Below are 58,786 nucleotides of genomic sequence, written 5' to 3' on the forward strand. Positions count from 1 at the left end.
GTAAAGACCCTTCTTTCATTTCTGATTTTAGTTATTTGAGTCTTCTTTCTTTTTTCTTAGTCCATCTAGGTAAACTTTTCTCAATCTTGTGGATCTTGTCAAAGTACCAACTTTTGGTTTCATTGATTTTCTCTATTTTTTTTTCTATTTCTATTTCTATTTCATTTATGCTCTAATTTTTATTATTTACTTCCTTTGCTAGGTCTGGTCTTAGTTCGCTCTTCATTTTCTAATCTCCTAGGGTGCAAAGGTGATTGTTGGTTTGAGATCTTTCTTTTTATTAACACACAAATATTAACATCCTTAATGCATAAAGAACTCTTAAAAATGAATTAGAAAAATCTTAATGAAATTTGGTGAAGGACATGAGCGGACAACTCACTTAATATTACATCTTGAAAATTTGTCTTAAATACTCTTCAAAGTTATTATTTTAATAACTGCATTATATTACATTTTATAGTGATCCATAATTTATTTAGCCACTCTCATATTATTGGACAGTTTGTTCCTAATTTTTTACCTTTATATAACTACCTTCCACATTAAAAAGATATATATTTACTTTGATTATCTGCTTACGGTTTCAAGAAGTAGGATAATTGGCTGAGAGTGTATGAATATTTCAGACTTTTATTTATAAGTCCAATCTGTTCTTCAAAATAGTTTTACCAATTTATTCTTATACTAGAAGATTTTGACATTGTTTCTCTCATAGCACCAGTAATAGTATCATGTTTTCAGTTTGAGAAATGAAAAATGTGATTTTTCTGTTTCAATTTCCATTTCTATGAACATCTTAGAATGTATTGATTAGCCACTTGTGTTTCTTTTGGGTGTGTGAGTTGTCTGCTCATGTCCTTCACCAAATTTCATTAAGATTTTTCTAATTCATTTTTTTTTTTTTTTAAAGATGACCAGTAAGGGGATCTTAACCCTTGACTTGGTGCTGTCAGCACCACACTCAGCCAGTGAGCGAACCGGCCATCCGTATATGGGATCCGAACCCGGGGCCTTGGTGTTATCAGCACCGCACTCTACCGAGTGAGCCACGGGCCGGCCCTTTCTAATTCATTTTTAAGAGTTCTTTATGCATTAAGGATGTTAATTTTTGTGTGTTAAATTTGTTCCTTATCAATTGACTTTAAATTCAATTTGTGATGTTTTCCTTCATTTGTAAACATTAATTAAACCAAAAAAATTTAATGTGTTGGAGGCTTAGTCCTACTGTGATGGTGTTGAGAGGGTGGGAAGTCCTAATATGGTAACTGAAAGGTGGGGCCTTGAAGAGGTGATTAGATTGTAGGACCATGCTGTAGTGAATGGATTAATAATAGTGGTCAGGGACATGGTTCTGAGGGCTTTAAAAGGAGAGCACATAAGAGTCTCTCTCTCTCTGCTCCACCATTTCCTGCCATGTGAGACCCCTGCATTGCTGTAAAGCCACCACCAAAGAAAGCCCTCACCATAAGCGTTCCTAGCCTCCAAAACTGTAAGCAATAAATTTTGTTTTCTCATAAATTATCCAGTTCCAGATATTTTGTTATAAGCAACAGAAACAGATTAATACAGAAGCAAATTATTTCTCTTTAAAAAATTAAGCAGATTCCAGGTGATCCCTATAATAATGTCACTTGCATGCACTCACATTCCAATGAGCTTTCTCAAGCAGGAAAGAAACTGCCAGAGGTATAGTTGATGCGACTTGACCTCTACTTTATTGGAATGAGCTACATCTGTGAACTTTTTGTGTCAGGGTCCAGAGGCAAAGGAGCCCCAACCCAGGAGTTTGTTGGCTGCAAGTACCAGTAACCCATCAGGTCAGTGTAAAGAAAGTAAAAGGGGCCTTTGGCTTTTAGGAGGCGTGGGGGAGGGGTCTCTCAAAGGCCAAGGGCAAGAACACAGCTGGGCTTCTGGATGGGTTGGAAGAAGAGCAAGGGGAGCCAGTGGGACTCTCCCTGCAAACTTATTTTCTCTAATTCCAGGTAATACAGTGGGAAATGTGCCTACCAACTACTCTCAAGTAATTGATACAATTCCAGCTACCCGGAGACAGACTAAAAATCCATAATCATTCCAATTCCAAAATCCCAGAGAAGAGGCTGTAATTGACTCAACTTGAATCAGGTGCCCTCCTCCCCAGGACAGTCATAGCCAGCTTACAGGTGATGACGTTCACCGGGAGTGTGATCACCTCTGTGGATCAAGGAATGGACAATTACCAGAAAAAGGGGGATTGTTTCTAGTTGAGGAGATATCTTAAAAGAAGTCCCCCACAGAACTACTGGCCCCACATAGTGACAAAACTCCTGGGAAACATTTGATAGTGACACAGGATATAATTATTGAGTTCCTGATTTCTGCACGGTAGGGAGGCCTTTTTTTTTTTAGGTAGCAATCAAAACAGGAAATTGTTCTTTCCTAACAAAAAGTGGAAAACCTAGGGTGGTCTCCATAAGCCCTCTGCAGTAGGTATGCTGATGCCCTCCTGTGGTAGCTGACATTAATGTTAGGTACCAAATGCTTCTGGTAGTTTGGTGCTTTCACTTCCTTACAGCTTGAAGTTGGGAGTGACCATGTGACTTGCTTTGGTCAATCAAGTGTGGGTAGAATTACATCCTCTCAGGTGCGAACTTCAGGAGTTAGTGGGCTATTTTCCATACTCTCTTTCCCGCAGCAACAGTGATAGACAGTGCTTGAGATGGTGATGGCTCCCTCAGTCTGAATTGTGGAGTGAGAAAGCATGAAATAGTGCCCCCAACTGACCCACATTCACATACAGTGTGTCGGGCTAGGGCCCACACACCCTTCAAACCCATTGTACAGACTGGGTCACAGACCCTTCAGACTTGTCGTCAGGCTAGGTCACAGACCCTTCAAACCTGTTCTGTGCACAGACTGAGTCACAGACCCCTCAAACCCATTGTATGAAGGATGGGTCACAGACCTCTCATATGCCATGCAGACTGGGTCACAGACCCCTCATATGCAGGTCACAAGCTAGGTAACTGGAAAAGATCCTGGTAGCTGCTAGCAAGGTTGACATGCTCCATTTGGATGTGAGCTCAGCCCCCAGTCTCCAGCAGATCTAGCAGCAGCAGTGGAGGTGGCCACCTGGGGCATCCTGGGGACACTGTGGAGCAGAGCCATTTGTCCTTTATACTTAAGTCAGATAGCCCAGGGACACTTGGATGTGAGTCAGATAACCAAGGAACACCTGGGCACACGTGCACAGTTAACATATTTACCTCAAACAGTCTAGGTCATTGATGGAGTTTGGATGTATTGTCCTCCCAGAACTCATGGAAATCTGATCTCCAATGTGGCAGTTTGGGTCATGGGGGCGGATCCCTCAGGAATGGATTAATAGTCTCCCTGGGGGAGGGGGGATTAACTAGTGAGTTCTTGCTCTATTAGTTCCTGCGAGAGCTGGTTGTTTAATAGACCCTGGCACCTCCCCCACCCTTTGCTTCCTCTCACCATGTGATCTGCTTGTACCCGCCGGCTGCCTACCACTTTCCGTCATGAGTAGAAGCAGCCTGAGGCCCATGCCAGATGCAGCTGTCCCAGAATCGTAAGCCAAATAAACCTCTGTTCTTTATAAATTACCCAGTCTCAGGTATTTCTGTTATAGCAACACAAAACAGACTAATACAATCATGCTTGGCAAGATTCTGAACAGCTGAGGGAGCCTGACCATTTGTCCATTTTCCTTACACAGTGTGAATGAGAAATAAACCTTTGCTGTTATAAAAGCAAAATTGGGGCTTGCTTGTTACCACATGGACACCTAGCCTATCCTGACAGTTGCACCTTCCTAACATCCAGTCTATCCTACTCCACATTGTGCAGCATTGAGGCAATTTGGGTGGGATGAATCCCATATCCCACAGGTGGGTGCGACCCTGACTGTTCTGAGCCAATTGAAGTAACCTCATCCACCTTGTATTGCTTGCTTCACAGAGAGACCTATTCCCCAGACCTACAGTTGTCCATACCAAGTATTCACCTCACCACAATAATTGGATAGAACTCTATCTCCCTGGATGTCAGTGAGGAGTCATTTGCTGCTGGCAGCTATTTTGTGATCATGAGAGAAACCAGCCTGAAGACAAATCCAATACATGGAACATGGAAAAGCAGAAGGAACTGAAGAGAAACAGAGTTGGAGTGCTGATCAAGACCTATCTGAATCCCACCCTACCAAACAAAGTTATGTAAGTCAATAAATTCCCTGTATTGTTGATTCTATTTGAACTGGGTTTTGTATTACCTGAAACCAAAAGCATTCCAATTACGGCTATTCTGCCACATTCTTGGTTTACAGCACTGCACAGTTCTGAGCAGTAACCAGCACTATAGAATCATAAGTGAGAGAGTTTGAGTTTTGAACAACTGCAGAAAAGAAGCTGAAAATTTTACATGATTTGTATTCCAGCTCATATTCAAGAATGAGGTATCACAAGACAGAAGCCACATCTTGCTACCAAATATCCAGTGCCTGCTGGATCAAAGATGAGCCTTTGTTTCCATGAACCTTCCAGCTTAAGGCATTGAGTATCCCCACCTACCACTCTCTTTCCCAATAAATACGTATCGTGCTCCTATTACGTACCTGGCCCTGTGTTAAATGCTGGGTATGCAGCAGTGAATAAAACCAGAGAGCCTCATGGAGCTTATGCTCTAGTAAGTAAGGTAGACAGTGTTCAAATAATCAAAACCATAAATCTTACATGGTGCATGGTAACATGAGATCCAGAAATAGGAGGCTTTGGTTAAAATATATTTAGGGAAATAATTGGTCTAAAGGAAAAAATAGGGATTAAACTAGGCATATTAGTCCTTTCAGGCTGCCATAACAAAATACCATAGACTGGGTGTCTTAAACAACAGAAATCTATTTTCCCACAGATCTGGAGGCAAGAAGTCTAAGGTTCCAGATGATTTGATTTCTGGTGAGGGCTCTCTTCCTGGCTTGCAGACTTCTACTTCTTGCTATGGCATTTCCTCAGTGCTTGTGCATGGAGAGAGAGTGGGAGAGAAGGAAAAGAGAGGGAGAGAGAGAGATCTGGTTCCTCTCTTCTTATAAAGACACTAATCCTATCAGATCAGCATCCCACCTTATAACTTCATTTAAACTTAATTATTTCCTACTCTGAATACAGCCACACTGGGGGTAGGGCTTCATCATATGAATTTTGGGAGACACATACATTCAGTCTATAACACTAGGCAAAGAGGGGAAGGAAGAATGTTCCCTGCAGAGGGAATAGCTTGTGCACAGACCCTGTGGCAATTAAGGGTGCATGATGATTTAAATAAAAAGGAAAAAAGAACACAGACAATGAAGCAGATAATGGGAGGAAATGAGGCTAGAGACGTGGACAGTGGCCAGGCCATACAGGGCCTTGAAAGTCATGGTAATAATTGGAGTCTTATCCTAAGAGCAATGAGGCTTTATTGATGGGATTTGAATGGAGATAACATGCTGGGTGGAGACCAGCATAGAGGGCTCAGAATAGATGCAGGGAGAACAAGACGAAGCTGTGAGAGTATCCATGCTTTATTAGTCTGTCTTTGTTGCTTATAACAGAAATACCTGAAATTGGTGGTAATTTATAAAGAAACAATATTTATTGCTTACAGTTTTGGAGGCTGGGAAGTCCAGAGTCCAGGGAACACATCTGGTGAGGGCCTTCTTTGGTGGTGACTTCAGCAATGCAGGGTATCACATTGCAAGAAAGGCAGAAGTGAGAGAGAGAGAATTCCTCATGCACTCTCCTTTTAAAGCCCTCAGAACCATGACCACTATTAAACCATCAACTTATTTCACTTACTAGGGCATGGTCCTAACAATCTAACTACTTCTTCAAGTGCATCGGTTCTGAGCCCTCTATTCTGGTCTCCACCCAGCATGTTATCTCCATTCAAATCCCATCAATAAAGCCCCATTGCTCTTAGGATAAGACTCCAATTATTACCATGACCTTCAAGGCCCTTTCAATTATCATAACAGGATTCCCCACCCTCTTAACGATGTCATGGTAGGGGCTGAGTTTCTAATACATGGACTCTGGAGGACACAATTCAATCCACAGCACATGCTCAGCCCAGGATATACAAGTGGGCATCTGCCTCAGCCCACTTGGCCTGAAGAAGACACTAGCCAGCCAGGCAGCCCAGGGAAGATATTCTGCTTCTGGCGCAGGTGATGGGGGCCTTGGACTGCAGAGTTCCCCCAGTCATACTCTCAGCTTCTCTGTGGTTCTGGATTCTCTTCTGCTGCATTCCACCTGGTAGACCCTGTGCTGTACACTGCCTTAGTCACAACAGCCCACCTCCCAGTCTGTTTCAGTTTCCCTAACCCTAGTTTATCCCAGCCTGCCTTCCTCTATCTCTCATGTTGGACTACATTACTAAGGTCCAACATGCTGCCCCTGATCTAATACCAATCCAACAACTGTCCATTCCTTCTCCAGACTCCCCAGTCTGATGTTCAAGTCCTTAGCCAATAAAACTCTTTACACTTTACTTTAATCTGACATCCTGAAGAGCTATAATTTAAGAGAATATATGAACTGGAAGTGATACATTCCAACATCCTGAAGAGCTATAATTTAAGAGAATGTATGAACTGGAAGTGATACATTCCTTTAACAGATGCAGCCTGGTTTCAAGTCATCTGAGTGGTCTAGATAATGTAAAGCTCTGAATACAGATTAAAGAGATCTTGAGCTGTTAGCACTCCTGAGGGGCTGGCAAAAAAAAAAAAAAAAAACCAATCTGGAAGAAGTTTACATCATCCTAACCTTAAAATTAAAATTAACCTTAAAATTGTTTTTACAATTTTTTCCAAATGCACTACAATGTCTAATGCACAATCAAATATAACCAGACACATAAAAAGACAAGACACCGTAAGAGGAAATGAGTAAAACAACAAAGAAATGGCAGACTCACAGGGACTCCAAATACAAGGACATTTATCAGACACAGACCAAAAAACAATAAAGCTTACTGCATTCAAGGAAATCAAATCAAAGCTTAGACAAATCAAAACCACAAGATACAACTCCACATTAGGGTGGTTCATAAAGAAGAGAGAGAGAGACAGAGAAAGAGAGAGTAGAGAAGAGAAAGAGAGTAGAGAAGAGAAAGAGAGAGGAGAGAAGAGAAAGAGAGAGAGAGAGAAAAGGAAGGAAGGAAAATAGAAGTGCTAGAGAGGATGTACAGAAAATGGAGCCCTTGTACAATGCTGGTGGAAATGTAAAAGTGCAGCTGCTATAGAAAACAGTATGGAAGCACCTCAAAAAGTTAAACATAGAATTATCATATGATCCAGCAATTCCACTTTTGGATATATACCCAAAAGAATTGAATGCAGGATCTCAAACAGATATTTGTATACCAATGTTCATAGCAGCATTATTCACAACAACAAAAAGGTAGAAACAACCCAAATGTTCGTTGACAAATGAATGGATAAACAAAATGTGGTATATATACACAATGAAATATATTCAGCCTATGAATGAAATTCTGATACATACTATAACATGGATCAACCTTGAAGATGTTATGCTAAGTGAAATAAACCAGACACAAAAGGACAAGTATTGTATGATTCCACTTGTGTGAGGTACCTAGAGCAGTCAAATTCACAGAGACAGAAAATGGAATGGTGGTTGCTAGGGACTTTGAGGAGGGATAAATGAGGGAACAATTCTTTAATGGGTACAGAGTTTCAGTTTAGGAAGATGAAAATGTTCTGGAGGTGGATGGTAGTGATAGTTGCACAACAGTGTGAATGTTCTTAATGCCACTAATCTGTACACCTAAAAATGGGTAAATGATAAAATTCATATCATGTATATTTATAATATATGTTTATGGTATTTTAAACTGAAAATCATTTTTGAAAAGACAAACTTGGAATTTTTGGTATGAAACTGAAAATCATAAAAGTGGCATGGCATTTCTAAAAAAGAACCATATAGAAGTTCTAGTAGGAAAAAATAAAATTTCAAAATTACAAACTCAATGATCAGGTTTAAAAGCAGTTAGATATAGCTAAAGAGAGAATCAATCAACTGGAATACAGGTAAGAAGCAAACAACAGAAAGAAGTATGGAGAGACAAAGAGAAAATACAGGAGAGGTTAAGAGACAGAAAGGATATGATGATATTCAGCATACATAATAATTGGACTCTCAGAAGGAGAAAATAGAATGAGACAGAAGCAATATCTGAAAAGATATTGGCTGAGAATTTTCCAGAACTTATGAAAGACATCAAGCCATAGCTTCAAGAAGCCCAATAAATTCCAATCAGGATAAATAAAAATAAATCTATACCTGGACATATCACAGTGAAACCACAGAAAATCAAAGACATATCAAATTAGTCTAAAATACAAGTAATTTGAGTCCCACAAGGAGGAGAGAGGATAGAAAGAAAAAGATATTTGAAGAGATCATGCTTAAGAACTTTTCAAAATTAATAAAAGATGTTCACCGATTCAATAGTCTCTGCAAATAAGTAATACATTGCATAAATATTAAGAAAAATACATCTAGGCATAAAATAATAGTTGAATGTTTTTCCCTTCCAAAGCTCATGTTGGAACTTAATCCGCACTATGGTATTTGAAAGGTGGGCCCTTTAAAAGGGGATTGCATTGTGAGGACTATGCCTTCCTGACTAGATTAATCCATTTATGAATTAATGGGTTAATGGGTTATCATTGAGTAGACTGGGGGCTTTCTAAGGAGAACAAGTGAGCACATAAAAAGTGCTTGTCTCAGCCCTCCCCATGTGATGTTCTGTACTGCCTAGAGACTCTATAGAATCCCCACCAAGAAGAAGGTCCTCACCAGATGTTCCCCCTAGACCGTGGACATCCCAGCCTCCAAAACTGTAAGAAATAATTTTGTTTTCTTATAAATCACTCAGTTTCAGGTATTCTCTTACCAGTGACAGAAAACAGACTAATACAATAATCAAACTACTAAAAACCAAAGATAAAATTTTTAAAGCAGTCAGAAGAAAAAATAAGACATAAGACATATTTCAGAGAAACAGCAATTAAAATGATAGCCTGCTTTTGATCAGAAAGATAATAGACTAAATGTCGTCTTTAAAGTTCTAGAAGGGTGGGAGGTGGTATGTGGGGAGGAATCTGCCAACCAGGAAACTCTGTACTCAGTGAAAACAGCCTTCAAAAATTCAGGCGAAATAAATACATTTCAGGCTGGAAAAACAAAAACAAAAACAACTGAGAGAATTCAATGCCAGCAGGCCTGCATTACAAGAAATACTAAAAGAAGTTTTTCAAGTTAATGAAAAATATTTATGGGTCTAAACATAGATCTATAGAACAGAATGAAGATCACAGGAAAGGGAATTTATGTGGGTAAATATAAAAAACTATTTTAAAATTCAGAATAAACCACTATTTAAAGACTATTTAAAGCAATAACAATAATGTATTGTGAGATTTATAACATGTAGAAGTAAAACATGTGACAAAAATAGCACAAAGGGTAGGAGTAGTAAGGGGAATTACAATGTTATAAGGTTCTTAACGTTGTTTGGAAAATTGTAAAGTACTAATTCAAGAGAGACTGTAATAAGAATGAATATCATAATCTCTAAAGTAAGCATTAAAAAATATAAAATGATACATCTAAAAATTCAATGGAAAAATAATTGAGTCTCAAAGAGATGTTTGTACATCCATCTTCATAGTATTATTCATAATAGCCAAAAGGTAGAAACAACCCAAGTAACAGCCCACAGACAGAGAAATAGAAAAACAAAGTGTGATGTATACATACAACGTAATCTTCAGCCTTAAAAAGGAATGAAATTCTGATACATGCTACAACATAGATGAACCATGAGGAATGAGTACCTCATGCTAAGTTAAATAAACCAGTTATGGAAAGGCAAATGCTGTGTGATTCCACTTATATAAAGTACCTACAGTAGTCAAATTCATAGAGAAAGGAAGTAGAACCATGGTTGCCAGGGGCTGAGGGGAGAGGAAAATGAGAGGTTATTGTTTAATGAGTATAGAATTTTGGTTTAGCAAGATGAAAAGCATTCTGGAGATTGGTTTCACAACAATGTGAATGTACTTAACAGTAGTGAACTGTACACTTAAAAATGCTTAATATGGTACATTTTATGTGTATCTTACCACAATTTTTAAAAAATCCAGTGAAGAAGATAAAATGAAATAATGAAAAATGCTTGGCAAATCCAAAAGAAGGATGAAAAAGAAGATAGGAAGGAAAATCCAGTAGGACAAATCGAAAACAAATAGCAAGATTATAGACTTAGATGGTTGGGAACCCTATCTGTAATCACATTAAATGTAAATGGACTAACTAGTCTAATAAAAGGAAGAAAAATGACGGGCTGAACTTAAAGAAATAAGACTCTACTATATAATGTTTATTTTATAAAAACCACTTAAAATAAGACAACATAGGTTTAAAAAGGTAAAAGAATAGAAATATTCTAGAAAACACATAAGAATTATTGGCGGGGAGGGAGGGAGGTTTTGGTAAGGGGCAACAATAATCAACCACAATGTATATCGACAAAATAAAAGTTAAAAAAATAATAATAATAAAATTTTTAAAAATTAAATTAAAAAATAAATAAATAAATAAATAAAATTACAACTGAGAAGGAAAAAAAAAAAAAAGAACTAATACCTATCTTTCCTCATACCAGCCAGCCACCCAAAAAGAAAACAAAAACAAAAACAAAAAAGTACACATCTTATACAAATTCTGTCAGAAAATAAAGACAGAATTCTTCCCAAATCATTTTATAAGATCAGCATAATCCTGACCTTATACCAAAATATCTGGCAATTGTCGTTGTTATATCTTCTTCCCCCCCCCCCCGGTTTGTGTGTGTATGTGTGTATGTGTGTGTGTGAATTTATATATTAATTTTTAGCTCCCACCAATAAGTGAGAACATGTGGTATTTCTCTTTCTGTGCCTGACTTGTTTCACTTAATATAATTCTCTCAAGGTCCATCCATGTTGTTGCAAATGGCAGTATTTCATTCGTTTTTATAGCTGAGTAGTATTCCATTGTGTAGATGTACCACATTTTCCGTATCCACTCATCTGATGATGGGCATTTGGGCTGGTTCCAACTCTTGGCTATTGTAAAGAGTGCTGCGATGAACATTGGGGAACAGGTATACCAAATTCACACACACACACACACACAAACCGGGGGGGGGGAAGAAGATATAACAACCACAATTATTTGAAGTTGATACAACAAACAAACAGAAAGGACATGGTTGGGGGGGATGGGGGGAGGGAGAAGGGAGGGAGGTTTTGGTGATGGGGAGCATTAATCAGCTACAATGTATATCGACAAAATAAAATTAAAAAAAAAAAAAAAAAAAAAAAAAAAAAAAAAATATCTGGCAAGAATATGACAAGAAAAAATATCATAGACCAATATCTCTCATGGTCATAAATGCTACAACCTAAACAAAAATGTTAGCAAATCAAATCCAGCAATAAATAAAAAGGATAACAAATTATAATCAAATGGGGTTTATCCCAGAAATACAAATTGGCTTAACATTAAAATATCAAAATTGCTGAAATTAAAAAAGACTGATGTAATGATAAGTGTTGACAAGTTTGTGAAGCAACTGACAAAAATAGCAAAAAATAGAAAAATTAGAGACCTTGTCATTCATGAATATACATACAAAAACTGAGAATAAACTATATCCATCATTGCATTTATTCCAGGAAAACAAACATTAACATTAATGTAATTCACCACTTAACAGATTAAAGGTGAAAAAATCATATTATCATCTTAGTAGACGCAAATAAGGCATTTGAACAAATTCAACATGCATTCATGAAAAAGGGAACTTCTTCACTGAAAGGGTTAAACCCCAAAACTATGGTAGACATCATATTCAAGGGTATGATAGTGAAAGTTGTCCCTTGAGGTTGAGACAAGAATGTCCACTATCACTACTTTCTATTCCACATTGTAATGGAGATCTGCACTGATACAATAAAATAAGAAAGATAAACAAAACAGCATAAAGAATTGGAAAGGAACAAAACTGTCATTTGTAGATATTATCATATATAGAAAAAACAAAATCATCTAAGCATAAATTAGAATAAGTGAATTTAGCAAGATTACTGGATGTATTAGTCCATTTCTATTGCTTATAAGAGAAATACCTGAAACTGGGTAATTTATAAAGAAACAATATTTATTGCTTACCGTTTCAGAGGCTGGGAAGTCCACAGTCCAGGGAACACATCTGGTGAAGGTCTTGGTGGTGATAACAGTAACCCAGGGGTTTCACGTTGCAGAATGGCAGAGCAGAGAGCACTAACTCGTCACTCTTTCTCCTTTTAAACCCCTCAGAACCATGCCCATGACCACCATTAAACCATCAATTTATTGGGCCGAGCCTGTGGCGCACTTGGTAGAGTGCGGCGCTGGGAGCGCTGCAACGCTCCCGCCGCGGGTTCGGATCCTATATAGGACTGGCCGGTGCACTCACTGGCTGAGTGCCGGTCATGAGAAAAAAAAAAAAAAAAAAAAAAAAAACCATCAATTTATTAATCCATTCACTATGGTGTGGTCCTCACAATCTAATCACCTCTCCAAGGCCTTATCTTTCAACTACCACAATAGGATTTCCCACCCTGTTAACACTGTCACAGTGGGAACCAAGCCTCGATGAATTTGGGAGGACATCCAATCCACAGCACTGAATGCAAGATCAGTATACCAAAATCAACCGTATTTCTATATTCCAACAAACCTCAGAAAATCACTTTTAAAAAGATGCTTTATGAAACAGTAAAAAAAAATAGTAAAAAAAAAAACAAAAAAAACCTAGGTACCTATAAATGGATCTAAGGAAAGATCCTACGGAGGAAACCATGAACAATTTAATAGATATTAAAGAATAAATGAATAATAAAGAGATATACCATGTTAATAGATTGGAAGACAATATTGTAAAACTGTCATTCTCTCCAATTGGTCTATGAATTAAAAAAAAAATCCCAGTTGATTTTCATAGGGAATTTGACAAGATGATTCTAAGACTTACATGAAACTGCAAAAGACCGAGAACAGCCAAAGTGCTCTTGAAGAAGTACAAGGTAGTAGGACATGCTCTATCAGCTATTAAAACTTGTAATAAATCTCTAATAATTAAGAGAGTATGGTATTGGCACAAGAGTAGGCAAAAACCAATGGACAAAAGAGAAAGCTCTCAAACAGATTAATGATAAAAATAGCATTGCAGAACAGGGTGGGGAAATAATCTTTTGAATAAATGGCACTGAGTCAATTGAATATCCATATGGGAAAAATGACTTTGGAACCCTATCTCACACCATACTCAGAAAACAATTTCTGGTGGATTATGGATTTAAATATGAAAAGTAAAACAATATACATGGCCTGACACACAGAAGACACTCAATAAATATTTCTTAAATAGATGGGTGTATATATGGGATATATTGGTCTAATTTAACTTCATTTATCCAATGAATAAGAAAACTAATTTCTGTTGGATTATGGACTTAAACATGAAAGGTAAAACAATAAAACTTTAGAAGATAACATAGAATACATATCTTCACAACTCAAGGTAGGAAAAGTTTTCTTAAACAGGACAGGAAAAGCACTAACCATAAAGGAAAGTTTGATGAATTGGACTTTTTTACAACTAAGAACTTCTGTTCATCAAGAAACATCATTAATAGTGAAGAGGCAAGCCACAGAAGAGAAAGATTTGCAATGCACATAACCGACAAAGGGTTTACATCCAGAATATACAAAAAACTGCTATGAATAGTGAAAAGATAGACCAATAGAAAAATAGGTAAGAACAGGCTCTTTGCTTCACACAAAGAAAATCCAGTGTCTAATAAAACATATTAAAGTGCTTAGCCTCATTAGTAAGCAAAGATATGAACCACAGTGAACAACTACTACAGATCCACCAGATGGCTGAAACTTCACTGTCTGACAGTACCAACTGTTGGTAAAAACTGTTGATGAATATATAGAGGAAAGTCTTACACATTGCTGGGGGGAATGTACTTGCATAATCATTGTAGGAAGCAGTTTGGCATTATTTTGTAAAGTTAAGCATAGGCATACCTCCTAATCCAGAAATTCTTCTCCGAAGTACATACCCATGAGAAATGTGTGCCCAGATACAGCAGCAGACACGCACAAGAATGTTCACAGCAGCATTATTTATAATAGCCCCAAGTTGGAAGCAACCCAAGTGTCCATCAGTAGTAGAAGGGATAAATAAACTGTGGTATGAGTGTACTTCAAAAAGTTCGTGGAAAGATTCGTATTATCTTTTAATTTCATTTTGCATGAACTTTTTGAACATATCACTCAATGGAATGCTACATACAGCAATAAAGTAAATGAACTACAGCTGTACACAAGAACATGGAAGAATCTTATAGAGAACGTGGAGTAAAAGAAGCCAGACACAAAGAACACATACCTTTTGACTGCATTTATATAAAACTCATAACCAGACAAAACTAAACATGCTCCTGCCTCACGAGCTTTCAACATCCTACTTACAGGATACAGAAGAGTGGTAACAAAAGACAGATTTCATGTTAACAAGTTGGGGAATCATCATTTTGTGCCTAGCCACAGACAACCAGTCCCCTGCTGGAATATCTCCTGCTTGGAAGGATGAGGAGAGAAACTGGTCCTGGAGGTCAACAAGCTCAGGGAGGTCACTAACACAGCTCACTGTTGTGGGGATGGAGAACCATAGTGTCGGGCATCCCTCTGTTGGAGTCCATTGTGATGACCTCAATGATATTTTCACAAAGTCACTCAACGTTAGGAGGCCATAATGACCCATTTCTAATGTGCTAAACCTTCACTGGAACCTGGAGACCATGATATGGGACAACAGGCACATGCTATTTCTGAGGTGCAAGGCACATTAGCAAAATAGAGCCACGCAACTTTGGAAAGATTCCCAACAATAAATATAATTAAGCTTGGTATATATTCCTACAGATTTATTCAGGATATGTCAATATTATTTATTGTTATAAATATGGGATTATAGTACACATACTGTTGAGTTTTTTTAAAAATTTTTTTACTTAACAGTAGGTGTTAAACATCTGTCCATTTTAATACTTATAGATCTACTTTATACATTTGGGGGCGATAGATATATTTATTATTTTGATTGTGGTGATGGTTTCATGGATACATACATGTGTCAATACTCAAATTTTAAATATGTGTGGTTTAAATATGTGCAATTTATTGTATATCAGTTATATCTCAATACAACTGGAAAGATATTCTTTGAAATCTTTTACTGTTTTCCTTACTTAACACTATACGTTCCATCCATGCTTTTGTATGTCTAATGCATCGCTTCTCAGTACTGTGTAAAATTCCAATGATGCATCCACAAAATCCACAATGTTTCACTAATTCATTCCCCCCGTTCTTCCCTTGCCTCCAGTTCCCTGTACCATGAACATAAATAAATAACCTGCTGCTTGTCAAAGTATATTTCCAGGAGTGAGATTGCTACACTATGATCCCTATGCATACTTAGTTTTATTAAGAACTATCTGCTTATTTTATGGGAGGGCTGAACAAGTTTATATTCCCACCAGCTAGGCCTGAGAGTTCCCAACCTCTTCACTTGGGTTTCTGACCCTTCATGCTGCAAAATACAGAGGGGATGGACATTGATTTCTGGTGCCCTCCTTCAATTTGGAATTGACTTCATGATCACTGACAAACAATGCTTCAGACCGTGGCACAGGGCTGTGGCCATTCCCTAGTAACTTAGCAGATGAAAATTATTCTCTACTTTTACTTGTTTTAATCAAGTTTTTGGGGAGAGGTGCAGGTTAGCGATGGGAGCTCTACAAACTGTCTTCCCTGTGCACTCCTTGGCAGCCCTCTAAGGTCCCACCTACTTGAAGAAACTGGTCCTTGTGCTTGGGCCAGTGTTTTAAGCTGCAAGGAATGCAGTGACTCAGCTAGTCACTCAGGGACACCTCAGTGAACAAGGCCGCAGGAAGGAAGTCATTATACAGACAGCTGGACTGTAAAAAAACAAAAATACTCTACACACCAAACTCTACAAAGCAGTGTGGCTGTGTGTCCCATGACTCAAGAGGACTGCTTCTGCCACGTGGCACCCAGCTCGGTATATGTGGCACACAGCCCTCGCCTGCTGCTGGCTGTGCCTCTGCGCCACTTGGAAAGCCGACAGGGTGGGGGCCCCAGGAAAATCTGTGACTATATTCTCTCTCCACCCCCTCCACTCTGACCATCACTTCTCTCATCCTCTCCCTTCTCCTTGTTCCTTCCTCTTTAACCCTCTTTCCCTAAGGGGGAGAAGCTGGAATCTAGTAGTTCACACATGCTGGAGGCTTGGCGGGGACACAGGAAGGTCAAAACACCAGCACCCTAGGAAGCCCTGCTGAGTCAGGCAGACCCCCAGCAACAAGTCCTGTCACCTGCGGCAGTGTCAACAGGACTGGGAGGCAAGGCTGGGCCAGCAGCAAGGGATGGACTTCAGGTGGAGACAAGACCATCAAAGATGTGGACATTCACTCACCATTCTTTATTGGAGATCTACTATGTGCCAGATACTGTTTTTAGGCTGTATCAGTGAGGATACATCAAATGTCTTGTCCCCACAGGGCCTACATTCTTGTGCAAGGAGACACACAAACACCAAACATCAGCAAGAAGTAATTGTACAGCAGGTGAGGAAGTGGTGAGTGCCACTGGGAAAGGTCAGAGCAGGGAAGGTGGCTGGCGTGTCCGGGTAGGCTTCACTGAAAAGGCAACGTTCCAGCAGCTGTGAGGGTAGAGAGGGAGTCAGCCACATGGGTACCTCGGGGAAGAGCATTCCGAGTGGAGGAGGAGCCAGGGCAAAGACGACTGATGTACCCGGTGGGCTTGAGGAGCCACCAGGAGGAGAATGCAGTGGCTGCGGGATGACTGAGGGGGAGCTCAGTGGGAGAGGCGAGCTGAGAAGTAGGGGTAGGAGAGGTGGGAGGCTGGGAGTCATTGGAGGGTCTGAGCAGAGATGAGCAGGAACTGATTTTGGTTTTAACAGCATTTCACTGCCAGATGGCCTTGATTTCTGACAAAATAATGCAAGCAGAGTGCAAAACGGAACTGCAGATCTTGCCGAAGATGCTGAATTTTCTGAAGTTGGTGAAAGTGATGTTGGAGAACAATTGGAATCATGCAAAGCACTGGCAGACGAGGACCTGGCAATATTAGGTTGAAAAGGATGGTAACAGGGCAGGAGTTTCAAAAGGATTTAAGTAAGGATTAAGAGAAGACTTTGGAAAAACCAAAGGAGCCCAGAAGTATTTTTGGAAAGATGGTTGTGCTTTCTGGGAAATACGGTGCTACATAAAGGATGTCATCCCATGCAACTTGCAATTTACACCCTGTTCCTGAATCATTTAATTATTCTTTTGGTCATACTAAAAGTTAAAGAAACAATTAATAGTGAAAAGACAACCTACAGAGTGGGAGAGAGTATTTGCAACCTATGCATTCAACAAAGGATTAATATCCAGAATATATAAGGAACTCAAACAATTTAACAGTAAGAAAACAACCCAATTAAAAAATGGGCAAAGGAGCTGAATAGGCATTTCTCAAAGGAAGATAGAAAATGGCCAACGGACACATGAAAAAATGCTCAACATCACTCAGCATCAGGGAAATGCAAATCAAGATCATTTTGAGATATCATCTCACCCCACTAAGACTGGCTGTTATCAAAAAGACAGAAAAGAACACATGCTGATAAGGATGTGGAGAAAGGGGAACCCTTCTACACTGTTGGTGGGACTGTACATTAGTGCAGCCATTATGGAAAACAGCATGGAGTTTCCTCATACAAGTACAGATAGAACTGCCATACGATACAGCAATCTCACTGCTGGGTATATAACCCAAGGAATGGAAATCATCATGTCAAAGGGACACCTGCACTCCCATGTTTATTGCAGCTCTATTTACAATAGACAAGAGTTGGAACTGACCTAAATGTCCATTGTCAGATGACTAGATGAGGAAAACGTGGTATATATTATTTATTATCTCCCAGTTTCTGGGCACAGCTTAGCTGAGTCTTCTGCTTAGGGACTCACAAGCCTGCAATCAAGGTGTCAGCTGGGCTGCACTCTCATCTGGAGGCTCAACTGGGGAAGAATCACTTCCAAAATCACTCAGGTTGTGGCAGTATTTGTTTCCTTACAGCTGTAGGACTGAGGGCCCTGGCTTCTGGATGGCTGTCAGCTGGAGGCTGCTGGCTCTCCTAGAGCTGCCCATAGCTAATTGCCATGTGTGTTTTCTCAACATGGATGTTTACTTCATCAAGACAGTAAGGAGAGCCTCCAGAGCTAGTCTGCTAACAAGACTGAGTTTTATATGATGTAACATAATCACAAGAGTGACATTCCCTTACATTTGACATATTCTAAGAGCAAGTCACAGGTCCCACCCACATTCCAGTGGAAGGGATTACACAAAGGCAGGGATACAGGGGGCCACCTTGGAGTTTGCTGCCACTGAAGGTGGTAACAATGGACCTGGGATCTAACAAATGGTTGGCACCAACTGTGTAGACAAAGGGAGGGAAAAGCTGTCTGGGCAGAGAGGGAGCAGGAGAGGACTTGTAACATATATAAAGGGTCTAGTACATTGACTAACAATATCGTATCACTCTCCTGTTCAGTAACCATTAATGGCTCCCCAATGTCCATAGGTTTGCCCCATATTCAAGGCCAGATGGCTATTTCCTTGCACTCACTTTCTCTCTCCATGCCTTCACTCACCACTCCCACCCTCTGAGTCTGCCTATTCCCCTCCTATATATGCCCCATCTATACACAGTTCAAAGTCCAGCATAAATTATATAGACAATATATTTAAACATCTATTATAAGGAGGGCACCATGCTAGACCCTCCTTGAGTTGCAAAGCATAATAAGACATGATCCACATGCCAGATGAAGGGTTGCGGGTGGTGCAGAAGGTACACCCAAATAAGAAGAGGAAGAATAGGAGGTCCCTTTGCTGAGGGTGAAGCCCATGGGGCAGCATGTAAGCCCTGAAGGAGTTTTTAGGATACAGAAAGCTCCACTTCGTTTATTGGTTAACGATCTTACAGCATTCCTCTCTAGGCTTGAAATAACAGAGGAGTTCCAAAAAGGCTCTGCAAACTGACGTCTTTCTGGAAAGGACAGCTGGAGTCGGGAACTGCCCAGCCACGGCCCACATTTCCCGACAACCTGGCCAGGCCAGGTCAGTCAGTCCCCACTAGCACCAAAGGCTTCTTTGGCAGGAGTTGGGTGATGGCAACAGAAGTCTCCTGCCCTCCATCCTGGTGATCCCTGATCACATACAGGGCCTGTCCCCAAAAGGCAGGGAGAAGAGGCCTCAGTGTCTGTGCAGCTCTGGCCACATCATCGGGGGAAGCGGACAGGAAGGCCAAAAGTGACCCAGGCCAGCAGCCCTAAACCAGGCTCTGCTGGCTGTTGAAAGGGGCTGGGCCTGTGGAGGGGGCTGCTTCCCCAGCTCCACCTCTCCCCTAGCCCGGGAGAAGGTGGGCTTAGACCCTGTGGAACCACTCCACCCTTGGAACTGTGTCCCTGCCCACTGCTGCAATTGGGGGTGGAGTCTCTGTAAATGCTGTAAATGCCTTGGAGGTAGAAGCTGCCTGGATCTAAGGAAGGGGGGAGGCCTGGCACTCCCTAGGCCTCTCCTCATCCCCAACCCCCCACCTTCCCCAGTGCTCCCTCTACCTAGAAACCAGAGGGCTTTTTCTCAGTACCCATTAAAGTTTTTTCCTTTGCTCTGAGGGCAGGGGACTTCACCCCCTTACCCCCCATCTCTCCTTACCTCCCACTTCCATGACTAAACTACCCCCAGGTGGCTCTGCATGGCCTTTGTACAATCTAGTCCCTACACCTGGAATTCCATTTCCACCTGTCTTCATCTAATTCCAACTTATTTTCCAGGCTTAGGTATCTACTCAGGAAAGCTTTCTCTGACCCCTCCCACCCCACTATGGGCTCCTGGGTTTTTCCCTCCTCAACCCTCATCATCTTACATGGGCAACTGCCTGATTGCCCGGCTCTTCTTCTCCTCCCCCTCTCCACCCCCACCTGTGCAGTCACCACAGGCATGGTGCTCAGGAAGAAAGATCATAAACACCCTGCCCAGCAGTCCTCTGACCACATAGGACACACCCGCAGCCACTTCCTCTCTTAGAGCAGCAGGTCTCAAACTACAGCAAATATCAGAATTACCTGGGGGTGCTGTAGGGAGGGAAGACTTGTTAAAATACAGATGGCTGGGCCCCACTCCCAGAGTTTCTGATTCCATAGAGCTGGTGGGGCCTGAGAATCTGTATTTCCTAGGGATGCTGCTGCTGTGGGTCCAGGGACTACACTTTAGGAAACACTGTCTTAGAGCATCAGTTTCTTAGTTGGTAAAATGGGATAACTACTGTCCCCGCTGTCCTGGGTTTTGTGAGAATCCAATGAGACCAAACAAATGAAGAACTCAGCATGGTGCGTGCATCCAGTAGGTGCTCAATAAGTATTAGCAATTGCTCCTGGGAGTAGGCAAGAAAAATGACAAGACAGGGAAAACATGAACAGAAGCAGAGGCAGGAGTGGGCCCAATCAGGTCAGCTGGGCTGGCAGAAGAGCCAAGGCCCAGCACAGCAGCCAGGGAGTCCAAGTTGCACTGTGGAAGCAGCTGAGAGCCATGCACAATTCTGGAGCTGGGCAGTGACAGGTGGAAGCTGAATGTGGCAATATTGGGCAGGAGGCTATAGCCAGGAGCAAGTCCCACATGCTATAGACTTGGCTGTTTGGCCAGATGAAGCGTTGCAGATTTAGCAAATAAAAACAAAGACACCCAGTTAAATTTGAATTTCTGATATACAACAAATGTTTTTTAGTTCAAATTTAACTGGGTGCCCTTTATATTTTTATTTGCTAAATCTGGCAATCCTAGCCAGGTCGTTGCCTGACCCCCAACCCCCAAGCGTACATGCTGGGGGAAGCAAGCCCCAGGTTCCACTGTCTCCCTTCCCACCTGCAGGGAGGCCAGCATGGGTGGTTGAGGAGCTGCTCCTAGCAGCCAGTTTTGCTGCTCGTAAGATGTGATAACAGCTGCAAGCCTGGGTGAGAGGGTCCTCCCACCTCATGCCAGGTTCACCCAGCAAGAAAGTAGTAGAGCACAGTAAATGATCACTAGATCTATGAATTAAAGCACATAGGCTACCAAATTCCATAAAGAAGTGCCACCTGCACTTTTGGGTTAATCAAGATAAAAATAGCTGCCAGTGGTATAGGCCTACCTGCTGAGTCCCCAGGGAGAGGAAAAAATGGCCTCTACCCTTAACCTCCCCAAATGGGCAAACACAAGCATCCACACTGCTTGCGTGCTCAAAGGATGCCTCAGAGATGGTGACATAAACCACAAGCTAGAGCAGGACAGTCCCTGCCTCAGTCAGCTCAGTTGGGTGTTAGGACAAGTCACTATACCAGAGGCTACCTCTCCTCCTCCCCTTCCCCTTCCCCTCCCATAATCACCAAATCCCAGATGATTCATAGTTCTAGAAACAAGCCTGTCAGAAATCCAATTTCTAGAATTCTGGTCAAGATGGTGGAATAGATGGTCCCCAGTGTCACTCTCTCCCACAAATCAACCAATTTACAACTATAAAAATGTAACATGGGCCAAGCTGGGGCCACTGGAGCTCAGGGGAAGAGGAGGAGAGAACTATGGAGTTCATGAAGGCAGGAGAAACCACGATGAGAGAAAGAAAAAACTGCTCTGAGTGTTTGGGGCCACAGCTGCTTTAAGGCTGGAGCTGCTGAGTGCATGGAGCAGGAGCTGGCAGAAGCCGCAGCTGTGCCCTTCAGATGGAGTTACTTGGAGGTGGCAGGGGAGAAGAGGGCCTTGGTGGCCCCCAGGACAGCAAGACCATTAATAGTGTTCCTGTGGACCCACTCAGGAGCAAGGAGCCAGAACAGCTGAAAAAGGGGAGCCACTCAGAGGCTGGTGAGTCATCGAAAGGGACCAGCGCAGGACCCACCCCATGGGGAGTGTTTAGAGCACCAGTGGTGGGGGAGACAGGCCCACTGGGAGAAGACTGGGACATAGCAAGGACAGCCAATACATCCCCCAAACAGTGCAGGACCACTCAGAGGAGACTGGTCAGGAATATAGAATTGCACAGGGTACAGGTTGATGAAAACACTCAGGCCCAGAACAGAGTTTCTACACAACACAGACGACTGGGTCTCTGGAGAGCCAGAAGTACCTATAAGGTCAACCATTAAACCCGAGTTGCACAAAAAGCCTTCCCTAGGGAATCAGCAGCAAAGCAGCAATTTAGCTCAACAACACAGCTCAAGTGCTGGTTCCCACAGGAAGTTCCCCTGTTTTAGAAGTAAGCAAAGGACAAAAAATTAGTTCTGGCCCAGGCACACCACCAGCGCCTTGGGACCCACCAGGGAACATGAGGCATGGGGCTGGAGACCAGACCCCCCTCCCACACCAAGGCACACCATGCCAGCACCTTGGAGCCCACCTGGGGGCCAGAGGTATGGAGCCAGGAACCAGAGACTCCCCACAACCAGGCATACCACCAGCGCCAAGGAGCATGCCAAAAACATCACTTCCATGTGGATGGCCCACCACAGCCAACACAATAACCATGGCTGCTGTGAGAGCAGCTAGACGCCCCAACCACCATGCAGATGGTCCATCAGCCACTGGAGTGCATCGACACAAGGAGAGTCACCATCAGAGATAAAGAAAAAAAGAGGATGTCTTTCTCCACAAAGCCCATTTCAGGGTGACAGAAGAAGCGTCTGCTCTATGATAATATTGGGGGAACTGATCATACCTCTCAGCATTGGACAGATCATCTAGGCAACAAATCAACAGAGTAACCATTATTCTTTCAGAAGGAGAGAAGAAATCTAGGGTAATTAGAGGTGGTGGGGAGAGGGAGACGGAGATGGGGAGAGATAGGACAAGAGGCATAAAGAATAATTACGATTTGTAACAATATATATGCTAGTAATATTGATTTGATCAACATATCTCAATGTTGAACCCTAAAAATACGTATAATCAATTTTGATTCAATACAAATTTTTTTTTAAAAGATGAGGGTGGGGCTATCTGGATAGCTCAGTTGGCTAGAGTGTGGCCTTAGAACACCAAGGTCAAGGGTTTGGATCCCCATACCAGTGAACCACAAAAAATAAAAAAAGAAAAAGATAAGGATACAGGCTTTGTGGACATCTTGGGTTAAATCACTCTAGGAGATTGAGAATAACAATGCAGAGTTTCCAAGATATGAGTATGTCTGGAGATTCTGCAGAGACTTGGGTAGAATGTTGTGTTCCAGGAAGAGAGAACTCCAAGGAAAAAGGCCAGGGAATGGGAAAAAGCTTGGCATTTTCAGGAAAGCTTGGCTGAAGAGCAGTGATCAAAGAAATAATGCAAGGAAGGTCACAGAAGTGGTCAGTCATAATCAATGGTACAGGGCCTTTCAGAACATGGTAGGGGGGTTCGTTTTTTTTCTAAGTCTAATGGAAGCCCTTGGAGGGAACGGAATGTGAATAGGAGCTCATATTTCATGGTTGGAGACAGATTCATCAACAAGGCCAAACTTGCTAAATAAATGAGCAAAATAATGTCAGATATTCCAAAGGGTTCTGATGACATAAAAAATAGAGTGAAATCATAGAGATTGAGGTGACTTTACATGGGGGAAAAAAAGAAAGAAATCTGTTTTCTGCAACAAACTTTACATCAACTTTTTTTGGGGGGGGCTTACAAGGAACGATGAAAACAATTCATACTCCATCTTAAAAAATGTATGATAAACATTGCTGGATGCCTAGTGTGTGCTCTGTGCTGCATTCAGCATTTTATTGAACTCAGTAGTTCTCAGCTTTGGCTGCACATTACACCACCTGGAGAGGTTTGTAAAAATCCCAGTACCTGGGCATCAGTATTTGTCCAGGGCACAGTGATTGCAATGAATAGCCAAGGTTGAGGACCACTGATTTAGTTCATCCTATACATCTTCACAATGAAATCCTGCAAGGTAGGTTTCATTACCATTTTGATGAAATTGATGCTCAAAGAGTGAAATTGACTTTGGCATCTGTAGCCTCAACCTGTGACCTCTTTCTTCCTTCTCAGGCTCCCCTGAGGGATTTCTGAAGTTTCCAGTGTTTCACTGCTATATCCTCCTGTAATGGTTATATAGAATGTTGTCAGGGACGTGTTTGGGGTGCTGCTCTCCTGACCCCTTGAAGACAGCTTGCTCCCAACAGGGCGCTCTTCTGAGATAGCAGCCAGACACTGCCTGTGGTCAGGACTGATACTAAACGACTTTTACTAAAGTGAGGATACTTCCAAACAGTAAGTTCTGTCACCTAGGGTCACAGAATAACGGCGGCTACCTCCCACTCTCATCACCCAGGACTTGCAAGAGCAAGGCTTACTTGCTCTCCGCTATTGCCACCACTCCTCCAAGCCTTTTCTCGGTGCCCTCCCTCTTTAGAGAAAGCTCCTTCACCTCCAGATCCTTCTCAGCACATCTTCTTTGCAGGGGCCATACATCCTCACAGATTGTCGGAGAGGTCTTTGACCCAGGAAAGGCCGCGAACCACAGATCCAAAGGGAAAAGCCGTTTTCTGGCCCAGGGCTCGTCCGTGGCACGCGAACCCACGGACCTTCCTAATGTGCGCGCACCTGGGCTCACCTATCCCTCTCCCGCGGTGTTTGCTGCGAGGGAGCTCGGCTGGGTGAGAAGGCTGGTCACCGCCTGCCCTCTGCTGGCCAGTGGCAGTATTGGGCCCGCTGCAGCTCAACCTGTGCGTCCGATGGATGGAATGAAGGAACGGGCATGTATTGAGCACCTGCTGTATGCCAGGCACTGTACTGAGCGCTGAGGTTGCTCTCACGGAGTTCAAATTAAAATGAAAAGGCAGACACTGACCAAATAGTCATTCAAGCAAATATGAAATTACAATCGCCGTCTACGTGAGCCTGGGGATGAGGGGTCAGGGAAAGCTGCCCCTAGGAGGGGACGTTTGAGCGCCAGGCGCCTCACAAAGTCATTTCATGTGATTTCAGAAACCCTTCCAGGTGGCTCTCCCCTTTGACACAGCAGGAAACGGGCTCCGGCTGGGGAAAGAACTTATCCAAGGCCACGCAGCGGGTTGGAAGCAAAGCCGGGAGGACCTAGGTCGGCCCGATTCTAAAGCCCCGGCTTTTCCGCCGCTGCGGCCGGCGGGGCAGGTGGCCGGCCACAGACACATTGCACCTGGCAGCTCCAGGGCGTGGGCGGGGCAGCCTCTCTAAGTGAAAGGCGCCCTTGCGCGCAGGGGCGGGGCGGGGGTGTGGCCTTCCCTGGGGGTGGAGCCTGGACGGATCGGGGCCTGCGGAGTCCGCACCAGGCTCGTGGAAGGGGTGGAGCCGGGACCTCACCCTGTCCTGGAGCCGGAAGCGCCAAGTAAGTGGGGGCCGAGGATACTTACTTGTTGAGCCTGTGTACACAGGTAGAGACGGCGGCTCCCGGTCTAGGAGGTCCAGTGCCAGCTCCCCAGGTAGGGCCCAACCCGGGCCGGGAAAGAAATGTCCCTCTCCCCTCCCGCCCTGCCATTCGAGCTTTCTTCCTTTCCGTTTGCGGGCCTGAGTCCACGTCTAGACATCAGATAGGAACGCAGGGGTGGAGGGGCCGGCCTCACTTCGTCCCTCTTCCCGGCTCGGCGGCTGCGGGGGTCCCCTGGACACCCAGAACGTGGAATCTGGAAAGAAGGATATGCCAGAAGCTCCCAGGGGAGGCTGACCCAGCTTTACCCAGGCGGACTCTGTGACCTTGGGGAGGACACCCACCCTCTCTGGTACCGAGTGTCCTTAGTTACAAAACAGGGTCTGACCCTTGTCCTGCCTGCCATGGGACTGGGCGGGTCAGAGGCTCTAGCTGCTGGGGAGGAGATCACATGGGGCTTTCTCTCTTCCAGGGCAATAGCAGTGCTTACACTCCTGTTCCCTCTTGGTCCTTTGTGGAGAGCCACACTCTCCCTCCACCCAAATCTGGGCACCCAGGAGAGCTGAGAACTCAGACCCAGGGCAGCTTGTTCTGCTTTCCTGTGGTGGAGTTGTGGTCTTGCCTGGAAGGTCTGTGGATGTTCCCAGGGTGGGGGCTGAGGCTTGGGCAAGACAACTTGTGAGGCCTGCCTGGAGCCCACCTGGTCATGTTGCAAATAGTGGGACCCCCATTGTATAGGGCCTTGAATGCCAAGTTAAGAAGTGTGAACTCTCAACTGTGGGCAGAGGCGGTGCATCAGAGCCTGACCTGTAGTGCCCCCAGAACCAGCCTGGATGAGCGGAGCTGACATCATGCTGAAAAAGATGCTGCTGCTGCTAGGTGACACATGTAGACATTATTGCATGCCAGTCTACACAAATTATCTCATTACTCACACATACTTGATGTTATTCCCATTTCAGAGGCTGAAACTGAGGCTCAGAGAAGTCGGAAGTGACTTGCCCAAGGTCTCAGCTAGTAAACGGCACAGTGGGGATTAGAACCCAGATGGTCTGGTGCCCTTACCCATCATGCCCCTCTGCCACCCATGCTCTGGGCATCTGGTAGTAAAGCCTTGACCTAGGACAGCAGGAGGAGAAAGAAGGGGCCAGATGAGCAAGAAATTGGGGGGTAGCATTCAGAGGGCTTGGGAGGGAGGGATACCCATGAGTCCTGAGGGGCATTCAGCTGACCAGGCTGGGGGTGGGGTGGGGATATGATGTGGTTGGTTTTAGACATGTTAGTTTGGGGGTGGAAGGTGATATAGGGGAGCCAAGCAGAGCTCTCCTCTGTCTGGAGAAGACCGAGGAGGCAGAGCTGGGTCCCGAGAAAAGAAGGTGCACTCAGCTCTGAGCTAATGGGAGGCCCCCAAAATGCTGAGCAGGCAGATGTGGGGGCATCCACTGATGGGATGGGGGACAGGGAGAAGAAGGAATTCTAGGCTCCCATGACATTAGAACTGAGATGGGTCTGAACAATTGAGGCATTGTTTTATAGAAGGGGAAACTGAGGCCAGCAAATTACTTGCCTGAGAATACTCCATGGTTGGATCCAAGTGGAGTCTGAATGCCTTCTGGTGCCATCTCTGCGGTTTCTATTAGATCAGTAGTTCTCAACTGGGGGCAATTTTGTCCCCCAGGAGACATGGGGAGGAGGTGCTACTGGTATCTAACAGGTAGAGGTCTAATCGGTAGAGAGATGCTGTTAAATATCCTGCAGTGCACAGCCCTCAACAACAAAGAATTGTCTGGCCCCAAATGGCAATGATGCCAAAGTTCAGAAGCTGTACCAGAGCAAGCTGAGCCTGTCACTCTCCTCCCCTTCCAGCTCTTTTGCCCCCAGCAGAGCGAATAGTTCAGGCCTGGTCCTCCAGCTGGGCACACCTTTGCCCCCACCCCTGGTGTGCCCCTCCCATGCTTGCTCCCTTATTCCTGGAAGCTTCTGGAGTCCTCTCTGCTTTTCCTGGGCACAGTAGTCTAGAGACTTTCCAGCAAATGTCTGTTCTTGTCATTCTGTCAGTATCTCCAGACCTGTACTCAGAGTTTGGTGTTAGATAAGAAGAGACCGAAGTGGGAATTTTCACCTAGCACATTGTTGGTGCCTTGAAGAGAAAATATTTATTGAGTCTGAGTGACACGTTAGGGGTCCAAAGAGTTTCATTTATCTCATTTTCACTTTAGCAATTCTAGTTGTGCTTTATGTTTGTGAAGCTCTGACAGAAAGAATCCACTGCTTCATCTGATGTCCCACGTGGACAGGATACTGGCATTATGAGAAGTGGAGACTTGTGTGGGAGTCTTATCATCCAGGCTCTTCCAAGAGTAGGCTGTGGACTGTGAACACTGAGGCAGTTCCTCCCAAACACTAAAAGGTACAGGAATCACCTGGGGATCTTGTTGAAATGCAGGTGCTAATTCAGTAGGGCTGAGTTGGGCCCAAGTTTCTAGTTTCTAACAGGCTCCCAGGTGGTGCTGACGCTGCTGGTCCAAGGGTCACATTTTGAGTGCCAGGCATTATGGGCTGTGCAGAGGTGGCTGTGGGCTGGGCTGCCCTCTCTGTAGACAACTGTGGTGTGGTTTGGGGACCATGGAGTGGAAGGAGCCCATGGTATGAAGTCAGAAAACCTGGATATGAGTCATCACTCCCTATTCCCCATCTCCCATGCCCTCTATGGCCCATTAGCTAAATAGAGATTGCATAAGTCGCTCAACCTTGGATAAGTCACTTAGCTTCTTTGAGGGGTGGTCTTGCCTGGCAGGCTGTCCTCTGAATTCTGATTCAGGGTCTGAGAGAGGCAAGTGGCCTGTGGGGGGTGGGACTGTCTAGATCCTGGCCAGCAGGGCAGAGGTGATGAGCCGAAGTTGGTGGGGCAGGCACAGTGCCAGTTTGGAGGTGGCTCCCATTTACAGCCCTGGCTTTCCTCTGCAGCCGCCACAGCCTCCTGCTTCTGGCTCACCTAGCCCTGCCTGTTGTGGGAGAGCTGGAGGGACCTGTCTGGCTTGGTGAAGGAACTGCATAAGTGGACCAGGGGCCAGCCCAAGGCCTGAATGTGGATCTGAGGGCCCAGCCGGCTGAGCCCTAGTCCAAGGTATAGGGGTCAGGACTGAAACCGAGGGCTGAGAACTATGGCCTGGAGACCCTGGGATTAGGCTGTGGGCCATGACAGGCTTCCCACCAGAGATGCTGGGAAGGAATTTGGGGCTTGGGGCCTTAAGCCCCCAGCCTTGGGTATCTGACCTCAGGAATAGGGCTGAGCAGAGCCTTAGGTACCTGGGATACTCCCTCCCCTGATCCCCCACAAATCAGCCACAGTGGCCCAGCGAGGCTCCTTCCAACTCCTAGGACCAGGAGGCAGCAAGACAGCTGAACCCATTTCTCAGATGGAAAAACAGAGACCCCCTCCTCTCACTTCCTGGGAAAAGAAGATCACCCTTTAGGCTGTCACCCATTACCCAGCAGGGCCCAGGGCCTGATATTTCATGAGACTGCTGCGATTGCCTGCCCCTTCTTGTTTACACAGTTGGGCCATTCCAGTGATTCACACCAGGGGTTCTGGGTGTGACCCACACAGGCCTGGGTTCAAATCCCAGGTCCTTTCCTTCCTAGTTGTGAGAACCTGGGCAAGTCACTCCACTTCTCTGAGCGTCAGCTGGCTCATCTATAAACAGGAATAATAACACCCGCTCGGCCAGCCTCACAGGGTTGTTGTGAAGATGAACTGAGCCATGTGGTCATTATCATTAGTCATGGCATTTAGAGGCACAAGGCAACCTAGTATTGTCTTACCCTCTCCCTTACTTTACAGATGTGGAGACCGGCAGTTGGAGAAGGTAGGTGGCTGTCCAAGGGTCCCACGGCAGGTTGGTGGGTGAGTCAGGGCTAGATCCACTGCTACGGGTGCACCTCCTATCCCACGGCGGCTGCCCATCTGTGCAAAGGCACTCCAAGGCGTGACACAAATGTAAGCCCGGGGATCTGGGTGGTTGGGCTGCTGGAGCCTCCCCACGGAGAAAGCTGGACAAGGGTCTTGTCCACAGCACCATCTCCCTTTGCCAGCACCAGCCATGAACTACGTGGGGCAGCTGGCAGAGACAGTGTTTGGGACGGTGAAGGAGCTGTACCGGGGCCTGAACCCAGCCACGCTAAGCGGCGGCATTGATGTGCTGGTGGTGAAGCAGGTGGACGGCTCGTTCCGATGCTCTCCCTTCCACGTGCGTTTTGGCAAGCTGGGCGTCCTGCGGTCGCGGGAGAAGGTGGTGAGTGCTCTGGCTGGCCAAGGTGGCCACTGCAGGTGGGGCTTTTAGAGCTGGCATAGCCACTGCAGTCCCAGGAGAGGACCTGGGGCCTCCCTTAGGTGGGGGTATGTCCTCTGGACAGGCTTCCCTTCTTCTGTATTTTCTTTGAAGGGTTTTGGTCTGGGGGGGGTGGTTCCTGTTTTTTCATGGAAGCAGCCCAGTGGGGCAGACCCCAGTCCTGGGGCCATTAGACTGGCTCCAGCTTACAAAGACCTTACCTGTGTGTTTTTGGCAAATCACATCGTGTCTCTGAGCCTAGTCACTTCACCTACACAAACGGATACAATCTCATCTGCCTAGTGACGTGATGGTGGGGTGGTTTGGGAGAAGTAAACAGGAACTGATCATGCTGTCCCAGGGTCAGGTGTGTGGATGTCACTCAAAGATGAGTTCCTCTCTCTTGGTGAATTCACACCATCTTCACTGGGCTCAGGTGAACGTGATAGGCAATGTTATCATCGAGGCTTAGTGTGTGAGTAGAGGTTTGGTAGATCCAAATCCTATTCACGTTGAGGTGACTGAACTTTCCAGAATCCTAATAGGAAAGTATAATCTGTGGGAAACAGTATATCTAAGGGGTTAAGAGCTTGGGTTATGGATGGACCCAGACATTTTGGGCTCATAGATTCACTTGCTGTGACAGTACCTCCCAGCCAATTACTTAAACCCCCGAGCCTCAGTTTCTTCATCTATAAAGGGGGATAATGATGGGAGCTACTGCAAGGGATTGTTATGAAGATCAACGAGATAATCTATATAAAACACCAATGAAGTAAATGGTAATTCTTGCCATTGTTCTTGCAGCCAACCTGGGGGCTGGGGACACAGCAGTGACAAGACAAATCATGTCCCTATTTTAGTGGGGTGTGGGAGAGAGAGGAACATGGAAACCAGGCAGTAAACAAGCAGCCAGACATGCCAGGTCTTGGGGAGACAGCTCCAGCCAGCTCCGAGCTTGGGCAGCAAGGAGATAGTGTCTTGAGGACCAGCCGGGAGGCCAGCGGGCTGGAGTTGGGAAGGTGAGCCTACCTTCCATGTGTCCCCTGCCTCACAATTCCCCCATTGCAGGTGGACATCGAGATCAATGGGGAGCCAGTGGACTTGCACATGAAGCTGGGGGACAATGGGGAGGCCTTCTTTGTGCAGGAGCTGGAGAGCGATGAGGTGAGCACCACTGTCCCAGCTGCACTTGCCCTGCCCCTGCACCAGCACTCCCTCTGGGTGGGGCCTTGGGATTGCTCACTGTCCCCACTCTCAGGAGTACCTCATCAGCAGAGGTCTGATGCAGCAGGGTCAGTTGGGGCTGGCCTCAGGCACTTGTGATCTGCTTTGGAGTCCAGGCTACTTCCCAGGAGGTTGGGAAGGTTTCTCAGAAGAGGGGACACTTGAGCTGGGCCCCTGAGGGATGAAAAGGAGGCCCCCTCTGGGCAGCTTGGAGAGGAGGAGGGTGCTGAAGAATGGCTAGGGGGCTGGAAAGCGTAGGGTCTGGCTTTTTCAGGGTCTGGTGCCAGCTCTGTGTGGCTGGAACAAAGAAGCATGTGGGTGTGGGGTAAAGAGAGTAGTATTTGCAGAAGGAGGCAGGGCCCAGCACAAGCCAACAGAGGACTTTAAAGTGTTTTAACTTGACAAACTTTAATTGAGCCCCTACTGTATCCCAGACACTGTACAGTGAACTCAGAGAAGGGGCGATCACTTTCTCCAAAGAAAGTTCCAGACTAGTCTGGGAGATAGACATGTGAACAATGGATGATAGAACTATTTGGCCATTGCAATAAAGTGCGTTGCAGCTGGGGCTGGGGATAGTCAGGGCAAGCTTCCTGGAGGAGGTGTCGTCTCACTGAGTCTTAAAGGAGAAGTAGGTGTCAGCTGTCATGGACTTGGCTGGAGGAGGCAATGGGAGGCTGCTGTGTAGGTTTCTGCCTGGCCTGCTGGGGTGTCAGGTACCTGGGATTGGGGCTGCTTTTTCTCTGTTAGGGACCTCGGTGGCCAGCAGCAGCCACACATCCATGCTGCTGCCACCTCTATACAGCCTCCATGCCTCTTTACCTGACCCTGAATGAGCTTGCTCCAGGCCCTGGGACAGACAGGGCTCAGCATGACTGGGCAGTGAGGGCGGCCCCCAGGCTCCATCCCCCAGCTCTGCCCCTGCTCTGCTCCGCAGGAGCCCATGCCTCCCCGCCTGTGCACCTCACCCATCCCTTGGGGGGGCCTGTCTGGTTTCCCCTCGGACTCCCCGCTGGGCACAGCCAGTGAGCCTGAGGGCCTCATCCTCCCAAACATGGCCTCTGTGGGGCGGAGGAAGAGGCGTCGCAGGAGGAAACCCAGGCGGAAGGAGGATGCCGTGGTGACTGATTCCAGTTCCGAGGATCTGGAGGCAGGCGCTGAGAGTGACCTGTCCCTGCAAGAGAAGCTGAGGCCAGAGCCCCCAGGGTGTGTAGGGACTGGGGCGGGGGTGGGGGCGAAGTTATGGGGATAACAGCTGGGGTTCAAGGGCTGTTTCCTCTGCTGATGCTGTGTGACCCTGGGCGAGGGCCTTGACCTCTCTGGGCTTTAGTTGCTTCATCTCCCCAATCCCCGGACATCCAAGCTCCCATGCTCTGCCTGGGGTGTTCTGCCCTGTTAGTGACCATTTCCCTGTGGCCCCTCAGCAGTGTCCAGTCAAAAGGGAAGTCCTCACCGCAGCTCAAAGACATCTTCCCCTACTCTGATGGCGAGTGGTCTCCCCAGGCCAGGTGAGAGTCCAGGTGGGCTGGGCTGCAGGCCAGGATTGCAGACCAAGGTCTCAGAGTGGTTTCAATTTACGTTTTTGTGATGACTAATGACATAGAGCCCATTTAATGTGTTTATTGGCCATTTGTATTTCTCCTTTGTAAAGGTTCAATTCTATAACATAAAATTTACCATTTTAACCAATTCAAAATTTACAGTTCAGTGACATTAAGTGTATCACCACTATCTGGTCCCAGACCTTTTTCATTACCCCAAATGGAAACCCTGTACCCCTTAATCAATTACAACCTTGTCCCCCGTTCCATTTTTTTTTTTTTTGTCTTTTTCGTGGCCGGCACTCAGCCAGTGAGTGCACTGGCCAGTCCTATATAGGATCCGAACCCGCGGCAGGAGCGTCGCTTCGCTCCCAGCGCCGCACTCTCCCGAGTGTGCCACGGGCTCGGCCCCCCCCCGTTCCATTTTTAAACAGATTGCCTTCTTATTGTTGATTTGTGAGAGCTCTTTATATATTTATATATTTAAAAAATTTTTACATATTCTTTATATATTGTGGATTCAACAGGGGCATAAATATGTCCTGCAAATATTTTTCTCCCAGGCTGGGGTGGGTGGCAGGGGGTGGCAGGCTGATGTGGGGCCTCTAAGTACTTGTCTCCTACAGCCTCTTGTTGAATCGGTTGACATCCCCTAAGAGTGACTCAGAGCTGGAGCTGCGGGCCCCAGAGCCCGGTCCCCTGCGAGCTGAGTCCCACATGCAGTGGGCCTGGGGGAGGCTGCCTAAGGTGAGCTCCTAAAGTGTCAACCCCTAATCCCTGCCTTTCAGGGACTCCGTGGCCACCTCCTTTGAGGTTCTGTGGGGCAGGAAAGGCAGCCTCTGCACCAGCTCACATCTTCCCCTGTTTGTTCCACTGAAGGTTTGGCCACTGAAGGCGGCCAAAGCTGAGCAGCCCAAGCCCTCCATGGTCCCTGAAGGCAGCGCCGGGGCAACCACCTCTCCTCTTCAGGAAGGGCCCAGCACCACCTCCTCCTCCGTGGCTGGTGTGGACCCTTTGGGACCCCCAATCCTGCAGATGGGGTCTTGCACTGACCTGCTTCAGCCTGGTACAGAGGATTCCATTCTGGTGGGTCCCCTACTGCCTACTCTAGAGAGAGAGGAAAGCAAGACCCAGCACTCGGGGGATGCAGGCCTCCCTCCTGCCTCTAAATCATGGAGTTGGGCCACTCTGGAGGGCCCCACACCCACCGGGCAGCCAGAGGGGGCCCCCAAGGGGAAAGGTGAGTGATGGCTAGGCACCCCCAATGTCCCATTGCTTCCCCAGCCTCACATTATCCTCTGGGTGGGCCCTGGGACTTCAAGTGCATTTTGAGCACCTACTGTGTGCCAGGTACTGAGGTTGGCACCACCCCTCCCAAGGCTAGTATCCAGCAGGGACACAGATGACAAGTGTGTAAACTAGGAAGGGCATGATGCAGGCAATGTGGGGCAGAGGAATCGTTGGGATGGGGGCCATTTAAATCACATGGTCGAAAAGGCCCTCTGAGCAGAGGAAGCTGTAGCTCAGATGTGGATGACGAAGATCCAGTCAAGTGAGGGGCAGGGGAAGGGAATGCTAGGCAGAGGGGACAGCACATGTCAGGGCTCTAAGGCGGGAAAGGTTTCATGTCCAGGAACTGAGGGTGGCTGGGGTGTCTTGAGCGAGAAGAGGGAGAGAGTTGGGTCAGGAAGTAGGAGAGATGAGCAGAGCCAGATCATTCCGGGTTTACCTAAAAGCCATGGGAAAGCACCAGGCCTGTGCTGGCCACGTCGGTAGCCACTGGCTGTATGCAGCTATTTATAATAAAATGAAAATTAAACAAAATTTAAAATTCTGTTTGTCCATCTCACTAACCACATTTTAAGTGTGCTCAAGAGCCACTTGTAGCTAGCAGCTGCCGTATTGGACAGTGCAGCCACGGGACATTTCTATCAAAGGCCAGGGCACATACTGCTTACACTGCTGAGCACGGTAGGTCTAAGGGTGTCCTCTCCTCCGCCCTCAGGCTCCCTGAAGAGAAGCCAGCACCTGGGCCCCAGTGACATCTACCTGGATGACTTGCCCTCCCTGGACTCTGAGAATGCAGCCCTTTACTTCCCCCAGAGGTGCCTGGGTTCTGGGTGCTGTGGTATCCTGGGATCGGGGCCCATGGGGCCAGTGGTCCACTACCAAGGACCTGGGAGGAGTGGGGACCCACCTCCCACCTTCCTCGTATTCATGTCACTTTCGGCCCCTTTGCCACCAGTGACTGTGGGTTGGGGGCCAGGAGGTGGAGTGAACCCAGCAGCCAGAAGCCCCTGGGGGACCCCAGCCTTGAACACGTGCAAGAACCCACTCCAGACACAGTGGATACGATAGCGCTGTCCCTCTGTGGCGGACTTTCTGACAGCTGGGACATTTCCCTGGGTATGTTCCACCATGGCCCAAGCCATTCTGAGGATTGGTGCTGAGCCCAGGGAACAGGGGAGGGCAGGGAAGACCCCCGAGGGTGGGGCAGCGGAGGTGTAGGGCTGGATTTCCCCGCACTCTACCCTGTGGAGGCCACAGTCTGCCAGCAGGGGCTGGGCATTCCCAAGTCCCCATGAAGCAAATGCTTGGCGCTGAGCTGTGACTTATCCTGTGACTCCTCAGGTGGGAACGGCAGGTGTGAAACCAACAGGTAGGGAGGAGTCCTGCCAGGTCAAAGAACCAACTGGCAGGAGGTGTGTGGTAGAGCATGGGGAGTGGGACGAGCTGGGGCAGTGGGTTACTTGGGACGTGCCAGCCTCACTCCCCACTCTCTGCCTCTGTGCCCAGACAAATTCAACCAGCACATCATCTCCTATCAGGACCTCACCCAAAACCCTGGTCTCCTGGATGACCCGAACCTAGTGGTGAAAATCAATGACAAGTGAGTACCAAGCTGGGACTGCTGCAGCCTGAGAGTCGCCCCACTCCTGCCACCCTGCAGCTATTGCAGCCGACACCCTCTTCTCCCTCTCCAGGCACTATAACTGGGCTGTGGCTGCCCCCATGATCCTCTCCCTGCAAGCCTTCCAGAGAAACTTGCCCAAGGTAATGGTTAGAACATCACTGGGCCAGCTGGGGAAAGTGGCCATAGCCTTGGGGTAGGGAGGCCCCTGGCAGGGATGTGGGGGTGGGCAGAGATGGGCCTGGGGGCTTGAGGTCAACTGTCCGCAAGACCCACTCTGGGAGGTGAGACAGAGGTCCCTGAAGCCCCATCCTTCCCTGACTTCTTGGCCATGGTTAAATCCTACTGGATTTGGACTTTTCTTCAAAGGAACTCAGGACAAACCAGACGGAGATAAACATCCCACAGACACCTAAACAGGGAGTTGCCTTCAACAGGTTTTGGGGTCTAAAAGATGGAGCTTGGGAGGTGGAAGTCCCAGCCTTTACCTTACCCTGTCCACCCCTACAGGCTGGGCTGTGGGTGCTTGCTCCCTTATCAGCACACATTTGTTGAGCACCTACTATGTGCCAGGCCCAGGCTGGGGACAGTCATGCACTAAACAGAAACTGTCCCCACCCTTCATAGGAAGATGGAGTTAGTCAAAGACTCACCAGATTAATATAAAATTCAATTGTGGGCCGAGCCCATGGCGCACTCGTGAGAGTGCGGCGCTGGGAGCGCAGCGACGCCCCCGCCCCGGGTTCGGATCCTATATAGGAATGGCCAGTGCACTCACTGGCTGAGTGCTGGTCACGAAAAAGACAAAAAATAAATAAATAAATAAAATAAAAATAAAAAAATAAAATTCAATTGTGAGTGCTGGAAAGGAGAGGTCTGGTGCTTTGACAGCCTATCACAGGGGGTTTGCTGAGCAAGGGCCCACTAGGCACAGATGGAAGAGTGAGTGGGCCTTCAGCAGGTCAAGGGCAGGGACAATGAACCCAGCCTCTTCATTCCCTCCCAGGACCTCCACCCTGGTCCTCTTGGGCCACCTCCTTCATTCTCAGAGGACAGTGCCCTCCTGGGCAGCATCAGCCTGTGCCGACCTACATCTGCCCTTTCTGTACCTCTGGAAGTGATCCAGGGCCCGGCCCTGGCCTAGCCTAATGCCTGGTTAGGCTTGCCCAAATAGCATCAACCAGATGTTGACAGCTGGTACCTCCATTTGGTGATACTTGGCTCTGTCCTCTGGCTGGTTCGGGATCTGAAGCTGGGGCCCAGAACCTGTGGGAAGGAAGAGGGTCATTCCCTTGCTTGGTTCTCCTCACCTTACCCAGACAGACCCATCACTTGAGGCCCCGAGAGACCCCTGCCCCAGCCTGTTCCCAGCTCAAGTAGGCACCCTGGCTGATCCATGTCTGACTTGGGTTCTGCATTCTGCATCAGTAGGGTACTGGTGTGTCACCCTGGGGTTATCTAGCACAGATCTAATCAGCATTTTCTCAAGGTCATGTTGCACCAATCAGACAGTGGTGGTAACATACAGAGGAGGTTGTGGGATAGGATAACCCATAGGTTACCTATACTTATGGGAGAGGATCACCGACCTTAGGAGGCTGCCTGTGTTGGTCTTGGAGGTTGAAGGGAGGACAAGCTATAGACTGTCCTTCCTGCTGCCACTTGGTAGCATCATGCAGGGAGTGAAACTTCCAAAGCACAACCTTCAGCTACTCTACTAGGAGGACTTGGAGGCCATGAGATTTGGGGGCCAGGCCGAGGATGGCTAGAGCTGAGGGGTCAGGGCTGGGGGGCAGGAATGGCCCTTGGTCTCTCGTGAGTAGCTGCATGAGTTCTTGCTTGGAACACAGAGTCGAGGTGAGATGCTTCCTCAGCCTCCCGATGTTGACAGCTCTTTACTCTAGGGTTGGCTCATGGAGGGCCTGGAGGGCAATGTAAGGTGGGTTTGTGTGGTGCAGGAAGAAATGCCATGGCTTTCCTCTATCCTCAGAGCACCGTGGACAAGCTGGAGAAGGAGAAGATGCCGAGGAAGGGTGGGCGATGGTGGTTTTCCTGGCGACGCAGGGACTTCCCAGCCGAGGAGGTGGGTGGTCATGGTCATGGGGCAGGGCCAGCACAGGGCAGGAGGCAGCGTTCACTAGATGGCTGTTCTTTCCACAGCGCAGTGCCCAGAGGGAGAAAACCGAAGCCAGGGAGCAGCAGGGGTGAGTTGGACCTTGGATGCCCTGGGGGCGGGGGTAGAGCCAACACCCCTCCCCAGCCATGGTTGTCACTCTCCAAGCACTTCTACATCCCTCTTTTTCCTAAGAAATGTCCCCATTTCACAGATGGAAAAACTGAGACCTAAAGACACACCAAATGTCCCACAGCCAGGAAATGGCAGAGCTGGAACAGGCACTCCCACTGTTTCCATATTAAAGAGGGGCAAGGCCATTCTCTCCCCAGCCCACAGGGGCCAGCTGACTTTGTTTCCTTTTGTCACCTTTGATGTGACCCAGATGCCCAAGGTTGGGTGGGGGGTGACCAAGGATGGGCTGACTGAAGCCAAAGCAGGTGGGGTTGGGAATAAGCCCTAAAATGCACTAATATGTATTTCAGGTACATCTCTCCAAGGCAGGACCTGGTGTCCTGGCTGGGGAGGGTGTCCTGAGGGCTCTCAGCCCTGGTGTCTGTCCCTCTCTGCTGTTATCATCTGGGTGGGGACTGCCAGCCAGCACTCCTGTGTTTGCCACCACCCCACACGGTGGCAGCTAGAGAGAGGGGTCTCTGGTACCCTGGATAGCCTCCAAAGAGGAAGGGACAGGCCCCAGGCTCCCTGTGGCCTGGGCTGAGGTGAGACTTACTGGGAGTAAAGGGTCTTTCGCTGGGGTAGGTGGCCTGAAAGCCAGCACTGCCCACAGGGAGAAGATAGAAGTCCTGAGCAGCGATGACGATGCCCCAGACAGCCCTGTGATCCTTGAGGTCCCCTCCCCACCCCCCTCGATCCCGGCCTATACTCCTACCTACAAGAAGTCCCTCCGCCTCTCCTCCGATCAGATCGTAAGTATGTGCACGCACATGTGTGTGGAGCTGGTGGGGCTGAGCTAATTCTGTCCAGGAGTCCCTCAGGGCCACTAGTTCATCAAAGGCCAGAATCCATCCCTGTGCCAGCCTCCTGACGGCCTCTGCTTGAACACTTCTGGGGGTGGAAGGCTCTCTTCTTCACAAGCCAGCCCACGTCTCTGTTGGATGTTCCAACTGGAGAAATCCTCTCTTATGTCCTCCTAAGATATCTACCTGAGTGAACTGGCCAGCTCTGGGTCTGCCCTTGGAAGCCCCAGTAAAGGAATCAAATGCTGCTGACAGCCCCTCAGAGTTGGCAACCCCAGACCTCTGAGTTGTGTGTTCCCTGAGCTCAGTAACGGGTGTCTCCTGTAATAAGAATGTGTTTTCTTCCTGAGTATGGTCCCATGGTCAGGGAAGTGTCTAGGAGGGTCTGAGCAGCCTGGCACAGAGCAGTTGCCATCTGTCCGGTATGCTGGGGTTCACACCCAGTTCAGGGTCAGCCCAGGCCAGAAGGCTGGGTCACCTGGCTTTGGTGGACAGCTGCCCCGCTCCTTCTCTATGGACCAAGTACAGGGCTGGGTTTCTCTTTAGGGGGATGTTGGGTCAAGCATCCTAGTTCCAGGCAGGGCCTCCGTCTATGGAGTGGGGTATCTCCCTGCCAAGAGCAGCCCCAGCCTTGGGGCTGACCTGAGAAACGGGCCCGGCTTTGTCTGAGTTTCATCTCAAAGAGGAGTGGAGGAGGTTAGGCTCCTGTGCCTGGCACTGTGCAGTGCCCCGATCTTCTGGCCACACGGATGTGTCTGTGTGTGGCTGCCGCTGACGCATTCAGGAAGGGTCTTTGAGTTAGGAGGAAGCAGAGACTGAGAGGCCCGTGCCACAGTTTGGATGGAGAGGGGTGGACAGCGCCTTCCGCAGCGCGTCACACCCATCCCTCCCTCCACTCCGCCCTTTGCCTGGCCCAGCGGCACCTGAACCTGCAAGAAGGTGCCAATGACGTGGTCTTCAGTGTGACCACCCAGTACCAGGGCACCTGCCGCTGCAAAGCCACCATCTACCTGTGGAAGTGGGACGACAAGGTGGTCATCTCTGACATCGACGGCACCATCACCAAGTGAGGCCCAACTGGCTGTGGGGAGGGGATGAAGGGCCTCGGACTCGCCTCACTCTGTGTTGGGTGTAGGATGTGGGGACAGGGAGGCCCTCCCTTCCCAGTGGGCCATCCTGGGGCCCACCCATCTGTTGGGTCCACCATCCTGTGGGCCATCCATGGCCACACCCATGGAACAGGAGGGCTGTGTGGGGCTGCCTCAGAGAGAACCTTCCTCTCTGGTTCTAGGTCGGATGCTCTGGGTCACATTCTGCCCCAGCTGGGGAAAGACTGGACGCACCAGGGCATCACCAGTCTCTACCACAAAATCCACCTGTGAGTGCCTGTGCTGGGGCTGAGATGGGGCTCCAGGCTAGAGGGAGGGGGTGACAGGACAGGACATCTTGGGGACCAGCAGGGCCCACAAGGGAAACAGCTCAGGCAGGTCCCTGGAGCACTGAGACCTACTTCCTGGTCCTCAGTTCTGTGTAAGACTCATCCCCTAGGGCTGTGTCCCAGGATCTGAGTCACCTGCTGGCCTCAGGCTAGAGGGGAAGGCCTCCTGCATCCTGGTCCACCCAGGCTTCAGGACTCTGTCCATGCTCCTTGTGCAGGGACAGCTGCTAAGGCCACCTCTTTTAGGCCTGGCCTAGCTGTTCTCCCTAAGTCCCTTCTCTGCAGAGGCCTCTGGGTTTGAAGGCCAGAGCCCCAGGGTTGGGCTGGGCAGTGGAAGGCAACAGGCGGGATGGGAGGTGGCTGGTCTCTGACCGCCCTGTGCCACCCTGTCCCCTACTCCCAGAAACGGGTACAAATTCTTGTACTGCTCAGCACGGGCCATTGGCATGGCTGACCTCACCAAGGGGTACCTGCAGTGGGTGAGCGAGCGGGGCTGTGGCCTCCCCAAGGGCCCCATCCTGCTGTCTCCCAGCAGCCTCTTCTCCGCCCTCCACAGGTAAACCACCCTCCACCATACAAGCCCATTGGGTGCGGGGCAGGCCCACTGCCAGCCCAGCCCAGGCCAGCATTAGCTGCTGCGGTCAGTGGGGGGCTGGGCCAGACCCCATGTCACCTGACCCTGCCATCCCCTCTGGTTTCTACCCCTTCTTGGCCTCCCTCCCTGCCTATGGCCCTGTCCACCCCAGAGAGGTGATTGAGAAGAAGCCAGAGGTGTTCAAGATTGCCTGCCTGAGTGACATCCAGCAGCTGTTCCTGCCCCACAGACAGCCCTTTTATGCTGCCTTTGGGAACAGGCCCAACGTGAGTGTGTTCCCTTCCCACAGGTGAGCCCCCTCCTTCCCAGGTCCTGGCTGGCCTCTGTCCCACTGGTCCCTCCTTGTCTTCCACAGGACGTCTTCGCCTACCAACAAGTGAGCCTGCCTGCATCTCACATCTTCACAGTCAACCCCCGGGGAGAGCTCATCCAAGAGCTCATGAAGAACCACAAGTCCACGTGAGGCCAAACCCTGCCACATGTCCCCCACACTCTGCCACGTCCCCGTGCCCCGACCTCTCCCTGAGCCCTGATTTCACCTCCCCACCTGCGAGTCCAGGCAGGATGTGGTGCCTCCACCTGATATGGCAGAGTCTGTGGTCTGGTGGCAGCTCAGGCTCAGTGCTGGCCCATCTGCCCCATAGGTACGAGCGGCTCGGTGAAGTGGTTGAGCTCCTCTTCCCACCTGTGGCCCGTGGCCCCAGCACAGACCTGGCCAACCCTGAATACAGCAACTTCTGCTACTGGCGGGAGCCACTGCCCGCTGTGGACCTTGACGCCCTGGCCTGAACCCACCCTGGCTGTCCCCCTCCCTGGCCTGGCCCGGGACTGACTGGGGCACTGGGGTTGACCGGGGCATAGGAGGTTGGAAGAGAGGTGCCACAGGAGCCAACCCACTGGAGGGGAGGAGGGCGCTGCAGGTGGATTGGCACCCGAGATGCTCCCTCCTCCCTGTCCTGTCTCTGCCTCTGCTAGCTGAGTGGCAGGCGGTAGGGCAGCTGCTCCAGGCCTCAGCATGGCTCTGGCCTGTGGGGATTAAATGTCTGTCATCTGGACCCTTGCAGGGTTCTCTATGCCCTTGACATCCCTGTCCCTGTCACCCTGGGACCTTGCCTCAACTCCTGATAGGACAGAGAGGAGGGAGGCCCCACTGAGGCTGGAGCCCGTATGCGCAGGGGAGGGTCAGCGGAGGCAGTGGGGGGCAGCTGTGTAGCATCCAGAAGGAGCACGGTGCTCCCCACCCCCAGCTCCTGCTCACTCCGATAACCAGACTCTTAGTAGCCCTGGCCCCTCCCATGACCTCATGTCAGGCCTCACTGCTTCCCCTCGCTGGTGTCCTGGTGTCTCAGCCCCAAGCTTGGATGCTCCAGGGCCCCTCCAACATCAGGGAAGGGAAATTTGGGGGCACATAAGGACTGAGGAAGTGTGGCTGTCCTTGGCTGAGCCCCCACCTACTACTTCCCCCTGCTGCTCTCAGCATCTTCCCTGGCTGGCCTGACTGCCCTCCCTACCTCGGCTGGCCAGGCCAGTGCTCACAGCTGCTGTGGGAGGCAGGGCTGGCACCTGCAGCAGCCTTTCTCCCGCTGTCTTTGGTAAAGAAAGTATCTTTAGACTGGCTAAAAGCTTTAATCCAAAACCTGCCCTCCTCCGACAGTACCAAAGTGGAGGACAGAATATTAAATGTCCAGAAATCAGATGGAAGGGCTGTGGGGACCTGCAGAACAGCACAGGAGGACCTATGCTGCTGTGGGGGAAACTGAGGCCAGGAGGCTCAGCAGAGATGAGTGTCAGTCTCTGGCATTGCACAGGCCTGAGGAACACTGGCATTTTCAAATTGTCCCTTGATGGTTTCATTCCTGAATGTCTCACACTACGAACATCCTGGCAGGGCTGGGGCTTTGGAAGGGTGTAAAAGCAAGGCCTGGGCCCCTCTTCCTCCAGCTGTGGCCTCCTTCTCGGGGTCTGGCCTCATTCGAATCTCGATATGCACTGGGGCTACTCTCTGCAGAGAGGCCCTAACCTGAGGCAGGGGAGAGATTTCCCCCACAATGGAAAAAAGGAGCATGTGGGCACCAGAGTGCCCTGAAACCATCTTTGGAGATGGAAAGGAAAAGGATAAATTGGGGTGGGGTCTCCAAACAGATTGTCTGGATCCAATTCTTTCCCCTGGATTCTACAGCTGCCTAAGCCCTCACCTTGAGGGAGGAATGAGAGGAATAAAGAGAACTCTCCACTGAGTCCTTGTGCTTCTCTTCTGTCCTGAAGGATGTGTGGGGAGCTGGAAGCCTCTGGTCCTTGGTTCAGAAACAGCATCTGTGGGGCTGCCAGGTGGGAGGACAGTTCCAGTGGGCATCACCTTCCTGCAGAAACCTAGCCCAGATGGCTGAGGATGAAGCCACGGGGACAAGGGAACAGAAGCCTCCAAGGGCTGTGGACTGTTGCCCATAAGCGAAGGGAGATGTGGACAGGCCACTGTCTGAGAATGGGCCTGCAGGTCTTTGCTGACTAGTATCTGCAGAAGAGCGATTTACAGACAGTGGAATGTGAGGTCTCTAAGTCCACCCTGGCCTTTGGGCATGACATCCTTGTATTGACCGCTACCCTGAAATGTCCAGTTTGTGCAGCACTGAGCATGGATTTTGGTGGCTGTGACAGTCACATGGAGCTGGGCCAAGACCATTCCTTCAGTGGCCTCTGAAGTGGTCTCTGGGCTGGCCAGGGGAGGCTGGGAGGCACTCCTGGATAAGGCTGATTTCTGGGTGACATCCGCAGGGTCAGTGGGACCTGGGGGTTGGATCCTGTCCAGCCTGCCTAGTCAGCTTGCCCTGGCCGTGCACGCTCAGCCAGCTGGCAGTCCAGCAGGTCATCTCGCAGGCGGGCAATGTCCTGTGTGTGCTGGGCCAGTGTGCGATTCAACTGGTCCATGTGGCCCCACAAGCCCTCCCTGGGCCTAAGTGGCTCAGTGGACAAGCTGTCCAGGCCTGCGGTCAGCAGGCCCAGCCTCCCACACGTGCCCTCCAGTTGTGTCACCCGACGGTCAAAGTGGCCCACTATGTGCTGGAGTTCCTGGGCTGTGTCCTGGCAGTGGCTCAGCCCACCAACCACATCGGCCACACCAGCCTTGAGCTGCTCCAGCTCCCCCCGCAGGTTCAGGACCTGCCTGTGGCCTGCCCGAAGCCTAGAGCCTTGGCTGCTCACCTGCTCCTGGATGGCATGGACTTCGGCTTCCACCTTCCGTTCCCGCTCATCCAGGGATGAGTTGGCTGCCAAGAAGGCATCAGAGTACTGGCTGACAGAGTCGCTGAGACCTATGAGTGACTTGCTCACTGAGTTCAGATTGACCTTGAGCAGAGTGATCTCACCTTGGAGTGAGCTGCCCGTCCCTTCTGCCAGCTGCCCCTGGACCTCGGTCACAGTGCCATTGAGCTGCTGGAGCAGAGCTGCATGGCTGGCCACCTGGCGTAGGAGGGCCTCACTCCGGCTCTGCCAGGCCTTTACCTCTGCCACGAGGTTGTCCAGGATGGCTGAGGTGGTGCTGGGGGTGCACGAGGTCTCCAGTGAAACCAGCCGTTGTTCCAGTACAGCCAGTTCTGTCTGCACCAGGGGCCGCGCCGACCTGCCCGACGGGTCACTGTTGTGGCTTAGCTCCCCTGCCAGGGTTGCCAGGCGCCCCTCCAGTCTCTGCACACGCTCCTCCAGCGTAGTCCCAAAGCCACCCACACCCCACCCTCCCATCTCCAGCCTCAGACAGCAGCCCCTCGCTGCACTCTCTGTCCCATTGAGGGTCTCCAGGCCGTCCAGCAACCCATCCACACCTCCCTCGAGCATAGCAGCAGAGAGCTGCGAGAGCTCTTCCCCGGCCGGGGCGGCTGGGCCCCTGTGGGCCTCCGTGACTGCCTGCAGGTTCCTCTCGAGGCTGTCTACACGGGCACCAATTAAGGACAGCTGGCCACAGCAGCCGCCCCCATCAGCCGTGCCCAGGCCCTGCAGCTGGGTGCCCAGCTGTGAGAGCTCTCGGCGCAGGGCCAGCTCCCGGCCATCGAGGCTCTGGTGCAGCCTCTGGCTGGCCGCCTGGCCCTCCTCACACTGCTGCCGCACCTCCTGCACCCGCAGGTCGCACTCACTCTGGACACCTTGCAGCTTCTGCTCGAAGCCATCCAGCATGTTCCCCCAGAGTTGGTGCAGCCGTCGGTCCACGTACTCCTCCAGCAGGGCCAGGGAGGTAAGCGGGGATGGCGGGGCTTCTCGCAGCCGCTGCAGGTGGGCTTCATGGCCAAGTGCCAATCCATGCACCTCGTCCAGCAGCTGCACCTTGGTCTGCAGAGTGTTGCTCACCTCTGTCACTTTGCTCAGGATCTCATCCAGGGGAGGCGTGAGTGGCCCTCGGGCTCTGTCTCCCGGGTCCACAAACCCCTCGGGGATGACCCCGAAGCCCATGGGGGTGGCAGAAGCCCTGGGGCCATCAGTCATCCTGTTGGGGTCCTCATGGCTGGCCACGAGGCCACTGAGGGTACCATACGCTTGTGCCAGGCGCTGGACATCACCCTCCAGGCGTTCCAGCCGCTCACCAAACAGCCCTGGGCCTTTCCTTCCTGGGAAAGAGGAGGAGAGAACCCCAGGGGCATCACTGGCCTGGCTCCCTCAGCTTGTCATGTTGCCAGGTCACCTGAGACCCTCAGCTTTGCTGGGGCGGGGGACTGGGGGTTCACCATCATGACCAACCTAAGATGCACCCTACCCAGCCCTGTCATCTCAGCCAGCCTAGGTCAGTCCCTTCCCTGCTCCTACCACTGAGCCCAGGAAACCTGATCATCTTGGAGGGTCTCCACAGACAGACTCACCATGGGGGTTGGGGGCCGCTCTGCTGTAAGGAGGGGGCCTGTGGCCTGGGCCTGGGTCCAGCTGCCCAGAGGGAATCTGGGATTCAGGCGCCAGTTGAGGTGGGGTGGACTCGTGGTCCGTGAGGTGCTCAGGGCAGCCTTTTCCAGTGAGGCCAGGGCAGCAACGCCATGTGAGGTCTGTCACTGTCTTGTAGCCAACCTTGTACTTGGGTCTGAGCACTGTGCGGTACCTGGGCCAAGGAAGGTGAGAGGGCAGGATCCTATGGGCTGAGGCTACCCCCAAGGTTTTTTTTCCTATGCTTAAGGTGACGGTGTGGTGAGGTGGTGACGGGGTGATGGGGTGGTGGGGTGGGGGCAGGAGCCAGGTCTTCTTGGGGCCCAGAGCGGTGTTAGAGGAGGATGCAGGTTGAAGCCCTACCCAATCCTGTTTGCTTGGGGAGAAGCAGGGATTTAGCCCTAAGCCTTCCTGGACCACTGGATCCCCTGAAGCTCATGCCATGCTTCAGTGGGATCTTGGAGAAGTCTGACACAGCCTCAACCCCTCCCCTGTGGGTGGGAGGCGCACTGGCCTGGAGCTGGGGCTGGCAGCTCCTCTCCCTGCCCTGGGGGCCACTCTTGGCTCCCACCAGTTCCCCTTCATTCTTGTCACTCCTCTCCAGCCTACTCCAAGAATTTTACTGTGGTCAGAGGCTGGCAGAAGGGCACCTCTAATTTTGAGCAGGGAGGGGAAATCCCAGGGGTACAGGCAGGGTTCACCACGGGCACCCCCCACTTGTTCAGCACATACCTGTTCAGCCACTGACAATCTGGAGCAAGCAGGTTTGTTTCCAGACACACACGTTTGCACCTCTCCAAGTGCAAACCCACGCACCAAATCTGTGTGCAGCTCCTCAGGTCCTCACATGCAGCCTGGCACTCAGCTTCCCCCCTCCCTTGCCCGGCCTTCTCAGGGTCACCACAACCTTCCCTGGGTCTGCGGTCTGCCCAGGGCCCCTTTGGCATCAGCCATTGCCTGAGTGACCTTCTGCTCTCTCCTCTCCCCCTACCCTCTACCTCTGTCACTTCCTCCTAGCCTGTGCTGCTTCTCCCCTTAAGACCCTCTCCTTGTCTCCCTGTAGTTTCTGGGCTTCAACTTGAGCCTGCCCCTGTCTCCATGGGTTATACCCTGCTGCAAGTTCAAAATCTTGGGGTCCTCCCTGACCCCCTCCTTCTGGGGCCCTGGTCCACTCTGGCCTATGTGGGGGCTTGGGTGGGCTCTTTGGAGTTGTTGTGGAGTTGGCAGCTGCTCTCAGCAGAAGGTAGGACTGGAGCTTATGCCCACGGATCCCAAGTGGGTGGAATGGGGGTGCACTCACGTGACTATCCCGGGGCACTTGGGCCCCCATCCACACTGCCGGTATTCAGCCTTTATGTAGCTCTCTGCTCCCTCTTGTAGGATGCAGGTCACATTCCTGTGCACCACGTAGGCACAGAGGGCCCTACAGGGCAAAATGGCATCCCTGAAATATCTGGCCTGAACCAGGCCCACGGAGGCTCCTACCGTCTCTCCCCCATCTGTGGGTATCAGCACGGGACCAGACCCCCATCTCTTGTGTGTTTCTCCTTATTTCTGGGAGCGAGGGACCTTGGCAGGGGATCCACAATCTCCTAGGCTGGCCCCAGCCCCACTGCTGGTCTCTCTGATCCCAGCCTTTGCCATGGGGTGGCCACTGGGCTAAGCGCTATGCTGAACCAGGAGGCTGGTGTGGCTGCCCTCCATGCCTGGGAAAGATGCCACCCTGGTCCCCCTCAAGTGCCTTGCCAGCTCCCCTGACCTCCAGCTCCTTCACTGGTCCCGAACCCCTTCTCTTGGCATTCCAGGCTTCTGAGATCCCAACTTAGTTACTCCCTTGAGACCACACTTCTCATCCTTCCTCCCCTGACTGATTCCTGAGGAAACGTACCCCTCCCTGTAGTTTTCCAGCCTCTGCCTTTGCTCCCTTTTCCTCCCTCAGACCAGTTCCTGTCCCACCTCCAGGAAGCCAGCTCTGATGTGCCCAGGACCACCGAGTGTCGTGTCGGCTATGGGATGGGCACTCTCCTTCAACAATCCCTTTCAAGTTCAGCTAGAGTTCAGATTCACCTAACGCCCCAGGCAGAGCTCCTAACCCACCTGACAGAGGCCAGTTTGCAAGCCACTGCCCGCTAAAGACTAGAAGCTGACTGAGGTGGTGGCTGGGGCAGCAGCCCCCTTAACAAGCCACAAGGGCCGAGGAGGTGGCTGCCTCGCGTGAGCCGACCACTGTTCCACGAGGTGGGCTCAGGACCCAGGAGCCCCCAGAACCCTGCGGCCCAGGCGCATTGGGGATCCTAAGGGGTTGCTGGGGCCAGGCTGACCGCGGGAGGGGGAGCGGCCGCCGGGCGCACGGCTCCATCTCCTACCTGGCGGAGCAAGGGAGAGAGGGGAGGCCCCGGCGAGCGCGTGGAGCCCCGCGCGCGGACCGCCCTTCCTCCTCCGCCTCCACCTGGTCCGCTGCGCCCGGAGTTTGCACACACAGCGCAGCTGGAAAATGTTACTTCGCTGGAAAGGTTTCCGCGGGCACTGCCAGGATCCCAGCCGCCGCGCCAGGGCCCCTCGGCTTGTTTTTCTACGCCAGCCCCGCAGCCCCCCGGGGTGTGGGGCGCCCGTCCCGGCAGGGGTTCTCCCCGGGCGCCGCTCCCTCCCTCCGGGCCGGGCCCTCGGGTACCGCGGCCTCGATGCCCGGCGCGGGTCGGGGCAGGTGGGAGCGGCGGCGCGCCGCGGGCCCCACGCCTCCCTCTTCCCGCCCGCGGCGCGGCCCGCGCTTACTTGTGCGGCCCGGGGCGCAGCCGCGGGCGCCATCCCGTCGTGTAGAGGCTGTAGCGGGCGGCACCGGGCGGCGCGGGCCGCGCGAGGAGCGGGGTGCCCTTGGCCTGCGCCCCCGAGAGCAGCGCCGCGACGGCGCACAGCCACACGGGCAGGCGGCGGCGGCCCATCGCGGCCCCCGCGTCACCACCTGGCCCCGCGCGGTGCCCCCGCCGGGTGTCCGCCCGCCCGCCGCGCCGCCCCCGCCGCTCGCGGTCCCCGGAGCTCGCTGGCCCGGCCGCCTGGCGCTTCGCGGCGGCTGCGTCCCACCGAGTGGCCGGCGCGGCTCGCGGCTGGGGGCGCGGAGGGGAGGCGGGAGGCGGGCTCTGCGCGGATTAGCATAAACTCGGGGTCGCACCGCCCTCCTCTGCCGGCCCCCTCCTCCGCCGCCAGCCCCCGCCCTGGCTCCGAGCTGACGCCCGAGGGGCCGCCTGCAAGCCCGAGGTTAAGAAGGGAGCAGCCCGCGGTGGAAGGGGCGCAGGCCGCCGCGCCCGAGGAGACCCCCCAAACACACGCAGCCACGACCGTCGCCCGCAGGCACGGGGCGAGAAGCAGGGAGGTGGACCCCTGAGGCCGACCTGGGCGCGGGACTCCAAGGAGCCGCCCAACATGCGCCAGGGGACCGCGGTCCAGGACTCTGGAGCTGAGATGACCGAGTTTGGGGGCACACCAGCACCACCTCCTCAGCCACCTCCCTGGAAAAGGCCCCAGACCGTCTCTGTTGGCCAGCTCTGCCTTCTGGCACCATCGTGGTCTGGGGATGCCCCGAACATCTAATAACTGCTGACCCCTCCCCAGGCTTCTTAACCCCTCCCTTCCCTCCCAACGTCTGCGACCTAGTCTGGTGGCCAGGCTGCCCCGCTGGTTCTCTCGTGGAGTTCAAATTGTCGCTGTCTCTTATGTATGGGCTGCACCGAGCCCAAACGCCCGTCTCCTCTCCAGTCCAGCCAAGCATGCTCGCTTCTTTTTATGCAACTGAAGCTCTGAGCCAGCTGGGCCCCGGCTCTGGCTCGTAATTAGCATCTGGTCAAAGAAAATCTTTAGGTCTTTCTCACAAGAAGCTGCAGTTAAGCCAGGCTTCCTCCATATTTTGCTTGTGAAATTGGCTCTTGGAACCCAAGGATTGGCCGTTATAGTTATCTTCATTCAACAGCACCTTGTTAATTTTCTAACCTGGAAAGAGCCTTTTGAATCCTGATTCTGTCACCTAACAGAGTAGCACCTCTTCTTGGCTTTGTCTCATCCACACAGGTGACTACAGCCTCCTGTGTCTTTCCTTAAGTAACTGACAGGTATGCAAAATGCACAGCACTCTGAGGCCTGCTTGGAGAGAGCTCCCTCCAAACTGACTTTGAGATGCAAAGCAACGCCTTTTGAGTAAGGTGATGTTATCAAGGATACTGGAAGTTGGCAGCTCTGAAACCCACATCTGTGCCCCTGTCCTCTCTCCCAGTGATGGGAGCTTGTGGGTCCCGTGGGGCAGACAGTTGACCTAAGCTGGGCTGATTGTTCTTTCTCCTGGGCTTTGGAATCAGAACACAGAGGCTGAAAGAATCCACCTTCAAGGTATACGTTGTATTGGTTTCCCATATGACCACAAACTCGGTGGCTTAAAACAACAGCAAATTATTCTCCCACAATTCTCGGGGCTAAAAGTTCAAAATCAAGGTGTCAGCAGAGTCATCCTCCCTCCAAAGTCTCTAGGGAAGAGTCCTTCCTTGTCTCTGCCAGCTTCTTGTGGTCCTGGCAGTCCTTGGCATTCTTTGGCCAGGAATTCTCCGTAGCTGCCTCACTCCCATCTCTCCTTTTGTCTGCGCACAGCCTTCTTCGCCTGGCCTTTCTCCCTCTGTGTGTTTGTGCCTTCTCTTCTTCTAAGGCACAGTCATTGGATTTAGGGTCCAACATAACCTCATCTTAAGTGATTACATCGCTATTTCCAAATAAGGTCACATTCTGAGGTTCCAGGTGGACATGAATCCATGACAGGGGCCCTTGGGGGTGGTGAGAGGACAGACCATGGTATGCTACACCTATAGCTCTGTGGGAGATTTGGGGAGCTAAGGAAGAGGATTGACCAGAGGAAAGCGGGGCAGAGACAAGGGGCTAAGGTACTCAGGAAGAAGAGTGTTGAGTAGCCATTTGGTGACAAGATGTAGCTTCTCCTGTCTGTTTCCAATAACCAACGACTTGAGCTAGCTTAAAGAGGTTTCTTAATCCCAGCAACCAAATGGTGCTTAAGACAGCCTTTCACCCTTTTCACAAGTCCACCAAACGTGCTATTACAGGGGTCTTCAAAAAGTTCATGGAAGGATTTGTATTATCTTTTAATTCTATTTTCCATGAACCTTTTGAAGTACCTTGTATATTCTCCAACCTTTAACAGAGATGTTATAAGCCATTTTGCTGGGGGCAAGATACACAGGATCCATATTATGCTCTTGATCTTATAACCACTGACTTTCTACTTTTCAGAAAGTGAGAGACATCCGAGGAGAAAATGAGCAGAGCTCAGCTCCTCATCCTAGGCTGGGTTCCAACTGCCTGGCAGCCCTGCCCAGCTGGCTCTGGGAGAAAACTCCCCCAACCCCGAAGCTGTGATCTTTTTCCAAGGGCTTCCACCCCTCCTCTGACTCCTTTTCCCAGCCCCAGATGTGGGGCCCACAACTTGTAGAGAGGAGGCAGGACCCTGTTTGAACTTAGAAATGTCCATGTAACAGGGCGCTGAAAGGACAGCTGGATCCTGCTTCCCCCTTTCCCAGGTGGCTGATCTCAAACACCATGCTCCCTCTTTAATTGGAACAGTTTCGGGAGCCAGGGCCTGGGCCCCAGCCCAGTGAGGGCGGAGAACGACAGTATGGAGAGATGCTTGGGGGCTTGACTGGCTGCACCAAAGGCTGGGCTCTCCCGCATAGACATGAGGCCACTTTGCATCTGCCAGACAGGAAACCTAGGGAGGCCAGAGGCAGGGGAGGAAGGCAGACAGTCATGTTCTGCCCCGACTCAGACTGGAGTTTCTACACCTGGATGGAGACAGGCTGAGGGTCCACATGCAGAAGCATGGTTTCTGTCCACAAGGACATGCATGGCCACATCCAGACACATTTGGCCACCTCTCCACACCTCTTTCTCTCCTCTCTCTCATACACACACGGAAGTGAGTGTACTTTCCCTACCTTCCCTAGCCCCTGGTGACAGATTCACCTCCACTCTTCTCAGGAAGAACAGAAGATGCCATCAGGATGGCAAGGTCATCTTGGACAGGGACAAGGGTACAGTCTTGCATTTAGAGTCCTTCAGAGGCACTGTGTGGGGACATGAGCTTCCCTTCTTCCTCTGTGGGCTTCCTGGGGCAGAAGGAAAGAACTGGCTGCCGGGGACAGAGAAGATGCGGGAATGGATCCAGGAAGCTTCAAAGTGTAGGCTTGCTTGGTGGCGAGCTAACGGGTGGCTCTGGTGCTTGGCATCCCACGTGCCTGGGATGCCCCTTCCCTGTCCCAGAATCTGAGGTTCCTCTCCCTTCTCCAGGCTTCTTCCACCTCACCCAGGATGTGTTTCTCCTTTATTATGAAGGGTTTGTCACATCAGATCATTGAGAACCACACAAAGTTTTAGGGAATGTGGTTCCCCTAAAAGAAACAGAAATAGGAAGCGCTGAAACTGCTGGCTTTCTAGTACAAGCTCTTCCTACTGCAGATGAGCCCCCTGCTGCTCAGAGAAGCACAGCCTCCAAAGCCAGCCGCTGGTGGCACTAGCCCTAGGGTACAGGCTCCTGATTCCAAACCAGCCCTTTGTCCCTGCCCACCTCCCCTCCTTTTTCTGTGACTGCACATCTAGGCCTCCCTGCACATGGGGCCACCTTTGGAAGTTCTGTTCAGTGAGGCACTTTGCCCAGCCTCTCTTCTCAACATCAGCATCAGCAGTTAGTTTACACCTGCACCATCAACAAAGTTACTGTCAAATCCACACGAGTTTCTGGGGCAGAAGCATGGCTTGTCCAGGACCCTGGGGCAGGTAGATGTGCAGTCCCAAGGTGAGGGCCTGGGAGAGAGTCCAGAAATCATGGAAATGGTACTCTGTAAAGCCTGAGGTAGACTTCCATTGAGTGAGAGCAGCTTAGAAGCAGCTAAAAAATTGTGTAGTGCTGATAGGCTCTCAGCATGGACACATGCAAACCATATGCTACCATTATGCAAATTATATGCAAAATACACTCATGGGCCTCCCAACTATTGCAAACTCCAGATGTGGCCCTAGGGGACCCTGAGTTCTGCTGAGCCCTGTTGTGGGGCAGAGAGATGACCCTGGACTCGCTAGATTCTCAAGGTGGGCAGATAGGGCTGAGCTCTGAAGTGGTTGACGCACTGGGGGAAGGAACCAGGCAGGGAGCCAATTAGACCCAAGTTTGAATCCCAGCTCTTCCCCTCACAAGTTACATGACTTCCCTAGGGTTATTTCATCCTCTGAGCCTCTGTTTTCCCATCTGTAAAATGGTTATTATGAGGAAAAAATGAGAATATTGGCTAGAGCCCCATCTGCACGGTCGGGTATATGACAGACGCTCAGTGAGAGGGGCGGGGCTCAGCAGCGAGTCCTTCCCTGGGAGTTGGACATCTGGGCTCCTTTCCAGTCACTGCAGTGGTGATTGTGCCCCTTCAGGCTATGGCAGGACCTTCTCTCAGGGAAGCATGTGCAGCTGTGGGTTTGGGGAATATCAGTGCTTGGGTGGGCCAGGAATCCATGTATTTCTCACTCATCTGAAAATCTGTCAGAGGTCCCTCTCGACAGGGAGCTGTGGTAGATGCTGTCTGTACCCCGCCCAGACCCCCTTTGCCCTGCCAGTGAGCCCACGCATGCCCTGGCTGCAGGTATGATGCCCCCAGTGGTCACGGCTGCCCCTCCTCCTGCCAATCGCCCTTGGCTGATGACAGCCACTTCCCACCCCACAGCCAGTGACTGGCTGACACAGGGACACAAAAGGCAGCCCTCTCAACTCAGTGGGAACAGCTTGGCAGTGAGGTGTATGTCACAGAGCCCCTGGGTCAGGCCCCATCTAGACTCTACCTGAGATGCATTCTTTCTGCCCCTTTCCTCTCCTGCTTCCCTCCCTTATGTATTTCTCCTGAGAGCCAGCCCCACCCCCAATCAATCACCTGTACCTGGATTTCTGTCTCAGGCTCTGCTCTTGGGAACCTGACCCAAGACAGGGAGACAGACCTGCAAGCAGAGGGGACAATGAACATGGTACCCAGTGTGGTCAGAATCCTAGGGTGGCATGGGCTCACAGAGGAAGAAGTGACTGGGGCCTGGACATGGGAGAAGGGGGAAGAGAGTGTTTCACAGAACAGGTGACACTGGAGTTCACCATGTGGGGGGAACACCCCAGGTGGTGGGCACCGCACATGCATGGCCTGGAGGCAGGAGAGAGCCTGGGGTGTTTGGGGAAACTTGCAGAGCTCTGAGTGGCCCAGGCCCCAAGAGAGCTTGGTGAGGGTCAGAGAACAGGGGCTTTGAATCCCTGTGTGAAGAGTCTGGAGCATGCACAGGAGGTGGGGTACCACCAGGCCAACGGTGGCCCAATGTGGGGCACAGGGCTAGATTCCAGAGGCTTTCAGGCCTTGGTGGCTGATTTGGGGGTTCTGGGTGTGGGAAGGAGTCTGGAAGGTGCCAGACAGAGGGGAGAGAAAACGTCAGGATGGGGGCAGGGGTGACAGCGTGTGGGCAAGAGCATGGAGAGGGGCAAGGTTCAACAACAGGGTCTGCATGTCCTGTGCCCACCACAGCCAGAGCCAGGCTGAGCCTGGAGCTGGGAGGCCTTGGGGAAGGTGGGGGTTGGTGAGATCGTGTGGCACAGCTGGCCCTGGGCTGGCGCCTGGGCCTGTCTAGGACAGGGACGGGGAGAGGCTGGGAGGTGGGGCGGGTGCAAGGCCTGGGAAGGGCTCCTGCCTGCACCCCTCTAACTCTTCTATTCATGGGCACCAGAGTAAAAACCACACAGGATTACCCGCTGGTGACTGATGGGGGAAGTGGGCATGCGACAGCGGGCGCAGAGGCCAAAACAGGTAGGGGAGGGGGCTACCTCTGCAGGGGGAGGGGAGGCAGGTCGTTGCCATGGAAAACACATGCTTGGACAGGCAGGACCTGACCTTCACCCAGACACTGTCCTTACCTCTGACCTGCTCTGCTTTAATTCTTTAATTTGCTGGGACATTTGCCGGGCTCAGTGCTGGAAGCACAGACAGGTGGCTCCAGGATCTGTGCTCAAGGCACCTGAGATGAGGAGGGGCAGAGGTGGGATGAGAGTTAGGAGAAGTTCCAGGAGAGGTCAGGAGCAGCCTGGGGAGGGGGCAGCCCTGGTGGAGGGCTGTGCTCCCATCAGAGTGCGGGGCTTAGGAGGGGATGTTGTTGGAGTGGGGAAGGCTGCGTGTAGGCTAAGGACTTGGGAGGCCAGGGAGGTGGTGCCTGAGGATGTTTGGTCTTCAGCCCCCACTGCCTGCTGCTGCCATGGTCTGTTTCTGGCAGTCTTGGATGCGGGGCATTTGCTGCCTGTGTTTGTTGAGTGTATGAACCGTAGGTTTGAGATGAGTCACTGTAGCCATGAGGAGGGTGCACCAGGCAGGCTGGTGCCAGGATGCAGCAAGAGGTGCTAGAGACAGAGGGTGGCCTTTTGGAGGGACGGCTGCCAGGCTTCAGTGAGCTGGCCAGAGAGATGGGTCAGGGCTAAGGTCAGTTGTGGGCCCCCACTCTGGCAGGGCCCCAGGCCTATGTCTCATGCTTGGGACTAGATGATATATTGTGTGTCTGTTCAAAAGGGCTCCCTAACAAAAATATAACAACGACAACAAAAAATCAATAGGGCCCCTGCCAGGGCCTGACCACTCTGACCGCCCCACCCCCACAAGCACCCCAGCCTTCTCCTCTTGCCGAGTCCCACCCACCTGCTCTAGCCACCCACCGTGTGACCTTTGGGGCCTTCCCCAGGTTGAGACTCGCAGCCAGGGGCTCCCACATTCCTGGCTACGCTGGGCTGGCGCTGGCCAGCAGCCCCAGTTCCTTTGGGAAAGAGTGGACAGGAGGCTCCCACGGGGGGGACTTTATCCCTCCCCTGCCCCTGCCCCGGGGCTGTGCTGGGATTAGGGCATCTTCCTCCCTGGCTGCTGGCTCATCCCTGCCCACAGCCCCACTGTCCCACCTCCAGGCAGCATCCCCGCTCCCTCCTCCTCCTCCTGTGCTTCTGGTTTCATGAAGGGCCCCAGCTGCCCACTGTGGAGTCCCTGGGCAGGGGAGGGAGAGACTGCTCAGGGAGGCCATGCTGGTGCCTGTGTGCCCTGTTGGTGAGGATGGGTGGGAGCAGAAAGCGTCCAGAGAGATTAGGAGTAGAGCTGGTAGGCCTGGTGACTTTTGAGGGGTTCCAGGATGACTCTAGGTTTCTGGCTTAGGGGTCCCTTTTGCAGAGACAAGGAAAGAGGGGCAGACAAGTTTGGAGGGAAGCCATGTTAAATTGGAGGTGCCTGCGGATACCTGGAGGAGGAGAATGTCCAGGGGTGACAGGATATGCACATAGTTGGGGTGTCCCATTGTCCGCAGACCCTTCCTGGCTTGGGGGGAGATGGGGTGTGCTCAGAGTGGCCCTCTAGTACAAGATCCACCCCCAACTCCACTGTTGGTCCTGGTGGCCTCCCTCCTCCGAGATGGCTGGCGGAGGCAGCTGGTCAGAGGGCATGGGCTGGGTGGAGCCCTGAGCCCCTCTGATGCCTCTAGTTGTCCCTCCCTGCCCCACCACCGACCACCCTTCTAGCTTTGGCACCCTGCTGTGTCCCCCCCACCATTGCCCCTCTCTCCCAACCTCTGTCCTGGCTCTCTCTGGGGGCCCTCCCTCTGTCCTCCCCCAAACCTCATTCTTTTCCTTTTCCCATAATCGGGAAGAGCCTGGATTGCCCATTATATCTGGAGTCCTGATTGTCAGCAGCAGAGCAGAGGAGTGAGCTTCCCGCCTTGAGGGTGCCAACTTTAGACACTCAAGTCCCAGTCAGCTGGCTTCCCTGGGGAGCGGGGAGCAGTTTACATTCCACCCTGGCAAGGGTTGCCCTCCCCAGAGAGATGGACTGAATAAGCCCTAATGCAGGGGAAAATAAAGACCAAAAAAAAAAAGTTTTCATAACAGATACAAGTTGAATGTTCAAAACCTACCCCATTTCACATATCTGAACTTGGAGAGAAGTTAACCCGTCGGCAAAGGTTAAGACCATGGGGACGAAGAGATCTCCAAAGGAGTTTTTGTGTGTGAGAAGAAAGCTGGGGACATTTAAGGGGAAAACCAAGGAAAAGGAGTCAGAGAAGGCAATCGGGAAGATGTGGTCAGAGGAGCAGGCGGAGAGGTGGGGGGCGAGAGGTGCCAGCCACGCCGAGGGAGCAAGGCGGGGAACGTTTCCAGCAGGAGGCTCTGAGAAACCACAGGTGAGGATTTCACGACCAGAGAGAAGACAGGGGCGGCTTCTGCCTGGGCTGAGTTGGGCTGAATCCGGGCGAAGGGTGGTGAAAGGGGCACGGAGTGCCTGACGAGGGGGAGCGGGAGGAGAGCGGGCAAAGGCTGATGGACGAGGAGGGGCCTCGGAAGCTGCTGGATGGAAGAGCTGGGCGCGCGGTTCCAAGCAGAGGCGCAGGAGCCCAGACGGGGAAGCAAGGCCGCTCCTCTGCAGGGACGGGCCCCGGGCCCCAGGGAGGCGGGATGGAAGGAGGAGCAGGCCTGGCACGCAGAGGCCTGCAGGTCTGGAGGGGGCCGAAGGGGTAGCAGGAAGCAGAAATGGCCTCTGTTGCTGCAGCTAAACAGGAGGTGAGGTTTTCTCCTGAGATTTGGGGTGGGATAGAGGGATGTTGAGAGGGGCCCGAGGAGGAGTGAAGTTTCAAGGGAGGATCTGCAGTGGCTGCCGGCACAGTGGCTGCCCGGGGACCACAGCCCTCGGCAGCTTGGTTGGGGGGCAGGGGGGACAAACACACGGTTCTGGGGAGAGTCCGGGGCTATAAGGGTAGGTCTGGGGCGGGCGGGCAGAATCTGATGTAAGGTTTGGTGCTCCCCGACCACATTCCCAGAGGAAAACAAATTTAGAACCAGCAGAAACACGACAGGGCCTTCAAAAATTACCTGAAACCAGATATGGCAATTATAAAACAGGGCTCTACTATTTGCTTTGTGGCAATGTAAAAGAACCACACATTTTCACTAAGAAGGAAGAAAAAAAAAAAAAAAAAAACTGTGGATGTTTGGGAACAACTTGATTGAGGCTGGCATTCCCGTGTGGCCTCTCCACCTGGCTGGTGTCCCCTTACCCACCTGCCTGGTGTGTTTATCACCATGTTTGCAAATATTTCCTACTCTTGTTTTTGGTGTCTTGACCAAGATTGGCTATGGCTTTTTTTTATTTTTTTCTTAGAAACTGTGATTAGTTAAGAACAAACACAGTCTGTTGTCATTTTATACCAAGAGTTCACCCAGAGTTGAGTCATGGTATGGAGTTTTCAAGAACACCTGGCATCAAAATAAGGCAGAGAATGAATGACACCATTCCAAGCCAGGTGTCCCCTATTGAATGAAGGTAAATGCTAGTTGATCTCACCTATTAAAATCCATGAAAAGGTCTGTGCAAACACTAGCAATGTTAAAGAGTCTTGATTACCAATCAGAAGAATTTAGCATTTTGTAACTTTTGCTAGTTGTCAGCCATAAAAAATAAATAAATAAATAAAAATAAAAATCAGCCATGGAGAAGCTAGAGTAATGTTGACCAGGCAAAGAACATGCCTTGTCTTTTTATCTTTATTTATTTATTCATTAAATCTTTTTTTGAACGCATATATTTGAAGTTATCAGAATCAAAACTGAAGAAGAAATCTTTTGATAAATGACGATTTCTACAAAAGTGTGCAAATTCTAAATGAAATTGCTGGGAAAAATAACTGAAATGTTACAGAATTTTGTAACCATCAATGTATCCCCAGCTTTAAAAAGAAGGGAAAAAAGAGTCATTGGACCCTAGCATTGGGTCCATAGAGATTCATTGTTTTTCTCTCTTTTGTGGTGCCTATTTAGAAGTTTCCATAAGAAAAGGTTTTTAAAAATTAGGGAAATAAAAAGAATGAAACAACTGACCATAGATGCCTGTCATTCCTCTTTGTCCCTTGTTATTTTGGAAGGTCTGCTGTCTGCTCTCTTTCACTAGTGCTGATCTCGCCTCTTCTGGTTTTCATAATAAAAACTTTCATGGC

General features: G+C 50.4%; 2 protein-coding genes across 8 annotated transcripts; one reads left to right on the top strand and one right to left on the bottom strand.

Moving 5' to 3' along the window:
* Positions 1-25,570: 25,570 nt before the first annotated feature.
* Positions 25,571-43,032, top strand: LPIN3 (lipin 3). 7 transcript variants are annotated; one of them, XM_063092344.1, is made up of 23 exons: positions 25,571-25,650; positions 27,939-28,099; positions 28,657-28,816; positions 29,534-29,689; positions 29,785-29,984; positions 31,092-31,187; positions 32,185-32,453; positions 32,672-32,755; positions 33,415-33,535; positions 33,668-34,028; positions 34,794-34,893; positions 35,034-35,194; positions 35,585-35,678; positions 35,773-35,842; positions 37,690-37,782; positions 37,860-37,903; positions 38,600-38,738; positions 39,707-39,855; positions 40,081-40,167; positions 40,631-40,783; positions 40,974-41,088; positions 41,178-41,281; positions 41,467-43,032. In XM_063092344.1, exons 5-23 carry the CDS (start codon positions 29,793-29,795, stop codon positions 41,609-41,611), a joined length of 2,577 nt encoding a protein of 858 aa, XP_062948414.1. In that variant the 5' UTR covers positions 25,571-25,650; positions 27,939-28,099; positions 28,657-28,816; positions 29,534-29,689; positions 29,785-29,792; the 3' UTR covers positions 41,612-43,032. The 7 variants fall into 7 exon arrangements, with proteins under 7 accessions (XP_062948414.1, XP_062948416.1, XP_062948417.1 ...); XM_063092343.1 differs by lacking the exon at positions 25,571-25,650 and adding an exon at positions 26,244-26,318; XM_063092348.1 differs by lacking the exon at positions 25,571-25,650 and adding an exon at positions 26,244-26,318 and having other exon boundaries at positions 32,675-32,755.
* Positions 43,033-43,633: 601 nt separating this feature from the next.
* EMILIN3 (elastin microfibril interfacer 3) lies at positions 43,634-48,657 on the bottom strand. Its single transcript, XM_063085411.1, has 4 exons — positions 48,491-48,657; positions 47,019-47,141; positions 45,664-45,893; positions 43,634-45,414 (listed from the first exon to the last, which is right to left on the bottom strand). The coding sequence occupies exons 1-4, from the start codon at positions 48,655-48,657 to the stop codon at positions 43,634-43,636; spliced, it is 2,301 nt and encodes a 766-aa protein (XP_062941481.1).
* Between the last annotated feature and the right edge of the window lie 10,129 nt (positions 48,658-58,786).

This window comes from Cynocephalus volans, chromosome 1, assembly GCF_027409185.1.
Source record: "Cynocephalus volans isolate mCynVol1 chromosome 1, mCynVol1.pri, whole genome shotgun sequence".
NCBI lineage: Eukaryota > Metazoa > Chordata > Mammalia > Dermoptera > Cynocephalidae > Cynocephalus > Cynocephalus volans.

Coding starts and splice junctions, on each gene's coding strand:
- EMILIN3 (XM_063085411.1), bottom strand. CDS start 48,657: ATGGGCCGCCGCCGCCTGCCCGTGTGGCTGTGCGCCGTCGCGGCGCTG. Junction 47,142..48,490: donor CTGCGCCCCGGGCCGCACAA/GTAAGCGCGGGC, acceptor TTTGCCCTGTAG/GGCCCTCTGTGCCTACGTGG. Junction 45,894..47,018: donor AAGTGCCCCGGGATAGTCAC/GTGAGTGCACCC, acceptor TCCTTGGCCCAG/GTACCGCACAGTGCTCAGAC.
- LPIN3 (XM_063092344.1), top strand. CDS start 29,793: ATGAACTACGTGGGGCAGCTGGCAGAGACAGTGTTTGGGACGGTGAAG. Junction 32,756..33,414: donor GAGTGGTCTCCCCAGGCCAG/GTGAGAGTCCAG, acceptor TGTCTCCTACAG/CCTCTTGTTGAATCGGTTGA. Junction 34,029..34,793: donor GGGGGCCCCCAAGGGGAAAG/GTGAGTGATGGC, acceptor CTCCGCCCTCAG/GCTCCCTGAAGAGAAGCCAG.